This window comes from Cryptomeria japonica, unplaced genomic scaffold, assembly GCF_030272615.1.
Source record: "Cryptomeria japonica unplaced genomic scaffold, Sugi_1.0 HiC_scaffold_128, whole genome shotgun sequence".
NCBI classification, from domain to species: domain Eukaryota; kingdom Viridiplantae; phylum Streptophyta; class Pinopsida; order Cupressales; family Cupressaceae; genus Cryptomeria; species Cryptomeria japonica.
This window is the reverse complement of record NW_026728950.1, coordinates 200,548-268,590: the sequence shown is the minus strand read 5'-3', so window position 1 is coordinate 268,590 and position 68,043 is coordinate 200,548. Positions and strand designations below refer to the sequence as shown.

At 62.7% G+C, this 68,043-nt stretch overlaps 8 non-coding genes across 8 annotated transcripts; all 8 read right to left on the bottom strand.

The window, feature by feature from the left end:
• Window positions 1-7,287: 7,287 nt before the first annotated feature.
• Window positions 7,288-7,406, bottom strand: LOC131866010 (5S ribosomal RNA). Its single transcript, XR_009364643.1, has one exon. It is a non-coding gene; the product is annotated as a 5S ribosomal RNA (ribosomal RNA).
• A 7,804-nt stretch (window positions 7,407-15,210) lies between these two features.
• LOC131866009 (5S ribosomal RNA) lies at window positions 15,211-15,329 on the bottom strand. The gene has a single exon (XR_009364642.1). It is a non-coding gene; the product is annotated as a 5S ribosomal RNA (ribosomal RNA).
• A 7,804-nt stretch (window positions 15,330-23,133) lies between these two features.
• Window positions 23,134-23,252, bottom strand: LOC131866006 (5S ribosomal RNA). The gene has a single exon (XR_009364640.1). It is a non-coding gene; the product is annotated as a 5S ribosomal RNA (ribosomal RNA).
• Window positions 23,253-31,056: 7,804 nt separating this feature from the next.
• LOC131866005 (5S ribosomal RNA) lies at window positions 31,057-31,175 on the bottom strand. The gene has a single exon (XR_009364639.1). It is a non-coding gene; the product is annotated as a 5S ribosomal RNA (ribosomal RNA).
• A 7,804-nt stretch (window positions 31,176-38,979) lies between these two features.
• LOC131866004 (5S ribosomal RNA) lies at window positions 38,980-39,098 on the bottom strand. The gene has a single exon (XR_009364638.1). It is a non-coding gene; the product is annotated as a 5S ribosomal RNA (ribosomal RNA).
• A 7,804-nt stretch (window positions 39,099-46,902) lies between these two features.
• On the bottom strand, window positions 46,903-47,021 carry LOC131866003 (5S ribosomal RNA). The gene has a single exon (XR_009364637.1). It is a non-coding gene; the product is annotated as a 5S ribosomal RNA (ribosomal RNA).
• A 7,805-nt stretch (window positions 47,022-54,826) lies between these two features.
• On the bottom strand, window positions 54,827-54,945 carry LOC131866002 (5S ribosomal RNA). The gene has a single exon (XR_009364636.1). It is a non-coding gene; the product is annotated as a 5S ribosomal RNA (ribosomal RNA).
• Window positions 54,946-62,749: 7,804 nt separating this feature from the next.
• LOC131866001 (5S ribosomal RNA) lies at window positions 62,750-62,868 on the bottom strand. The gene has a single exon (XR_009364635.1). It is a non-coding gene; the product is annotated as a 5S ribosomal RNA (ribosomal RNA).
• Window positions 62,869-68,043: the final 5,175 nt, after the last annotated feature.

The following is a 68,043-nucleotide window of genomic DNA, read 5'->3' as shown; positions in this document are numbered from 1 at the left end:
ATAAACAAATATTGGGTTTTAGGAGAAGAAACATGCTCTGATGCCCAAAACGAGAATCGACCCCGAAAAGGCCACAGGCCAAAAGTGGGATGCGAGACAAAAAAAAATGGGACCCGAGGACCAAAATTGGGTTCCCAGGTCGAAGACAGGGCAACCGGACAAGAAACGACCTCTAAGGCTCGAAATGAGTCCCGACGACTAAAACTTGACAAGAAGCACCCATCAGGCACCCAACTCGACACCCATGGGATGCCGACCCACCCGGGCTTCCACCTAGCACACCTTGGCACCCACCCACCCTCGCACCCAACCTCGCACCCAACTTAGCACCTTTGAACCCACATTGGCACTCACCCTGACCCTGGCACCTTGGAACCCACATTGGCACTCACCTTGACCCTGGCACCCACCTTTGCACTCACCTTGGGACCCACCCTGGCTCCCACCTCGGCACCCACCCAGACACCCACCTTGGTTCCTTGGCACCCACCTTGGATCCTTGGCACCCACCCCGACACCCACCTTGGCACGCAACTTGGCTACTTGCCACCCACCTTGGCTCCTTGACGCCCACCCCGACAACCACCCCGTGACCTACCCTGGCTAGGGTTGGTGCACACCCACCCTGGTGCCCACCTTGGCACCCACCCTATGACCCACCTTGGCACGCACCTTAGTACCCACCCCGTTACCCACCCTAGGACCCACCCCGTGACCCACCTTGGCCAGGGTGGGTGCCTTGGTGCGCACAACTTGCCTGGGCTGCACACCAGGGCGGGCTCAAGATGGCACCCGCGTTCCGTTTTTTTCACTATCTTTCAAAACGGAAATTTTAAAATCTCATTTTTTTCTTTTTTTTGCCTTTTCTGGAAATTAGTGAAGGCAGCGCATCAAAGGTGCGCAATGCTGGTGCGAACCCGGGAGCGCTCCGATGTGTGCTCCAAGGTGCGGCGTGCACGAAGTCCGAGCCCGGTTTGCCCCGGGTGCGCACCTCGCGTGCACCTTCGCCGGGGTGAGCACCTTGGCTGGGTTGCGCGCCCTGGTGCGTACCAAGGAGCGCTCTGAAGTGTGCTCCAAGGTGCGGCGTGCACGAAGTCGGAGCCCGGTTTGCCCCGGGTGTGCACCTCGGGTGCGCACCTCGCGTGCACCTTCGCTGCGGTGGGCACCTTGGCTGGGTTGCGCGCCTTGGTGGGCACCATGCAGTGCACGAAGTCGGAGCCCGGTTTGCCCCGGGCGCGCACCTCCGCCAGGGTGGGCACCTTGGTGCGCACAACTTGCCTGGGCTGCGCATCAGGAAGGGCTCAAGATGGCACCCGCGTTCCGTTTTTTTCACTATCTTTCAGAACGGAAATTTTAAAATATCGTTTTTTTTTGCCTTTTCTGGAAATTAGTGAAGGCAGCGCATCAAAGGTGCGCAACGCTGGTGCGAACCTGGGAGCGCTCCGATGTGTGCTCCAAGGTGCGGCGTGCACGAAGTCGGAGCCCGGTTTGCCTCGGGTGCGCCCTGGTGGGCACCATGGTGCGCACCAAGGAGCGCTCCGAAGTGTGCTCCAAGGTGCGGCCTGCACGAAGTCGGAGCCCGGTTTGCCCCGGGTGTGCACCTCGGGTGGGCACCTTGGTGCGCATGCCTTGCCTGGGCTGCGCACCAGGGCGGGCTCAAGATGGCACCCGCGTTCCTTTTTTTTCACTATCTTTCAAAACGGAAATTTTAAAATCTCATTTTTTTTTGCCTTTTTCTGGAAATTAGTGAAGGCAGCGCATCAAAGGTGCGCACCTCGCTGCCCACCACGGTGCGCAACGCCGGTGGGCACCCGGGAGTGCTTCGAAGTGTGCTCCAAGGTGCTGCGTGCACGTTGTCGGAGCCCGGTTTGCCCCGGGTGCGCACCTCGCGAGCACCTTCGTCGGGGTGGGCACCTTGGCTTGGTTTGCCCCGGCTGCGCTCCGAAGCGGGGTTATTGGAGCGCCGCCTCTTTTTTTGTCGGAGCGTTTGGTGGGGTTTCTCGCATTGGCTCTTCCGAGGCCCGGTTGCCACCCTGGCGCGCACGAAGTCGGAAGTAGGGTTAATTGCCCGGGTGCGCACCTTTGCCAGGGTGGCACCTTACCTGGGCTGCGCACCAGGGCGGGCTCAAGATGGCACGCGCGTTCCGTTTTTTTCACTATCTTTCAAAACGGAAATTTTAAAATCTCCTTTTTTTTTTGCCTTTTCTGGAAATTAGTGAAGGCAGCGCATCAAAGGTGCGCACCTCGCTGCCCACCTTGGTGTGCTCTGAGGTGCGCACCCGGGAGCGCTACGAAGTGTGCTCCAAGGTGCGGCGTGCACGTTGTCGGAGCCCGGTTTGCCCCGGGTGCGCACCTCGCCTGCACCTTGGCCGGGGTGGGCACCTTGGCTGGGTTTGCCCAGGGTGCGCTCCGAAGCGGGGTTACTGGAGCGCCCCCTCTTTTTTTGTCAGAGAGTTTGGTGGGGTTTCTCGCATTGGCTCTTCCCAGGCCCGGTTGTTGGGTGCGCTCCCACCCTGGCGCGCGCGAAGTTGGAAGTTGGGTTAATTGCCCGGGCGCGCACCTTCGCCAGGGTGGGCACCTTGGTGCGCAAACCTTGGCTGGGCTGCGCACCAGGGCGGGCTCAAGATGGCACCAGCATTCCCTTTTTCTCACTATCTTTCAAAACGGAAATTTTAAAATCTCGTTTTTTTTTTGCCTTTTATGGAAATTAGTGAAGGCATCGCATCAAAGGTGCGCACCTCGCTGCCCACCTTGGTGTGCTCCGAGGTGCCCACCACGGTGCGCAACGCCGGTGCGAACCCGGGAGCGCCCCGATGTGTGCTCCAAGGTGCGGCGTGCACGAAGTCGGACCCCGGTTTGCCCCGGGTGCGCACCTCGCGTGCACCTTGGTGCGCACACCTTGGCTGGGTTGCGCGGCCTGGTGGGCACCATGGTGCGCACCAAGGAGCGCTCCGAAGTGTGCTCCAAGGTGCGGCGTGCACGAAGTCGGAGCCCGGTTTGCCCCGGGTGCGCACCTTCGCCGCGGTGGGCACCATGGCGTGCACGAAGTCGGAGCCCGGTTTGCCCCGGGTGCGCACCTCGCGTGCACCTTCGCCGGGGTGGGCACCTCGGCTGGGTTGCGCGCCCTGGTGCGCACCAAGGAGCGCTCTGAAGTGTGCTCCAAGGTGCGGCGTGCACGAAGTCGGAGCCCGGTTTGCCCCGGGTGTGCACCTCGCGTGCACCTTCGCTGCGGTGGGCACCTTGGCTGGGTTGCGCGCCTTGGTGGGCACCATGCAGTGCACGAAGTCGGAGCCCGGTTTGCCCCGGGCGCGCACCTCCGCCAGGGTGGGCACCTTGGTGCGCACAACTTGCCTGGGCTGCGCACCAGGAAGGGCTCAAGATGGCACCCGCGTTCCGTTTTTTTCACTATCTTTCAGAACGGAAATTTTAAAATATCGTTTTTTTTTGCCTTTTCTGGAAATTAGTGAAGGCAGCGCATCAAAGGTGCGCAACGCTGGTGCGAACCTGGGAGCGCTCCGATGTGTGCTCCAAGGTGCGGCGTGCACGAAGTCGGACCCCGGTTTGCCCCGGGTGCGCACCTCGCGTGCACCTTGGTGCGCACACCTTGGCTGGGTTGTGCGCCCTGGTGGGCACCATGGTGCGCACCAAGGAGCGCTCCGAAGTGTGCTCCAAGGTGCGGCGTGCACGAAGTCGGAGCCCGGTTTGCCCCGGGTGCGCACCTCGCGTGCACCTTCGCCGCGGTGGGCACCATGGCGTGCACGAAGTCGGAGCCCGGTTTGCCCCGGGTGCGCACCTCGCGTGCACCTTCGCCGGGGTGGGCACCTTAGTGTGCAGACCTTGGCTGGGTTGCGCGCCCTGGTGGGCACCATGGTGCGCACCAAGGAGCGCTCCGAAGTGTGCTCCAAGGTGCGGCCTGCACGAAGTCGGAGCCCGGTTTGCCCCGGGTGTGCACCTCGGGTGGGCACCTTGGTGCGCATGCCTTGCCTGGGCTGCGCACCAGGGCGGGCTCAAGATGGCACCCGCGTTCCTTTTTTTTCACTATCTTTCAAAACGGAAATTTTAAAATCTCATTTTTTTTTGCCTTTTTCTGGAAATTAGTGAAGGCAGCGCATCAAAGGTGCGCACCTCGCTGCCCACCACGGTGCGCAACGCCGGTGGGCACCCGGGAGTGCTTCGAAGTGTGCTCCAAGGTGCTGCGTGCACGTTGTCGGAGCCCGGTTTGCCCCGGGTGCGCACCTCGCGTGCACCTTCGTCGGGGTGGGCACCTTGGCTGGGTTTGCCCCGGCTGCGCTCCGAAGCGGGGTTATTGGAGCGCCGCCTCTTTTTTTGTCGGAGCGTTTGGTGGGGTTTCTCGCATTGGCTCTTCCGAGGCCCGGTTGCCACCCTGGCGCGCACGAAGTCGGAAGTAGGGTTAATTGCCCGGGTGCGCACCTTTGCCAGGGTGGGCACCTTACCTGGGCTGCGCACCAGGGCGGGCTCAAGATGGCACGCGCGTTCCGTTTTTTTCACTATCTTTCAAAACGGAAATTTTAAAATCTCCTTTTTTTTTTGCCTTTTCTGGAAATTAGTGAAGGCAGCGCATCAAAGGTGCGCACCTCGCTGCCCACCTTGGTGTGCTCTGAGGTGCGCACCCGGGAGCGCTACGAAGTGTGCTCCAAGGTGCGGCGTGCACGTTGTCGGAGCCCGGTTTGCCCCGGGTGCGCACCTCGCCTGCACCTTGGCCGGGGTGGGCACCTTGGCTGGGTTTGCCCAGGGTGCGCTCCGAAGCGGGGTTACTGGAGCGCCCCCTCTTTTTTTGTCAGAGCGTTTGGTGGGGTTTCTCGCATTGGCTCTTCCCAGGCCCGGTTGTTGGGTGCGCTCCCACCCTGGCGCGCGCGAAGTTGGAAGTTGGGTTAATTGCCCGGGCGCGCACCTTCGCCAGGGTGGGCACCTTGGTGCGCACACCTTGGCTGGGCTGCGCACCAGGGCGGGCTCAAGATGGCACCAGCATTCCCTTTTTCTCACTATCTTTCAAAACGGAAATTTTAAAATCTCGTTTTTTTTTTGCCTTTTATGGAAATTAGTGAAGGCATCGCATCAAAGGTGCGCACCTCGCTGCCCACCTTGGTGTGCTCCGAGGTGCCCACCACGGTGCGCAACGCCGGTGCGAACCCGGGAGCGCCCCGATGTGTGCTCCAAGGTGCGGCGTGCACGAAGTCGGACCCCGGTTTGCCCCGGGTGCGCACCTCGCGTGCACCTTGGTGCGCACACCTTGGCTGGGTTGCGCGGCCTGGTGGGCACCATGGTGCGCACCAAGGAGCGCTCCGAAGTGTGCTCCAAGGTGCGGCGTGCACGAAGTCGGAGCCCGGTTTGCCCCGGGTACGCACCTCGCGTGCACCTTCGCCGGGGTGGGCACCTCGGCTGGGTTGCGCGCCCTGGTGCGCACCAAGGAGCGCTCCGAAGTGTGCTCCAAGGTGCGGCGTGCACGAAGTCGGAGCCCGGTTTGCCCCGGGTGCGCACCTTCGCCGCGGTGCGCACCATGGCGTGCACGAAGTCGGAGCCCGGTTTGCCCCGGGTGCGCACCTCGCGTGCACCTTCGGCGGGGTTGCGCGCCCTGGTGGGCACCATGGTGCGCACCAAGGAGCGCTCCGAAGTGTGCTCCAAGGTGCGGCGTGCACGAAGTCGGAGCCCGGTTTGCCCCGGGTGCGCACCTCGCGTGCACCTTCGGCGGGGTTGCGCGCCCTGGTGGGCACCATGGTGCGCACCAAGGAGCGCTCCGAAGTGTGCTCCAAGGTGCGGCGTGCACGAAGTCGGAGCCCGGTTTGCCCCGGGTGCGCACCTCGCGTGCACCTTCGCCGCGGTGGGCACCATGGCGTGCACGAAGTCGGAGCCCGGTTTGCCCCGGGTGCGCACCTCGCGTGCACCTTCGCCGAGGTGGGCACCTCGGCTGGGTTGCGCGCCCTGGTGCGCACCAAGGAGCGCTCCGAAGTGTGCTCCAAGGTGCGGCGTGCACGAAGTCGGAGCCCGGTTTGCCCCGGGTGCGCACCTCGCGTGCACCTTCGCCAGGGTGGGCACCTCGGTGCGCACACCTTCTCAATGTTTTCTTGCCTTTTCTGGAAATTGGTGAAGGCAGCGCATCAAAGGTGCGCACCTCGGTGTGCTCCGAGGTGCGAACCCGAGAGCGCTCCGAGGTGCCCACGAAGTCGAAAGTCGGGTTAATTGCATTGTTTTCCCCGGGTGCGCTCCGAGGTGCGCAACATCGGCGCGCACCAAGGAGGGCTCCGAAGTGTGCTCCAAGGTGCGCACGATGGCGTGCACCTCTGGTGCGCACGATTCGGAGCTCGGTTTGACCGGGGTGCGCACACCTTGGCTGGGTTGCGCACCTTTTGTGCGCTCCAAGGTGCGCACGAAGTCGGAGCTCGGTTTGCCCCGGGTGCGCACCTTCGCCAGGGTGCGCACCTTGATGCGCACGCCTTGGCTGGGCTGCGCACCTTGGTGGGCGCCATGGTGCGCACCTTTCGTGCGCTCCAAGGTGCGCACGAAGTCGGAGCTCGGTTTGCCCCGGGTGCGCACCTTGGTGGGCGCCATGGTGCACTCCGAGGTGCCCAAGATTGGTGCGCACCAAGGAGCGCTCCGAAGTGCGCTCCAAGGTGCGCGCGAAGTCGAAAGTTGGGTTAATTGTCCGGTTTGCCTCGGGTGCGCACCTTGCGTGCACCTTCGCCAGGGTGGGCGCCTTGGTGCGCACACCTTGGCTGGGCTGCGCACACCTTGGCACCCGCGTTTCCTTCATTTTAAATTTTTTTTTTTTACAATCTCTCAAGTGGGAAATTCTATAATCTCAACTTTTTTTGCCTTTTCAGGAAACTTTTGAATGGAGCGCATCATTGGTGCGCTCCGAAGTGTGCTCCAAAGCTCTCTCCAGCTGCGTGCACCTGCCCCGGCCGCGCACCCGGCCCCGCCCAGCTTCGCTCACCTGTCCCGGGCGTCTGGTGCGGAACCTTAGAGTAAGAAACATCACCGTGCACCTTGGCCAACGTGCGCGACTCGACCGAGCGCGCACTGGCCGAGGTGCACACCGATTTCACCTGGGTGCGCGCGCAGCACCTCGGGCGCACCGGGGTGCGCGCACAACGCCCGGGTTGCACCGTGGCCTGTGTGCTCGGGGCGCCTCGGGTGCGCGCTCGGTGTCGCCCCCGCGCGCGCGGTAGTGCGGGCAGCGCACCCCGGCCCGGCCCGGCCCCGACGAGAACGCAAACGGGCAAAAGGTTTATTCAAATAGCATTGCGACGCCCGGCGAAAAACTAAAAAAGGGTGCAACACCGGGACTTCCCGGGAGGTCACCCATCCCAGTACTACTCCGGCCCAAGCGCGCTTAACTGCGGAGTTCTGATGGGATCCGGTGCACTAACGCTGGTATGATCGCACCCGTTATGAGCTTGTCGCAGTGTGTACTTAGCAAACCGCGACCCACGTGCGAATCCACCCCGGCCACCCACCCCCGTCGAGGTGCACACCCTCCCTCGCGAAGTGCGCCCCGTTCGCCAAGTGTGAGCCCTGCCCGGGTGCGCGCACCTTGCTAGGGCGTCGGGTGTGCACCCGGCCCGGCCTACGTGCGTGCACCTGGAGGGGGCGTCGTGTGCGTGCAGTGTCCCGTCTGCAACGCGGTGCCCACACACCACCTCGGGCGCAACGACCTGCGCTCACATGTGGGCCGAGTGCACCTTGGTGCATGTTCGGGGCGCCTCGGGTGCACGCTCGATCTTGCCCCGGTGCACCAAGGCGCTCGGTTTGCCCCGGGTGCGCACTTGGTGCAAGGTGGGCACCCAAAATAGGGATCAAGCACCAAAACACAAGTTTCGGGATGCAAAATGGGACCCAAGGACCACAAATGCGTTCCAAGACCCATGATGGGTCCACGAGAACAAAAATGTGTTCCGAGACTTAATAAACAAATATTGGGTTTTAGGAGAAGAAACATGCTCTGATGCCCAAAACGAGAATCGACCCCGAAAAGGCCACAGGCCAAAAGTGGGATGCGAGACAAAAAAAAATGGGACCCGAGGACCAAAATTGGGTTCCCAGGTCGAAGACAGGGCAACCGGACAAGAAACGACCTCTAAGGCTCGAAATGAGTCCCGACGACTAAAACTTGACAAGAAGCACCCATCAGGCACCCAACTCGACACCCATGGGATGCCGACCCACCCGGGCTTCCACCTAGCACACCTTGGCACCCACCCACCCTCGCACCCAACCTCGCACCCAACTTAGCACCTTTGAACCCACATTGGCACTCACCCTGACCCTGGCACCTTGGAACCCACATTGGCACTCACCTTGACCCTGGCACCCACCTTTGCACTCACCTTGGGACCCACCCTGGCTCCCACCTCGGCACCCACCCAGACACCCACCTTGGTTCCTTGGCACCCACCTTGGATCCTTGGCACCCACCCCGACACCCACCTTGGCACGCAACTTGGCTACTTGCCACCCACCTTGGCTCCTTGACGCCCACCCCGACAACCACCCCGTGACCTACCCTGGCTAGGGTTGGTGCACACCCACCCTGGTGCCCACCTTGGCACCCACCCTATGACCCACCTTGGCACGCACCTTAGTACCCACCCCGTTACCCACCCTAGGACCCACCCCGTGACCCACCTTGGCCAGGGTGGGTGCCTTGGTGCGCACAACTTGCCTGGGCTGCACACCAGGGCGGGCTCAAGATGGCACCCGCGTTCCGTTTTTTTCACTATCTTTCAAAACGGAAATTTTAAAATCTCATTTTTTTCTTTTTTTTGCCTTTTCTGGAAATTAGTGAAGGCAGCGCATCAAAGGTGCGCAATGCTGGTGCGAACCCGGGAGCGCTCCGATGTGTGCTCCAAGGTGCGGCGTGCACGAAGTCCGAGCCCGGTTTGCCCCGGGTGCGCACCTCGCGTGCACCTTCGCCGGGGTGAGCACCTTGGCTGGGTTGCGCGCCCTGGTGCGTACCAAGGAGCGCTCTGAAGTGTGCTCCAAGGTGCGGCGTGCACGAAGTCGGAGCCCGGTTTGCCCCGGGTGTGCACCTCGGGTGCGCACCTCGCGTGCACCTTCGCTGCGGTGGGCACCTTGGCTGGGTTGCGCGCCTTGGTGGGCACCATGCAGTGCACGAAGTCGGAGCCCGGTTTGCCCCGGGCGCGCACCTCCGCCAGGGTGGGCACCTTGGTGCGCACAACTTGCCTGGGCTGCGCATCAGGAAGGGCTCAAGATGGCACCCGCGTTCCGTTTTTTTCACTATCTTTCAGAACGGAAATTTTAAAATATCGTTTTTTTTTGCCTTTTCTGGAAATTAGTGAAGGCAGCGCATCAAAGGTGCGCAACGCTGGTGCGAACCTGGGAGCGCTCCGATGTGTGCTCCAAGGTGCGGCGTGCACGAAGTCGGAGCCCGGTTTGCCTCGGGTGCGCCCTGGTGGGCACCATGGTGCGCACCAAGGAGCGCTCCGAAGTGTGCTCCAAGGTGCGGCCTGCACGAAGTCGGAGCCCGGTTTGCCCCGGGTGTGCACCTCGGGTGGGCACCTTGGTGCGCATGCCTTGCCTGGGCTGCGCACCAGGGCGGGCTCAAGATGGCACCCGCGTTCCTTTTTTTTCACTATCTTTCAAAACGGAAATTTTAAAATCTCATTTTTTTTTGCCTTTTTCTGGAAATTAGTGAAGGCAGCGCATCAAAGGTGCGCACCTCGCTGCCCACCACGGTGCGCAACGCCGGTGGGCACCCGGGAGTGCTTCGAAGTGTGCTCCAAGGTGCTGCGTGCACGTTGTCGGAGCCCGGTTTGCCCCGGGTGCGCACCTCGCGTGCACCTTCGTCGGGGTGGGCACCTTGGCTTGGTTTGCCCCGGCTGCGCTCCGAAGCGGGGTTATTGGAGCGCCGCCTCTTTTTTTGTCGGAGCGTTTGGTGGGGTTTCTCGCATTGGCTCTTCCGAGGCCCGGTTGCCACCCTGGCGCGCACGAAGTCGGAAGTAGGGTTAATTGCCCGGGTGCGCACCTTTGCCAGGGTGGCACCTTACCTGGGCTGCGCACCAGGGCGGGCTCAAGATGGCACGCGCGTTCCGTTTTTTTCACTATCTTTCAAAACGGAAATTTTAAAATCTCCTTTTTTTTTTGCCTTTTCTGGAAATTAGTGAAGGCAGCGCATCAAAGGTGCGCACCTCGCTGCCCACCTTGGTGTGCTCTGAGGTGCGCACCCGGGAGCGCTACGAAGTGTGCTCCAAGGTGCGGCGTGCACGTTGTCGGAGCCCGGTTTGCCCCGGGTGCGCACCTCGCCTGCACCTTGGCCGGGGTGGGCACCTTGGCTGGGTTTGCCCAGGGTGCGCTCCGAAGCGGGGTTACTGGAGCGCCCCCTCTTTTTTTGTCAGAGAGTTTGGTGGGGTTTCTCGCATTGGCTCTTCCCAGGCCCGGTTGTTGGGTGCGCTCCCACCCTGGCGCGCGCGAAGTTGGAAGTTGGGTTAATTGCCCGGGCGCGCACCTTCGCCAGGGTGGGCACCTTGGTGCGCAAACCTTGGCTGGGCTGCGCACCAGGGCGGGCTCAAGATGGCACCAGCATTCCCTTTTTCTCACTATCTTTCAAAACGGAAATTTTAAAATCTCGTTTTTTTTTTGCCTTTTATGGAAATTAGTGAAGGCATCGCATCAAAGGTGCGCACCTCGCTGCCCACCTTGGTGTGCTCCGAGGTGCCCACCACGGTGCGCAACGCCGGTGCGAACCCGGGAGCGCCCCGATGTGTGCTCCAAGGTGCGGCGTGCACGAAGTCGGACCCCGGTTTGCCCCGGGTGCGCACCTCGCGTGCACCTTGGTGCGCACACCTTGGCTGGGTTGCGCGGCCTGGTGGGCACCATGGTGCGCACCAAGGAGCGCTCCGAAGTGTGCTCCAAGGTGCGGCGTGCACGAAGTCGGAGCCCGGTTTGCCCCGGGTGCGCACCTTCGCCGCGGTGGGCACCATGGCGTGCACGAAGTCGGAGCCCGGTTTGCCCCGGGTGCGCACCTCGCGTGCACCTTCGCCGGGGTGGGCACCTCGGCTGGGTTGCGCGCCCTGGTGCGCACCAAGGAGCGCTCTGAAGTGTGCTCCAAGGTGCGGCGTGCACGAAGTCGGAGCCCGGTTTGCCCCGGGTGTGCACCTCGCGTGCACCTTCGCTGCGGTGGGCACCTTGGCTGGGTTGCGCGCCTTGGTGGGCACCATGCAGTGCACGAAGTCGGAGCCCGGTTTGCCCCGGGCGCGCACCTCCGCCAGGGTGGGCACCTTGGTGCGCACAACTTGCCTGGGCTGCGCACCAGGAAGGGCTCAAGATGGCACCCGCGTTCCGTTTTTTTCACTATCTTTCAGAACGGAAATTTTAAAATATCGTTTTTTTTTGCCTTTTCTGGAAATTAGTGAAGGCAGCGCATCAAAGGTGCGCAACGTTGGTGCGAACCTGGGAGCGCTCCGATGTGTGCTCCAAGGTGCGGCGTGCACGAAGTCGGACCCCGGTTTGCCCCGGGTGCGCACCTCGCGTGCACCTTGGTGCGCACACCTTGGCTGGGTTGCGCGCCCTGGTGGGCACCATGGTGCGCACCAAGGAGCGCTCCGAAGTGTGCTCCAAGGTGCGGCGTGCACGAAGTCGGAGCCCGGTTTGCCCCGGGTGCGCACCTCGCGTGCACCTTCGCCGCGGTGGGCACCATGGCGTGCACGAAGTCGGAGCCCGGTTTGCCCCGGGTGCGCACCTCGCGTGCACCTTCGCCGGGGTGGGCACCTTAGTGTGCAGACCTTGGCTGGGTTGCGCGCCCTGGTGGGCACCATGGTGCGCACCAAGGAGCGCTCCGAAGTGTGCTCCAAGGTGCGGCCTGCACGAAGTCGGAGCCCGGTTTGCCCCGGGTGTGCACCTCGGGTGGGCACCTTGGTGCGCATGCCTTGCCTGGGCTGCGCACCAGGGCGGGCTCAAGATGGCACCCGCGTTCCTTTTTTTTCACTATCTTTCAAAACGGAAATTTTAAAATCTCATTTTTTTTTGCCTTTTTCTGGAAATTAGTGAAGGCAGCGCATCAAAGGTGCGCACCTCGCTGCCCACCACGGTGCGCAACGCCGGTGGGCACCCGGGAGTGCTTCGAAGTGTGCTCCAAGGTGCTGCGTGCACGTTGTCGGAGCCCGGTTTGCCCCGGGTGCGCACCTCGCGTGCACCTTCGTCGGGGTGGGCACCTTGGCTGGGTTTGCCCCGGCTGCGCTCCGAAGCGGGGTTATTGGAGCGCCGCCTCTTTTTTTGTCGGAGCGTTTGGTGGGGTTTCTCGCATTGGCTCTTCCGAGGCCCGGTTGCCACCCTGGCGCGCACGAAGTCGGAAGTAGGGTTAATTGCCCGGGTGCGCACCTTTGCCAGGGTGGGCACCTTACCTGGGCTGCGCACCAGGGCGGGCTCAAGATGGCACGCGCGTTCCGTTTTTTTCACTATCTTTCAAAACGGAAATTTTAAAATCTCCTTTTTTTTTTGCCTTTTCTGGAAATTAGTGAAGGCAGCGCATCAAAGGTGCGCACCTCGCTGCCCACCTTGGTGTGCTCTGAGGTGCGCACCCGGGAGCGCTACGAAGTGTGCTCCAAGGTGCGGCGTGCACGTTGTCGGAGCCCGGTTTGCCCCGGGTGCGCACCTCGCCTGCACCTTGGCCGGGGTGGGCACCTTGGCTGGGTTTGCCCAGGGTGCGCTCCGAAGCGGGGTTACTGGAGCGCCCCCTCTTTTTTTGTCAGAGCGTTTGGTGGGGTTTCTCGCATTGGCTCTTCCCAGGCCCGGTTGTTGGGTGCGCTCCCACCCTGGCGCGCGCGAAGTTGGAAGTTGGGTTAATTGCCCGGGCGCGCACCTTCGCCAGGGTGGGCACCTTGGTGCGCACACCTTGGCTGGGCTGCGCACCAGGGCGGGCTCAAGATGGCACCAGCATTCCCTTTTTCTCACTATCTTTCAAAACGGAAATTTTAAAATCTCGTTTTTTTTTTGCCTTTTATGGAAATTAGTGAAGGCATCGCATCAAAGGTGCGCACCTCGCTGCCCACCTTGGTGTGCTCCGAGGTGCCCACCACGGTGCGCAACGCCGGTGCGAACCCGGGAGCGCCCCGATGTGTGCTCCAAGGTGCGGCGTGCACGAAGTCGGACCCCGGTTTGCCCCGGGTGCGCACCTCGCGTGCACCTTGGTGCGCACACCTTGGCTGGGTTGCGCGGCCTGGTGGGCACCATGGTGCGCACCAAGGAGCGCTCCGAAGTGTGCTCCAAGGTGCGGCGTGCACGAAGTCGGAGCCCGGTTTGCCCCGGGTACGCACCTCGCGTGCACCTTCGCCGGGGTGGGCACCTCGGCTGGGTTGCGCGCCCTGGTGCGCACCAAGGAGCGCTCCGAAGTGTGCTCCAAGGTGCGGCGTGCACGAAGTCGGAGCCCGGTTTGCCCCGGGTGCGCACCTTCGCCGCGGTGCGCACCATGGCGTGCACGAAGTCGGAGCCCGGTTTGCCCCGGGTGCGCACCTCGCGTGCACCTTCGGCGGGGTTGCGCGCCCTGGTGGGCACCATGGTGCGCACCAAGGAGCGCTCCGAAGTGTGCTCCAAGGTGCGGCGTGCACGAAGTCGGAGCCCGGTTTGCCCCGGGTGCGCACCTCGCGTGCACCTTCGGCGGGGTTGCGCGCCCTGGTGGGCACCATGGTGCGCACCAAGGAGCGCTCCGAAGTGTGCTCCAAGGTGCGGCGTGCACGAAGTCGGAGCCCGGTTTTCCCCGGGTGCGCACCTCGCGTGCACCTTCGCCGCGGTGGGCACCATGGCGTGCACGAAGTCGGAGCCCGGTTTGCCCCGGGTGCGCACCTCGCGTGCACCTTCGCCGGGGTGGGCACCTCGGCTGGGTTGCGCGCCCTGGTGCGCACCAAGGAGCGCTCCGAAGTGTGCTCCAAGGTGCGGCGTGCACGAAGTCGGAGCCCGGTTTGCCCCGGGTGCGCACCTCGCGTGCACCTTCGCCAGGGTGGGCACCTCGGTGCGCACACCTTCTCAATGTTTTCTTGCCTTTTCTGGAAATTGGTGAAGGCAGCGCATCAAAGGTGCGCACCTCGGTGTGCTCCGAGGTGCGAACCCGAGAGCGCTCCGAGGTGCCCACGAAGTCGAAAGTCGGGTTAATTGCATTGTTTTCCCCGGGTGCGCTCCGAGGTGCGCAACATCGGCGCGCACCAAGGAGGGCTCCGAAGTGTGCTCCAAGGTGCGCACGATGGCGTGCACCTCTGGTGCGCACGATTCGGAGCTCGGTTTGACCGGGGTGCGCACACCTTGGCTGGGTTGCGCACCTTTTGTGCGCTCCAAGGTGCGCACGAAGTCGGAGCTCGGTTTGCCCCGGGTGCGCACCTTCGCCAGGGTGCGCACCTTGATGCGCACGCCTTGGCTGGGCTGCGCACCTTGGTGGGCGCCATGGTGCGCACCTTTCGTGCGCTCCAAGGTGCGCACGAAGTCGGAGCTCGGTTTGCCCCGGGTGCGCACCTTGGTGGGCGCCATGGTGCACTCCGAGGTGCCCAAGATTGGTGCGCACCAAGGAGCGCTCCGAAGTGCGCTCCAAGGTGCGCGCGAAGTCGAAAGTTGGGTTAATTGTCCGGTTTGCCTCGGGTGCGCACCTTGCGTGCACCTTCGCCAGGGTGGGCGCCTTGGTGCGCACACCTTGGCTGGGCTGCGCACACCTTGGCACCCGCGTTTCCTTCATTTTAAATTTTTTTTTTTTACAATCTCTCAAGTGGGAAATTCTATAATCTCAACTTTTTTTGCCTTTTCAGGAAACTTTTGAATGGAGCGCATCATTGGTGCGCTCCGAAGTGTGCTCCAAAGCTCTCTCCAGCTGCGTGCACCTGCCCCGGCCGCGCACCCGGCCCCGCCCAGCTTCGCTCACCTGTCCCGGGCGTCTGGTGCGGAACCTTAGAGTAAGAAACATCACCGTGCACCTTGGCCAACGTGCGCGACTCGACCGAGCGCGCACTGGCCGAGGTGCACACCGATTTCACCTGGGTGCGCGCGCAGCACCTCGGGCGCACCGGGGTGCGCGCACAACGCCCGGGTTGCACCGTGGCCTGTGTGCTCGGGGCGCCTCGGGTGCGCGCTCGGTGTCGCCCCCGCGCGCGCGGTAGTGCGGGCAGCGCACCCCGGCCCGGCCCGGCCCCGACGAGAACGCAAACGGGCAAAAGGTTTATTCAAATAGCATTGCGACGCCCGGCGAAAAACTAAAAAAGGGTGCAACACCGGGACTTCCCGGGAGGTCACCCATCCCAGTACTACTCCGGCCCAAGCGCGCTTAACTGCGGAGTTCTGATGGGATCCGGTGCACTAACGCTGGTATGATCGCACCCGTTATGAGCTTGTCGCAGTGTGTACTTAGCAAACCGCGACCCACGTGCGAATCCACCCCGGCCACCCACCCCCGTCGAGGTGCACACCCTCCCTCGCGAAGTGCGCCCCGTTCGCCAAGTGTGAGCCCTGCCCGGGTGCGCGCACCTTGCTAGGGCGTCGGGTGTGCACCCGGCCCGGCCTACGTGCGTGCACCTGGAGGGGGCGTCGTGTGCGTGCAGTGTCCCGTCTGCAACGCGGTGCCCACACACCACCTCGGGCGCAACGACCTGCGCTCACATGTGGGCCGAGTGCACCTTGGTGCATGTTCGGGGCGCCTCGGGTGCACGCTCGATCTTGCCCCGGTGCACCAAGGCGCTCGGTTTGCCCCGGGTGCGCACTTGGTGCAAGGTGGGCACCCAAAATAGGGATCAAGCACCAAAACACAAGTTTCGGGATGCAAAATGGGACCCAAGGACCACAAATGCGTTCCAAGACCCATGATGGGTCCACGAGAACAAAAATGTGTTCCGAGACTTAATAAACAAATATTGGGTTTTAGGAGAAGAAACATGCTCTGATGCCCAAAACGAGAATCGACCCCGAAAAGGCCACAGGCCAAAAGTGGGATGCGAGACAAAAAAAAATGGGACCCGAGGACCAAAATTGGGTTCCCAGGTCGAAGACAGGGCAACCGGACAAGAAACGACCTCTAAGGCTCGAAATGAGTCCCGACGACTAAAACTTGACAAGAAGCACCCATCAGGCACCCAACTCGACACCCATGGGATGCCGACCCACCCGGGCTTCCACCTAGCACACCTTGGCACCCACCCACCCTCGCACCCAACCTCGCACCCAACTTAGCACCTTTGAACCCACATTGGCACTCACCCTGACCCTGGCACCTTGGAACCCACATTGGCACTCACCTTGACCCTGGCACCCACCTTTGCACTCACCTTGGGACCCACCCTGGCTCCCACCTCGGCACCCACCCAGACACCCACCTTGGTTCCTTGGCACCCACCTTGGATCCTTGGCACCCACCCCGACACCCACCTTGGCACGCAACTTGGCTACTTGCCACCCACCTTGGCTCCTTGACGCCCACCCCGACAACCACCCCGTGACCTACCCTGGCTAGGGTTGGTGCACACCCACCCTGGTGCCCACCTTGGCACCCACCCTATGACCCACCTTGGCACGCACCTTAGTACCCACCCCGTTACCCACCCTAGGACCCACCCCGTGACCCACCTTGGCCAGGGTGGGTGCCTTGGTGCGCACAACTTGCCTGGGCTGCACACCAGGGCGGGCTCAAGATGGCACCCGCGTTCCGTTTTTTTCACTATCTTTCAAAACGGAAATTTTAAAATCTCATTTTTTTCTTTTTTTTGCCTTTTCTGGAAATTAGTGAAGGCAGCGCATCAAAGGTGCGCAATGCTGGTGCGAACCCGGGAGCGCTCCGATGTGTGCTCCAAGGTGCGGCGTGCACGAAGTCCGAGCCCGGTTTGCCCCGGGTGCGCACCTCGCGTGCACCTTCGCCGGGGTGAGCACCTTGGCTGGGTTGCGCGCCCTGGTGCGTACCAAGGAGCGCTCTGAAGTGTGCTCCAAGGTGCGGCGTGCACGAAGTCGGAGCCCGGTTTGCCCCGGGTGTGCACCTCGGGTGCGCACCTCGCGTGCACCTTCGCTGCGGTGGGCACCTTGGCTGGGTTGCGCGCCTTGGTGGGCACCATGCAGTGCACGAAGTCGGAGCCCGGTTTGCCCCGGGCGCGCACCTCCGCCAGGGTGGGCACCTTGGTGCGCACAACTTGCCTGGGCTGCGCATCAGGAAGGGCTCAAGATGGCACCCGCGTTCCGTTTTTTTCACTATCTTTCAGAACGGAAATTTTAAAATATCGTTTTTTTTTGCCTTTTCTGGAAATTAGTGAAGGCAGCGCATCAAAGGTGCGCAACGCTGGTGCGAACCTGGGAGCGCTCCGATGTGTGCTCCAAGGTGCGGCGTGCACGAAGTCGGAGCCCGGTTTGCCTCGGGTGCGCCCTGGTGGGCACCATGGTGCGCACCAAGGAGCGCTCCGAAGTGTGCTCCAAGGTGCGGCCTGCACGAAGTCGGAGCCCGGTTTGCCCCGGGTGTGCACCTCGGGTGGGCACCTTGGTGCGCATGCCTTGCCTGGGCTGCGCACCAGGGCGGGCTCAAGATGGCACCCGCGTTCCTTTTTTTTCACTATCTTTCAAAACGGAAATTTTAAAATCTCATTTTTTTTTGCCTTTTTCTGGAAATTAGTGAAGGCAGCGCATCAAAGGTGCGCACCTCGCTGCCCACCACGGTGCGCAACGCCGGTGGGCACCCGGGAGTGCTTCGAAGTGTGCTCCAAGGTGCTGCGTGCACGTTGTCGGAGCCCGGTTTGCCCCGGGTGCGCACCTCGCGTGCACCTTCGTCGGGGTGGGCACCTTGGCTTGGTTTGCCCCGGCTGCGCTCCGAAGCGGGGTTATTGGAGCGCCGCCTCTTTTTTTGTCGGAGCGTTTGGTGGGGTTTCTCGCATTGGCTCTTCCGAGGCCCGGTTGCCACCCTGGCGCGCACGAAGTCGGAAGTAGGGTTAATTGCCCGGGTGCGCACCTTTGCCAGGGTGGCACCTTACCTGGGCTGCGCACCAGGGCGGGCTCAAGATGGCACGCGCGTTCCGTTTTTTTCACTATCTTTCAAAACGGAAATTTTAAAATCTCCTTTTTTTTTTGCCTTTTCTGGAAATTAGTGAAGGCAGCGCATCAAAGGTGCGCACCTCGCTGCCCACCTTGGTGTGCTCTGAGGTGCGCACCCGGGAGCGCTACGAAGTGTGCTCCAAGGTGCGGCGTGCACGTTGTCGGAGCCCGGTTTGCCCCGGGTGCGCACCTCGCCTGCACCTTGGCCGGGGTGGGCACCTTGGCTGGGTTTGCCCAGGGTGCGCTCCGAAGCGGGGTTACTGGAGCGCCCCCTCTTTTTTTGTCAGAGAGTTTGGTGGGGTTTCTCGCATTGGCTCTTCCCAGGCCCGGTTGTTGGGTGCGCTCCCACCCTGGCGCGCGCGAAGTTGGAAGTTGGGTTAATTGCCCGGGCGCGCACCTTCGCCAGGGTGGGCACCTTGGTGCGCAAACCTTGGCTGGGCTGCGCACCAGGGCGGGCTCAAGATGGCACCAGCATTCCCTTTTTCTCACTATCTTTCAAAACGGAAATTTTAAAATCTCGTTTTTTTTTTGCCTTTTATGGAAATTAGTGAAGGCATCGCATCAAAGGTGCGCACCTCGCTGCCCACCTTGGTGTGCTCCGAGGTGCCCACCACGGTGCGCAACGCCGGTGCGAACCCGGGAGCGCCCCGATGTGTGCTCCAAGGTGCGGCGTGCACGAAGTCGGACCCCGGTTTGCCCCGGGTGCGCACCTCGCGTGCACCTTGGTGCGCACACCTTGGCTGGGTTGCGCGGCCTGGTGGGCACCATGGTGCGCACCAAGGAGCGCTCCGAAGTGTGCTCCAAGGTGCGGCGTGCACGAAGTCGGAGCCCGGTTTGCCCCGGGTGCGCACCTTCGCCGCGGTGGGCACCATGGCGTGCACGAAGTCGGAGCCCGGTTTGCCCCGGGTGCGCACCTCGCGTGCACCTTCGCCGGGGTGGGCACCTCGGCTGGGTTGCGCGCCCTGGTGCGCACCAAGGAGCGCTCTGAAGTGTGCTCCAAGGTGCGGCGTGCACGAAGTCGGAGCCCGGTTTGCCCCGGGTGTGCACCTCGCGTGCACCTTCGCTGCGGTGGGCACCTTGGCTGGGTTGCGCGCCTTGGTGGGCACCATGCAGTGCACGAAGTCGGAGCCCGGTTTGCCCCGGGCGCGCACCTCCGCCAGGGTGGGCACCTTGGTGCGCACAACTTGCCTGGGCTGCGCACCAGGAAGGGCTCAAGATGGCACCCGCGTTCCGTTTTTTTCACTATCTTTCAGAACGGAAATTTTAAAATATCGTTTTTTTTTGCCTTTTCTGGAAATTAGTGAAGGCAGCGCATCAAAGGTGCGCAACGCTGGTGCGAACCTGGGAGCGCTCCGATGTGTGCTCCAAGGTGCGGCGTGCACGAAGTCGGACCCCGGTTTGCCCCGGGTGCGCACCTCGCGTGCACCTTGGTGCGCACACCTTGGCTGGGTTGCGCGCCCTGGTGGGCACCATGGTGCGCACCAAGGAGCGCTCCGAAGTGTGCTCCAAGGTGCGGCGTGCACGAAGTCGGAGCCTGGTTTGCCCCGGGTGCGCACCTCGCGTGCACCTTCGCCGCGGTGGGCACCATGGCGTGCACGAAGTCGGAGCCCGGTTTGCCCCGGGTGCGCACCTCGCGTGCACCTTCGCCGGGGTGGGCACCTTAGTGTGCAGACCTTGGCTGGGTTGCGCGCCCTGGTGGGCACCATGGTGCGCACCAAGGAGCGCTCCGAAGTGTGCTCCAAGGTGCGGCCTGCACGAAGTCGGAGCCCGGTTTGCCCCGGGTGTGCACCTCGGGTGGGCACCTTGGTGCGCATGCCTTGCCTGGGCTGCGCACCAGGGCGGGCTCAAGATGGCACCCGCGTTCCTTTTTTTTCACTATCTTTCAAAACGGAAATTTTAAAATCTCATTTTTTTTTGCCTTTTTCTGGAAATTAGTGAAGGCAGCGCATCAAAGGTGCGCACCTCGCTGCCCACCACGGTGCGCAACGCCGGTGGGCACCCGGGAGTGCTTCGAAGTGTGCTCCAAGGTGCTGCGTGCACGTTGTCGGAGCCCGGTTTGCCCCGGGTGCGCACCTCGCGTGCACCTTCGTCGGGGTGGGCACCTTGGCTGGGTTTGCCCCGGCTGCGCTCCGAAGCGGGGTTATTGGAGCGCCGCCTCTTTTTTTGTCGGAGCGTTTGGTGGGGTTTCTCGCATTGGCTCTTCCGAGGCCCGGTTGCCACCCTGGCGCGCACGAAGTCGGAAGTAGGGTTAATTGCCCGGGTGCGCACCTTTGCCAGGGTGGGCACCTTACCTGGGCTGCGCACCAGGGCGGGCTCAAGATGGCACGCGCGTTCCGTTTTTTTCACTATCTTTCAAAACGGAAATTTTAAAATCTCCTTTTTTTTTTGCCTTTTCTGGAAATTAGTGAAGGCAGCGCATCAAAGGTGCGCACCTCGCTGCCCACCTTGGTGTGCTCTGAGGTGCGCACCCGGGAGCGCTACGAAGTGTGCTCCAAGGTGCGGCGTGCACGTTGTCGGAGCCCGGTTTGCCCCGGGTGCGCACCTCGCCTGCACCTTGGCCGGGGTGGGCACCTTGGCTGGGTTTGCCCAGGGTGCGCTCCGAAGCGGGGTTACTGGAGCGCCCCCTCTTTTTTTGTCAGAGCGTTTGGTGGGGTTTCTCGCATTGGCTCTTCCCAGGCCCGGTTGTTGGGTGCGCTCCCACCCTGGCGCGCGCGAAGTTGGAAGTTGGGTTAATTGCCCGGGCGCGCACCTTCGCCAGGGTGGGCACCTTGGTGCGCACACCTTGGCTGGGCTGCGCACCAGGGCGGGCTCAAGATGGCACCAGCATTCCCTTTTTCTCACTATCTTTCAAAACGGAAATTTTAAAATCTCGTTTTTTTTTTGCCTTTTATGGAAATTAGTGAAGGCATCGCATCAAAGGTGCGCACCTCGCTGCCCACCTTGGTGTGCTCCGAGGTGCCCACCACGGTGCGCAACGCCGGTGCGAACCCGGGAGCGCCCCGATGTGTGCTCCAAGGTGCGGCGTGCACGAAGTCGGACCCCGGTTTGCCCCGGGTGCGCACCTCGCGTGCACCTTGGTGCGCACACCTTGGCTGGGTTGCGCGGCCTGGTGGGCACCATGGTGCGCACCAAGGAGCGCTCCGAAGTGTGCTCCAAGGTGCGGCGTGCACGAAGTCGGAGCCCGGTTTGCCCCGGGTACGCACCTCGCATGCACCTTCGCCGGGGTGGGCACCTCGGCTGGGTTGCGCGCCCTGGTGCGCACCAAGGAGCGCTCCGAAGTGTGCTCCAAGGTGCGGCGTGCACGAAGTCGGAGCCCGGTTTGCCCCGGGTGCGCACCTTCGCCGCGGTGCGCACCATGGCGTGCACGAAGTCGGAGCCCGGTTTGCCCCGGGTGCGCACCTCGCGTGCACCTTCGGCGGGGTTGCGCGCCCTGGTGGGCACCATGGTGCGCACCAAGGAGCGCTCCGAAGTGTGCTCCAAGGTGCGGCGTGCACGAAGTCGGAGCCCGGTTTGCCCCGGGTGCGCACCTCGCGTGCACCTTCGGCGGGGTTGCGCGCCCTGGTGGGCACCATGGTGCGCACCAAGGAGCGCTCCGAAGTGTGCTCCAAGGTGCGGTGTGCACGAAGTCGGAGCCCGGTTTGCCCCGGGTGCGCACCTCGCGTGCACCTTCGCCGCGGTGGGCACCATGGCGTGCACGAAGTCGGAGCCCGGTTTGCCCCGGGTGCGCACCTCGCGTGCACCTTCGCCGGGGTGGGCACCTCGGCTGGGTTGCGCGCCCTGGTGCGCACCAAGGAGCGCTCCGAAGTGTGCTCCAAGGTGCGGCGTGCACGAAGTCGGAGCCCGGTTTGCCCCGGGTGCGCACCTCGCGTGCACCTTCGCCAGGGTGGGCACCTCGGTGCGCACACCTTCTCAATGTTTTCTTGCCTTTTCTGGAAATTGGTGAAGGCAGCGCATCAAAGGTGCGCACCTCGGTGTGCTCCGAGGTGCGAACCCGAGAGCGCTCCGAGGTGCCCACGAAGTCGAAAGTCGGGTTAATTGCATTGTTTTCCCCGGGTGCGCTCCGAGGTGCGCAACATCGGCGCGCACCAAGGAGGGCTCCGAAGTGTGCTCCAAGGTGCGCACGATGGCGTGCACCTCTGGTGCGCACGATTCGGAGCTCGGTTTGACCGGGGTGCGCACACCTTGGCTGGGTTGCGCACCTTTTGTGCGCTCCAAGGTGCGCACGAAGTCGGAGCTCGGTTTGCCCCGGGTGCGCACCTTCGCCAGGGTGCGCACCTTGATGCGCACGCCTTGGCTGGGCTGCGCACCTTGGTGGGCGCCATGGTGCGCACCTTTCGTGCGCTCCAAGGTGCGCACGAAGTCGGAGCTCGGTTTGCCCCGGGTGCGCACCTTGGTGGGCGCCATGGTGCACTCCGAGGTGCCCAAGATTGGTGCGCACCAAGGAGCGCTCCGAAGTGCGCTCCAAGGTGCGCGCGAAGTCGAAAGTTGGGTTAATTGTCCGGTTTGCCTCGGGTGCGCACCTTGCGTGCACCTTCGCCAGGGTGGGCGCCTTGGTGCGCACACCTTGGCTGGGCTGCGCACACCTTGGCACCCGCGTTTCCTTCATTTTAAATTTTTTTTTTTTACAATCTCTCAAGTGGGAAATTCTATAATCTCAACTTTTTTTGCCTTTTCAGGAAACTTTTGAATGGAGCGCATCATTGGTGCGCTCCGAAGTGTGCTCCAAAGCTCTCTCCAGCTGCGTGCACCTGCCCCGGCCGCGCACCCGGCCCCGCCCAGCTTCGCTCACCTGTCCCGGGCGTCTGGTGCGGAACCTTAGAGTAAGAAACATCACCGTGCACCTTGGCCAACGTGCGCGACTCGACCGAGCGCGCACTGGCCGAGGTGCACACCGATTTCACCTGGGTGCGCGCGCAGCACCTCGGGCGCACCGGGGTGCGCGCACAACGCCCGGGTTGCACCGTGGCCTGTGTGCTCGGGGCGCCTCGGGTGCGCGCTCGGTGTCGCCCCCGCGCGCGCGGTAGTGCGGGCAGCGCACCCCGGCCCGGCCCGGCCCCGACGAGAACGCAAACGGGCAAAAGGTTTATTCAAATAGCATTGCGACGCCCGGCGAAAAACTAAAAAAGGGTGCAACACCGGGACTTCCCGGGAGGTCACCCATCCCAGTACTACTCCGGCCCAAGCGCGCTTAACTGCGGAGTTCTGATGGGATCCGGTGCACTAACGCTGGTATGATCGCACCCGTTATGAGCTTGTCGCAGTGTGTACTTAGCAAACCGCGACCCACGTGCGAATCCACCCCGGCCACCCACCCCCGTCGAGGTGCACACCCTCCCTCGCGAAGTGCGCCCCGTTCGCCAAGTGTGAGCCCTGCCCGGGTGCGCGCACCTTGCTAGGGCGTCGGGTGTGCACCCGGCCCGGCCTACGTGCGTGCACCTGGAGGGGGCGTCGTGTGCGTGCAGTGTCCCGTCTGCAACGCGGTGCCCACACACCACCTCGGGCGCAACGACCTGCGCTCACATGTGGGCCGAGTGCACCTTGGTGCATGTTCGGGGCGCCTCGGGTGCACGCTCGATCTTGCCCCGGTGCACCAAGGCGCTCGGTTTGCCCCGGGTGCGCACTTGGTGCAAGGTGGGCACCCAAAATAGGGATCAAGCACCAAAACACAAGTTTCGGGATGCAAAATGGGACCCAAGGACCACAAATGCGTTCCAAGACCCATGATGGGTCCACGAGAACAAAAATGTGTTCCGAGACTTAATAAACAAATATTGGGTTTTAGGAGAAGAAACATGCTCTGATGCCCAAAACGAGAATCGACCCCGAAAAGGCCACAGGCCAAAAGTGGGATGCGAGACAAAAAAAAATGGGACCCGAGGACCAAAATTGGGTTCCCAGGTCGAAGACAGGGCAACCGGACAAGAAACGACCTCTAAGGCTCGAAATGAGTCCCGACGACTAAAACTTGACAAGAAGCACCCATCAGGCACCCAACTCGACACCCATGGGATGCCGACCCACCCGGGCTTCCACCTAGCACACCTTGGCACCCACCCACCCTCGCACCCAACCTCGCACCCAACTTAGCACCTTTGAACCCACATTGGCACTCACCCTGACCCTGGCACCTTGGAACCCACATTGGCACTCACCTTGACCCTGGCACCCACCTTTGCACTCACCTTGGGACCCACCCTGGCTCCCACCTCGGCACCCACCCAGACACCCACCTTGGTTCCTTGGCACCCACCTTGGATCCTTGGCACCCACCCCGACACCCACCTTGGCACGCAACTTGGCTACTTGCCACCCACCTTGGCTCCTTGACGCCCACCCCGACAACCACCCCGTGACCTACCCTGGCTAGGGTTGGTGCACACCCACCCTGGTGCCCACCTTGGCACCCACCCTATGACCCACCTTGGCACGCACCTTAGTACCCACCCCGTTACCCACCCTAGGACCCACCCCGTGACCCACCTTGGCCAGGGTGGGTGCCTTGGTGCGCACAACTTGCCTGGGCTGCACACCAGGGCGGGCTCAAGATGGCACCCGCGTTCCGTTTTTTTCACTATCTTTCAAAACGGAAATTTTAAAATCTCATTTTTTTCTTTTTTTTGCCTTTTCTGGAAATTAGTGAAGGCAGCGCATCAAAGGTGCGCAATGCTGGTGCGAACCCGGGAGCGCTCCGATGTGTGCTCCAAGGTGCGGCGTGCACGAAGTCCGAGCCCGGTTTGCCCCGGGTGCGCACCTCGCGTGCACCTTCGCCGGGGTGAGCACCTTGGCTGGGTTGCGCGCCCTGGTGCGTACCAAGGAGCGCTCTGAAGTGTGCTCCAAGGTGCGGCGTGCACGAAGTCGGAGCCCGGTTTGCCCCGGGTGTGCACCTCGGGTGCGCACCTCGCGTGCACCTTCGCTGCGGTGGGCACCTTGGCTGGGTTGCGCGCCTTGGTGGGCACCATGCAGTGCACGAAGTCGGAGCCCGGTTTGCCCCGGGCGCGCACCTCCGCCAGGGTGGGCACCTTGGTGCGCACAACTTGCCTGGGCTGCGCATCAGGAAGGGCTCAAGATGGCACCCGCGTTCCGTTTTTTTCACTATCTTTCAGAACGGAAATTTTAAAATATCGTTTTTTTTTGCCTTTTCTGGAAATTAGTGAAGGCAGCGCATCAAAGGTGCGCAACGCTGGTGCGAACCTGGGAGCGCTCCGATGTGTGCTCCAAGGTGCGGCGTGCACGAAGTCGGAGCCCGGTTTGCCTCGGGTGCGCCCTGGTGGGCACCATGGTGCGCACCAAGGAGCGCTCCGAAGTGTGCTCCAAGGTGCGGCCTGCACGAAGTCGGAGCCCGGTTTGCCCCGGGTGTGCACCTCGGGTGGGCACCTTGGTGCGCATGCCTTGCCTGGGCTGCGCACCAGGGCGGGCTCAAGATGGCACCCGCGTTCCTTTTTTTTCACTATCTTTCAAAACGGAAATTTTAAAATCTCATTTTTTTTTGCCTTTTTCTGGAAATTAGTGAAGGCAGCGCATCAAAGGTGCGCACCTCGCTGCCCACCACGGTGCGCAACGCCGGTGGGCACCCGGGAGTGCTTCGAAGTGTGCTCCAAGGTGCTGCGTGCACGTTGTCGGAGCCCGGTTTGCCCCGGGTGCGCACCTCGCGTGCACCTTCGTCGGGGTGGGCACCTTGGCTTGGTTTGCCCCGGCTGCGCTCCGAAGCGGGGTTATTGGAGCGCCGCCTCTTTTTTTGTCGGAGCGTTTGGTGGGGTTTCTCGCATTGGCTCTTCCGAGGCCCGGTTGCCACCCTGGCGCGCACGAAGTCGGAAGTAGGGTTAATTGCCCGGGTGCGCACCTTTGCCAGGGTGGCACCTTACCTGGGCTGCGCACCAGGGCGGGCTCAAGATGGCACGCGCGTTCCGTTTTTTTCACTATCTTTCAAAACGGAAATTTTAAAATCTCCTTTTTTTTTTGCCTTTTCTGGAAATTAGTGAAGGCAGCGCATCAAAGGTGCGCACCTCGCTGCCCACCTTGGTGTGCTCTGAGGTGCGCACCCGGGAGCGCTACGAAGTGTGCTCCAAGGTGCGGCGTGCACGTTGTCGGAGCCCGGTTTGCCCCGGGTGCGCACCTCGCCTGCACCTTGGCCGGGGTGGGCACCTTGGCTGGGTTTGCCCAGGGTGCGCTCCGAAGCGGGGTTACTGGAGCGCCCCCTCTTTTTTTGTCAGAGAGTTTGGTGGGGTTTCTCGCATTGGCTCTTCCCAGGCCCGGTTGTTGGGTGCGCTCCCACCCTGGCGCGCGCGAAGTTGGAAGTTGGGTTAATTGCCCGGGCGCGCACCTTCGCCAGGGTGGGCACCTTGGTGCGCAAACCTTGGCTGGGCTGCGCACCAGGGCGGGCTCAAGATGGCACCAGCATTCCCTTTTTCTCACTATCTTTCAAAACGGAAATTTTAAAATCTCGTTTTTTTTTTGCCTTTTATGGAAATTAGTGAAGGCATCGCATCAAAGGTGCGCACCTCGCTGCCCACCTTGGTGTGCTCCGAGGTGCCCACCACGGTGCGCAACGCCGGTGCGAACCCGGGAGCGCCCCGATGTGTGCTCCAAGGTGCGGCGTGCACGAAGTCGGACCCCGGTTTGCCCCGGGTGCGCACCTCGCGTGCACCTTGGTGCGCACACCTTGGCTGGGTTGCGCGGCCTGGTGGGCACCATGGTGCGCACCAAGGAGCGCTCCGAAGTGTGCTCCAAGGTGCGGCGTGCACGAAGTCGGAGCCCGGTTTGCCCCGGGTGCGCACCTTCGCCGCGGTGGGCACCATGGCGTGCACGAAGTCGGAGCCCGGTTTGCCCCGGGTGCGCACCTCGCGTGCACCTTCGCCGGGGTGGGCACCTCGGCTGGGTTGCGCGCCCTGGTGCGCACCAAGGAGCGCTCTGAAGTGTGCTCCAAGGTGCGGCGTGCACGAAGTCGGAGCCCGGTTTGCCCCGGGTGTGCACCTCGCGTGCACCTTCGCTGCGGTGGGCACCTTGGCTGGGTTGCGCGCCTTGGTGGGCACCATGCAGTGCACGAAGTCGGAGCCCGGTTTGCCCCGGGCGCGCACCTCCGCCAGGGTGGGCACCTTGGTGCGCACAACTTGCCTGGGCTGCGCACCAGGAAGGGCTCAAGATGGCACCCGCGTTCCGTTTTTTTCACTATCTTTCAGAACGGAAATTTTAAAATATCGTTTTTTTTTGCCTTTTCTGGAAATTAGTGAAGGCAGCGCATCAAAGGTGCGCAACGCTGGTGCGAACCTGGGAGCGCTCCGATGTGTGCTCCAAGGTGCGGCGTGCACGAAGTCGGACCCCGGTTTGCCCCGGGTGCGCACCTCGCGTGCACCTTGGTGCGCACACCTTGGCTGGGTTGCGCGCCCTGGTGGGCACCATGGTGCGCACCAAGGAGCGCTCCGAAGTGTGCTCCAAGGTGCGGCGTGCACGAAGTCGGAGCCCGGTTTGCCCCGGGTGCGCACCTCGCGTGCACCTTCGCCGCGGTGGGCACCATGGCGTGCACGAAGTCGGAGCCCGGTTTGCCCCGGGTGCGCACCTCGCGTGCACCTTCGCCGGGGTGGGCACCTTAGTGTGCAGACCTTGGCTGGGTTGCGCGCCCTGGTGGGCACCATGGTGCGCACCAAGGAGCGCTCCGAAGTGTGCTCCAAGGTGCGGCCTGCACGAAGTCGGAGCCCGGTTTGCCCCGGGTGTGCACCTCGGGTGGGCACCTTGGTGCGCATGCCTTGCCTGGGCTGCGCACCAGGGCGGGCTCAAGATGGCACCCGCGTTCCTTTTTTTTCACTATCTTTCAAAACGGAAATTTTAAAATCTCATTTTTTTTTGCCTTTTTCTGGAAATTAGTGAAGGCAGCGCATCAAAGGTGCGCACCTCGCTGCCCACCACGGTGCGCAACGCCGGTGGGCACCCGGGAGTGCTTCGAAGTGTGCTCCAAGGTGCTGCGTGCACGTTGTCGGAGCCCGGTTTGCCCCGGGTGCGCACCTCGCGTGCACCTTCGTCGGGGTGGGCACCTTGGCTGGGTTTGCCCCGGCTGCGCTCCGAAGCGGGGTTATTGGAGCGCCGCCTCTTTTTTTGTCGGAGCGTTTGGTGGGGTTTCTCGCATTGGCTCTTCCGAGGCCCGGTTGCCACCCTGGCGCGCACGAAGTCGGAAGTAGGGTTAATTGCCCGGGTGCGCACCTTTGCCAGGGTGGGCACCTTACCTGGGCTGCGCACCAGGGCGGGCTCAAGATGGCACGCGCGTTCCGTTTTTTTCACTATCTTTCAAAACGGAAATTTTAAAATCTCCTTTTTTTTTTGCCTTTTCTGGAAATTAGTGAAGGCAGCGCATCAAAGGTGCGCACCTCGCTGCCCACCTTGGTGTGCTCTGAGGTGCGCACCCGGGAGCGCTACGAAGTGTGCTCCAAGGTGCGGCGTGCACGTTGTCGGAGCCCGGTTTGCCCCGGGTGCGCACCTCGCCTGCACCTTGGCCGGGGTGGGCACCTTGGCTGGGTTTGCCCAGGGTGCGCTCCGAAGCGGGGTTACTGGAGCGCCCCCTCTTTTTTTGTCAGAGCGTTTGGTGGGGTTTCTCGCATTGGCTCTTCCCAGGCCCGGTTGTTGGGTGCGCTCCCACCCTGGCGCGCGCGAAGTTGGAAGTTGGGTTAATTGCCCGGGCGCGCACCTTCGCCAGGGTGGGCACCTTGGTGCGCACACCTTGGCTGGGCTGCGCACCAGGGCGGGCTCAAGATGGCACCAGCATTCCCTTTTTCTCACTATCTTTCAAAACGGAAATTTTAAAATCTCGTTTTTTTTTTGCCTTTTATGGAAATTAGTGAAGGCATCGCATCAAAGGTGCGCACCTCGCTGCCCACCTTGGTGTGCTCCGAGGTGCCCACCACGGTGCGCAACGCCGGTGCGAACCCGGGAGCGCCCCGATGTGTGCTCCAAGGTGCGGCGTGCACGAAGTCGGACCCCGGTTTGCCCCGGGTGCGCACCTCGCGTGCACCTTGGTGCGCACACCTTGGCTGGGTTGCGCGGCCTGGTGGGCACCATGGTGCGCACCAAGGAGCGCTCCGAAGTGTGCTCCAAGGTGCGGCGTGCACGAAGTCGGAGCCCGGTTTGCCCCGGGTACGCACCTCGCATGCACCTTCGCCGGGGTGGGCACCTCGGCTGGGTTGCGCGCCCTGGTGCGCACCAAGGAGCGCTCCGAAGTGTGCTCCAAGGTGCGGCGTGCACGAAGTCGGAGCCCGGTTTGCCCCGGGTGCGCACCTTCGCCGCGGTGCGCACCATGGCGTGCACGAAGTCGGAGCCCGGTTTGCCCCGGGTGCGCACCTCGCGTGCACCTTCGGCGGGGTTGCGCGCCCTGGTGGGCACCATGGTGCGCACCAAGGAGCGCTCCGAAGTGTGCTCCAAGGTGCGGCGTGCACGAAGTCGGAGCCCGGTTTGCCCCGGGTGCGCACCTCGCGTGCACCTTCGGCGGGGTTGCGCGCCCTGGTGGGCACCATGGTGCGCACCAAGGAGCGCTCCGAAGTGTGCTCCAAGGTGCGGTGTGCACGAAGTCGGAGCCCGGTTTGCCCCGGGTGCGCACCTCGCGTGCACCTTCGCCGCGGTGGGCACCATGGCGTGCACGAAGTCGGAGCCCGGTTTGCCCCGGGTGCGCACCTCGCGTGCACCTTCGCCGGGGTGGGCACCTCGGCTGGGTTGCGCGCCCTGGTGCGCACCAAGGAGCGCTCCGAAGTGTGCTCCAAGGTGCGGCGTGCACGAAGTCGGAGCCCGGTTTGCCCCGGGTGCGCACCTCGCGTGCACCTTCGCCAGGGTGGGCACCTCGGTGCGCACACCTTCTCAATGTTTTCTTGCCTTTTCTGGAAATTGGTGAAGGCAGCGCATCAAAGGTGCGCACCTCGGTGTGCTCCGAGGTGCGAACCCGAGAGCGCTCCGAGGTGCCCACGAAGTCGAAAGTCGGGTTAATTGCATTGTTTTCCCCGGGTGCGCTCCGAGGTGCGCAACATCGGCGCGCACCAAGGAGGGCTCCGAAGTGTGCTCCAAGGTGCGCACGATGGCGTGCACCTCTGGTGCGCACGATTCGGAGCTCGGTTTGACCGGGGTGCGCACACCTTGGCTGGGTTGCGCACCTTTTGTGCGCTCCAAGGTGCGCACGAAGTCGGAGCTCGGTTTGCCCCGGGTGCGCACCTTCGCCAGGGTGCGCACCTTGATGCGCACGCCTTGGCTGGGCTGCGCACCTTGGTGGGCGCCATGGTGCGCACCTTTCGTGCGCTCCAAGGTGCGCACGAAGTCGGAGCTCGGTTTGCCCCGGGTGCGCACCTTGGTGGGCGCCATGGTGCACTCCGAGGTGCCCAAGATTGGTGCGCACCAAGGAGCGCTCCGAAGTGCGCTCCAAGGTGCGCGCGAAGTCGAAAGTTGGGTTAATTGTCCGGTTTGCCTCGGGTGCGCACCTTGCGTGCACCTTCGCCAGGGTGGGCGCCTTGGTGCGCACACCTTGGCTGGGCTGCGCACACCTTGGCACCCGCGTTTCCTTCATTTTAAATTTTTTTTTTTTACAATCTCTCAAGTGGGAAATTCTATAATCTCAACTTTTTTTGCCTTTTCAGGAAACTTTTGAATGGAGCGCATCATTGGTGCGCTCCGAAGTGTGCTCCAAAGCTCTCTCCAGCTGCGTGCACCTGCCCCGGCCGCGCACCCGGCCCCGCCCAGCTTCGCTCACCTGTCCCGGGCGTCTGGTGCGGAACCTTAGAGTAAGAAACATCACCGTGCACCTTGGCCAACGTGCGCGACTCGACCGAGCGCGCACTGGCCGAGGTGCACACCGATTTCACCTGGGTGCGCGCGCAGCACCTCGGGCGCACCGGGGTGCGCGCACAACGCCCGGGTTGCACCGTGGCCTGTGTGCTCGGGGCGCCTCGGGTGCGCGCTCGGTGTCGCCCCCGCGCGCGCGGTAGTGCGGGCAGCGCACCCCGGCCCGGCCCGGCCCCGACGAGAACGCAAACGGGCAAAAGGTTTATTCAAATAGCATTGCGACGCCCGGCGAAAAACTAAAAAAGGGTGCAACACCGGGACTTCCCGGGAGGTCACCCATCCCAGTACTACTCCGGCCCAAGCGCGCTTAACTGCGGAGTTCTGATGGGATCCGGTGCACTAACGCTGGTATGATCGCACCCGTTATGAGCTTGTCGCAGTGTGTACTTAGCAAACCGCGACCCACGTGCGAATCCACCCCGGCCACCCACCCCCGTCGAGGTGCACACCCTCCCTCGCGAAGTGCGCCCCGTTCGCCAAGTGTGAGCCCTGCCCGGGTGCGCGCACCTTGCTAGGGCGTCGGGTGTGCACCCGGCCCGGCCTACGTGCGTGCACCTGGAGGGGGCGTCGTGTGCGTGCAGTGTCCCGTCTGCAACGCGGTGCCCACACACCACCTCGGGCGCAACGACCTGCGCTCACATGTGGGCCGAGTGCACCTTGGTGCATGTTCGGGGCGCCTCGGGTGCACGCTCGATCTTGCCCCGGTGCACCAAGGCGCTCGGTTTGCCCCGGGTGCGCACTTGGTGCAAGGTGGGCACCCAAAATAGGGATCAAGCACCAAAACACAAGTTTCGGGATGCAAAATGGGACCCAAGGACCACAAATGCGTTCCAAGACCCATGATGGGTCCACGAGAACAAAAATGTGTTCCGAGACTTAATAAACAAATATTGGGTTTTAGGAGAAGAAACATGCTCTGATGCCCAAAACGAGAATCGACCCCGAAAAGGCCACAGGCCAAAAGTGGGATGCGAGACAAAAAAAAATGGGACCCGAGGACCAAAATTGGGTTCCCAGGTCGAAGACAGGGCAACCGGACAAGAAACGACCTCTAAGGCTCGAAATGAGTCCCGACGACTAAAACTTGACAAGAAGCACCCATCAGGCACCCAACTCGACACCCATGGGATGCCGACCCACCCGGGCTTCCACCTAGCACACCTTGGCACCCACCCACCCTCGCACCCAACCTCGCACCCAACTTAGCACCTTTGAACCCACATTGGCACTCACCCTGACCCTGGCACCTTGGAACCCACATTGGCACTCACCTTGACCCTGGCACCCACCTTTGCACTCACCTTGGGACCCACCCTGGCTCCCACCTCGGCACCCACCCAGACACCCACCTTGGTTCCTTGGCACCCACCTTGGATCCTTGGCACCCACCCCGACACCCACCTTGGCACGCAACTTGGCTACTTGCCACCCACCTTGGCTCCTTGACGCCCACCCCGACAACCACCCCGTGACCTACCCTGGCTAGGGTTGGTGCACACCCACCCTGGTGCCCACCTTGGCACCCACCCTATGACCCACCTTGGCACGCACCTTAGTACCCACCCCGTTACCCACCCTAGGACCCACCCCGTGACCCACCTTGGCCAGGGTGGGTGCCTTGGTGCGCACAACTTGCCTGGGCTGCACACCAGGGCGGGCTCAAGATGGCACCCGCGTTCCGTTTTTTTCACTATCTTTCAAAACGGAAATTTTAAAATCTCATTTTTTTCTTTTTTTTGCCTTTTCTGGAAATTAGTGAAGGCAGCGCATCAAAGGTGCGCAATGCTGGTGCGAACCCGGGAGCGCTCCGATGTGTGCTCCAAGGTGCGGCGTGCACGAAGTCCGAGCCCGGTTTGCCCCGGGTGCGCACCTCGCGTGCACCTTCGCCGGGGTGAGCACCTTGGCTGGGTTGCGCGCCCTGGTGCGTACCAAGGAGCGCTCTGAAGTGTGCTCCAAGGTGCGGCGTGCACGAAGTCGGAGCCCGGTTTGCCCCGGGTGTGCACCTCGGGTGCGCACCTCGCGTGCACCTTCGCTGCGGTGGGCACCTTGGCTGGGTTGCGCGCCTTGGTGGGCACCATGCAGTGCACGAAGTCGGAGCCCGGTTTGCCCCGGGCGCGCACCTCCGCCAGGGTGGGCACCTTGGTGCGCACAACTTGCCTGGGCTGCGCATCAGGAAGGGCTCAAGATGGCACCCGCGTTCCGTTTTTTTCACTATCTTTCAGAACGGAAATTTTAAAATATCGTTTTTTTTTGCCTTTTCTGGAAATTAGTGAAGGCAGCGCATCAAAGGTGCGCAACGCTGGTGCGAACCTGGGAGCGCTCCGATGTGTGCTCCAAGGTGCGGCGTGCACGAAGTCGGAGCCCGGTTTGCCTCGGGTGCGCCCTGGTGGGCACCATGGTGCGCACCAAGGAGCGCTCCGAAGTGTGCTCCAAGGTGCGGCCTGCACGAAGTCGGAGCCCGGTTTGCCCCGGGTGTGCACCTCGGGTGGGCACCTTGGTGCGCATGCCTTGCCTGGGCTGCGCACCAGGGCGGGCTCAAGATGGCACCCGCGTTCCTTTTTTTTCACTATCTTTCAAAACGGAAATTTTAAAATCTCATTTTTTTTTGCCTTTTTCTGGAAATTAGTGAAGGCAGCGCATCAAAGGTGCGCACCTCGCTGCCCACCACGGTGCGCAACGCCGGTGGGCACCCGGGAGTGCTTCGAAGTGTGCTCCAAGGTGCTGCGTGCACGTTGTCGGAGCCCGGTTTGCCCCGGGTGCGCACCTCGCGTGCACCTTCGTCGGGGTGGGCACCTTGGCTTGGTTTGCCCCGGCTGCGCTCCGAAGCGGGGTTATTGGAGCGCCGCCTCTTTTTTTGTCGGAGCGTTTGGTGGGGTTTCTCGCATTGGCTCTTCCGAGGCCCGGTTGCCACCCTGGCGCGCACGAAGTCGGAAGTAGGGTTAATTGCCCGGGTGCGCACCTTTGCCAGGGTGGCACCTTACCTGGGCTGCGCACCAGGGCGGGCTCAAGATGGCACGCGCGTTCCGTTTTTTTCACTATCTTTCAAAACGGAAATTTTAAAATCTCCTTTTTTTTTTGCCTTTTCTGGAAATTAGTGAAGGCAGCGCATCAAAGGTGCGCACCTCGCTGCCCACCTTGGTGTGCTCTGAGGTGCGCACCCGGGAGCGCTACGAAGTGTGCTCCAAGGTGCGGCGTGCACGTTGTCGGAGCCCGGTTTGCCCCGGGTGCGCACCTCGCCTGCACCTTGGCCGGGGTGGGCACCTTGGCTGGGTTTGCCCAGGGTGCGCTCCGAAGCGGGGTTACTGGAGCGCCCCCTCTTTTTTTGTCAGAGAGTTTGGTGGGGTTTCTCGCATTGGCTCTTCCCAGGCCCGGTTGTTGGGTGCGCTCCCACCCTGGCGCGCGCGAAGTTGGAAGTTGGGTTAATTGCCCGGGCGCGCACCTTCGCCAGGGTGGGCACCTTGGTGCGCAAACCTTGGCTGGGCTGCGCACCAGGGCGGGCTCAAGATGGCACCAGCATTCCCTTTTTCTCACTATCTTTCAAAACGGAAATTTTAAAATCTCGTTTTTTTTTTGCCTTTTATGGAAATTAGTGAAGGCATCGCATCAAAGGTGCGCACCTCGCTGCCCACCTTGGTGTGCTCCGAGGTGCCCACCACGGTGCGCAACGCCGGTGCGAACCCGGGAGCGCCCCGATGTGTGCTCCAAGGTGCGGCGTGCACGAAGTCGGACCCCGGTTTGCCCCGGGTGCGCACCTCGCGTGCACCTTGGTGCGCACACCTTGGCTGGGTTGCGCGGCCTGGTGGGCACCATGGTGCGCACCAAGGAGCGCTCCGAAGTGTGCTCCAAGGTGCGGCGTGCACGAAGTCGGAGCCCGGTTTGCCCCGGGTGCGCACCTTCGCCGCGGTGGGCACCATGGCGTGCACGAAGTCGGAGCCCGGTTTGCCCCGGGTGCGCACCTCGCGTGCACCTTCGCCGGGGTGGGCACCTCGGCTGGGTTGCGCGCCCTGGTGCGCACCAAGGAGCGCTCTGAAGTGTGCTCCAAGGTGCGGCGTGCACGAAGTCGGAGCCCGGTTTGCCCCGGGTGTGCACCTCGCGTGCACCTTCGCTGCGGTGGGCACCTTGGCTGGGTTGCGCGCCTTGGTGGGCACCATGCAGTGCACGAAGTCGGAGCCCGGTTTGCCCCGGGCGCGCACCTCCGCCAGGGTGGGCACCTTGGTGCGCACAACTTGCCTGGGCTGCGCACCAGGAAGGGCTCAAGATGGCACCCGCGTTCCGTTTTTTTCACTATCTTTCAGAACGGAAATTTTAAAATATCGTTTTTTTTTGCCTTTTCTGGAAATTAGTGAAGGCAGCGCATCAAAGGTGCGCAACGCTGGTGCGAACCTGGGAGCGCTCCGATGTGTGCTCCAAGGTGCGGCGTGCACGAAGTCGGACCCCGGTTTGCCCCGGGTGCGCACCTCGCGTGCACCTTGGTGCGCACACCTTGGCTGGGTTGCGCGCCCTGGTGGGCACCATGGTGCGCACCAAGGAGCGCTCCGAAGTGTGCTCCAAGGTGCGGCGTGCACGAAGTCGGAGCCCGGTTTGCCCCGGGTGCGCACCTCGCGTGCACCTTCGCCGCGGTGGGCACCATGGCGTGCACGAAGTCGGAGCCCGGTTTGCCCCGGGTGCGCACCTCGCGTGCACCTTCGCCGGGGTGGGCACCTTAGTGTGCAGACCTTGGCTGGGTTGCGCGCCCTGGTGGGCACCATGGTGCGCACCAAGGAGCGCTCCGAAGTGTGCTCCAAGGTGCGGCCTGCACGAAGTCGGAGCCCGGTTTGCCCCGGGTGTGCACCTCGGGTGGGCACCTTGGTGCGCATGCCTTGCCTGGGCTGCGCACCAGGGCGGGCTCAAGATGGCACCCGCGTTCCTTTTTTTTCACTATCTTTCAAAACGGAAATTTTAAAATCTCATTTTTTTTTGCCTTTTTCTGGAAATTAGTGAAGGCAGCGCATCAAAGGTGCGCACCTCGCTGCCCACCACGGTGCGCAACGCCGGTGGGCACCCGGGAGTGCTTCGAAGTGTGCTCCAAGGTGCTGCGTGCACGTTGTCGGAGCCCGGTTTGCCCCGGGTGCGCACCTCGCGTGCACCTTCGTCGGGGTGGGCACCTTGGCTGGGTTTGCCCCGGCTGCGCTCCGAAGCGGGGTTATTGGAGCGCCGCCTCTTTTTTTGTCGGAGCGTTTGGTGGGGTTTCTCGCATTGGCTCTTCCGAGGCCCGGTTGCCACCCTGGCGCGCACGAAGTCGGAAGTAGGGTTAATTGCCCGGGTGCGCACCTTTGCCAGGGTGGGCACCTTACCTGGGCTGCGCACCAGGGCGGGCTCAAGATGGCACGCGCGTTCCGTTTTTTTCACTATCTTTCAAAACGGAAATTTTAAAATCTCCTTTTTTTTTTGCCTTTTCTGGAAATTAGTGAAGGCAGCGCATCAAAGGTGCGCACCTCGCTGCCCACCTTGGTGTGCTCTGAGGTGCGCACCCGGGAGCGCTACGAAGTGTGCTCCAAGGTGCGGCGTGCACGTTGTCGGAGCCCGGTTTGCCCCGGGTGCGCACCTCGCCTGCACCTTGGCCGGGGTGGGCACCTTGGCTGGGTTTGCCCAGGGTGCGCTCCGAAGCGGGGTTACTGGAGCGCCCCCTCTTTTTTTGTCAGAGCGTTTGGTGGGGTTTCTCGCATTGGCTCTTCCCAGGCCCGGTTGTTGGGTGCGCTCCCACCCTGGCGCGCGCGAAGTTGGAAGTTGGGTTAATTGCCCGGGCGCGCACCTTCGCCAGGGTGGGCACCTTGGTGCGCACACCTTGGCTGGGCTGCGCACCAGGGCGGGCTCAAGATGGCACCAGCATTCCCTTTTTCTCACTATCTTTCAAAACGGAAATTTTAAAATCTCGTTTTTTTTTTGCCTTTTATGGAAATTAGTGAAGGCATCGCATCAAAGGTGCGCACCTCGCTGCCCACCTTGGTGTGCTCCGAGGTGCCCACCACGGTGCGCAACGCCGGTGCGAACCCGGGAGCGCCCCGATGTGTGCTCCAAGGTGCGGCGTGCACGAAGTCGGACCCCGGTTTGCCCCGGGTGCGCACCTCGCGTGCACCTTGGTGCGCACACCTTGGCTGGGTTGCGCGGCCTGGTGGGCACCATGGTGCGCACCAAGGAGCGCTCCGAAGTGTGCTCCAAGGTGCGGCGTGCACGAAGTCGGAGCCCGGTTTGCCCCGGGTACGCACCTCGCGTGCACCTTCGCCGGGGTGGGCACCTCGGCTGGGTTGCGCGCCCTGGTGCGCACCAAGGAGCGCTCCGAAGTGTGCTCCAAGGTGCGGCGTGCACGAAGTCGGAGCCCGGTTTGCCCCGGGTGCGCACCTTCGCCGCGGTGCGCACCATGGCGTGCACGAAGTCGGAGCCCGGTTTGCCCCGGGTGCGCACCTCGCGTGCACCTTCGGCGGGGTTGCGCGCCCTGGTGGGCACCATGGTGCGCACCAAGGAGCGCTCCGAAGTGTGCTCCAAGGTGCGGCGTGCACGAAGTCGGAGCCCGGTTTGCCCCGGGTGCGCACCTCGCGTGCACCTTCGGCGGGGTTGCGCGCCCTGGTGGGCACCATGGTGCGCACCAAGGAGCGCTCCGAAGTGTGCTCCAAGGTGCGGCGTGCACGAAGTCGGAGCCCGGTTTGCCCCGGGTGCGCACCTCGCGTGCACCTTCGCCGCGGTGGGCACCATGGCGTGCACGAAGTCGGAGCCCGGTTTGCCCCGGGTGCGCACCTCGCGTGCACCTTCGCCGGGGTGGGCACCTCGGCTGGGTTGCGCGCCCTGGTGCGCACCAAGGAGCGCTCCGAAGTGTGCTCCAAGGTGCGGCGTGCACGAAGTCGGAGCCCGGTTTGCCCCGGGTGCGCACCTCGCGTGCACCTTCGCCAGGGTGGGCACCTCGGTGCGCACACCTTCTCAATGTTTTCTTGCCTTTTCTGGAAATTGGTGAAGGCAGCGCATCAAAGGTGCGCACCTCGGTGTGCTCCGAGGTGCGAACCCGAGAGCGCTCCGAGGTGCCCACGAAGTCGAAAGTCGGGTTAATTGCATTGTTTTCCCCGGGTGCGCTCCGAGGTGCGCAACATCGGCGCGCACCAAGGAGGGCTCCGAAGTGTGCTCCAAGGTGCGCACGATGGCGTGCACCTCTGGTGCGCACGATTCGGAGCTCGGTTTGACCGGGGTGCGCACACCTTGGCTGGGTTGCGCACCTTTTGTGCGCTCCAAGGTGCGCACGAAGTCGGAGCTCGGTTTGCCCCGGGTGCGCACCTTCGCCAGGGTGCGCACCTTGATGCGCACGCCTTGGCTGGGCTGCGCACCTTGGTGGGCGCCATGGTGCGCACCTTTCGTGCGCTCCAAGGTGCGCACGAAGTCGGAGCTCGGTTTGCCCCGGGTGCGCACCTTGGTGGGCGCCATGGTGCACTCCGAGGTGCCCAAGATTGGTGCGCACCAAGGAGCGCTCCGAAGTGCGCTCCAAGGTGCGCGCGAAGTCGAAAGTTGGGTTAATTGTCCGGTTTGCCTCGGGTGCGCACCTTGCGTGCACCTTCGCCAGGGTGGGCGCCTTGGTGCGCACACCTTGGCTGGGCTGCGCACACCTTGGCACCCGCGTTTCCTTCATTTTAAATTTTTTTTTTTTACAATCTCTCAAGTGGGAAATTCTATAATCTCAACTTTTTTTGCCTTTTCAGGAAACTTTTGAATGGAGCGCATCATTGGTGCGCTCCGAAGTGTGCTCCAAAGCTCTCTCCAGCTGCGTGCACCTGCCCCGGCCGCGCACCCGGCCCCGCCCAGCTTCGCTCACCTGTCCCGGGCGTCTGGTGCGGAACCTTAGAGTAAGAAACATCACCGTGCACCTTGGCCAACGTGCGCGACTCGACCGAGCGCGCACTGGCCGAGGTGCACACCGATTTCACCTGGGTGCGCGCGCAGCACCTCGGGCGCACCGGGGTGCGCGCACAACGCCCGGGTTGCACCGTGGCCTGTGTGCTCGGGGCGCCTCGGGTGCGCGCTCGGTGTCGCCCCCGCGCGCGCGGTAGTGCGGGCAGCGCACCCCGGCCCGGCCCGGCCCCGACGAGAACGCAAACGGGCAAAAGGTTTATTCAAATAGCATTGCGACGCCCGGCGAAAAACTAAAAAAGGGTGCAACACCGGGACTTCCCGGGAGGTCACCCATCCCAGTACTACTCCGGCCCAAGCGCGCTTAACTGCGGAGTTCTGATGGGATCCGGTGCACTAACGCTGGTATGATCGCACCCGTTATGAGCTTGTCGCAGTGTGTACTTAGCAAACCGCGACCCACGTGCGAATCCACCCCGGCCACCCACCCCCGTCGAGGTGCACACCCTCCCTCGCGAAGTGCGCCCCGTTCGCCAAGTGTGAGCCCTGCCCGGGTGCGCGCACCTTGCTAGGGCGTCGGGTGTGCACCCGGCCCGGCCTACGTGCGTGCACCTGGAGGGGGCGTCGTGTGCGTGCAGTGTCCCGTCTGCAACGCGGTGCCCACACACCACCTCGGGCGCAACGACCTGCGCTCACATGTGGGCCGAGTGCACCTTGGTGCATGTTCGGGGCGCCTCGGGTGCACGCTCGATCTTGCCCCGGTGCACCAAGGCGCTCGGTTTGCCCCGGGTGCGCACTTGGTGCAAGGTGGGCACCCAAAATAGGGATCAAGCACCAAAACACAAGTTTCGGGATGCAAAATGGGACCCAAGGACCACAAATGCGTTCCAAGACCCATGATGGGTCCACGAGAACAAAAATGTGTTCCGAGACTTAATAAACAAATATTGGGTTTTAGGAGAAGAAACATGCTCTGATGCCCAAAACGAGAATCGACCCCGAAAAGGCCACAGGCCAAAAGTGGGATGCGAGACAAAAAAAAATGGGACCCGAGGACCAAAATTGGGTTCCCAGGTCGAAGACAGGGCAACCGGACAAGAAACGACCTCTAAGGCTCGAAATGAGTCCCGACGACTAAAACTTGACAAGAAGCACCCATCAGGCACCCAACTCGACACCCATGGGATGCCGACCCACCCGGGCTTCCACCTAGCACACCTTGGCACCCACCCACCCTCGCACCCAACCTCGCACCCAACTTAGCACCTTTGAACCCACATTGGCACTCACCCTGACCCTGGCACCTTGGAACCCACATTGGCACTCACCTTGACCCTGGCACCCACCTTTGCACTCACCTTGGGACCCACCCTGGCTCCCACCTCGGCACCCACCCAGACACCCACCTTGGTTCCTTGGCACCCACCTTGGATCCTTGGCACCCACCCCGACACCCACCTTGGCACGCAACTTGGCTACTTGCCACCCACCTTGGCTCCTTGACGCCCACCCCGACAACCACCCCGTGACCTACCCTGGCTAGGGTTGGTGCACACCCACCCTGGTGCCCACCTTGGCACCCACCCTATGACCCACCTTGGCACGCACCTTAGTACCCACCCCGTTACCCACCCTAGGACCCACCCCGTGACCCACCTTGGCCAGGGTGGGTGCCTTGGTGCGCACAACTTGCCTGGGCTGCACACCAGGGCGGGCTCAAGATGGCACCCGCGTTCCGTTTTTTTCACTATCTTTCAAAACGGAAATTTTAAAATCTCATTTTTTTCTTTTTTTTGCCTTTTCTGGAAATTAGTGAAGGCAGCGCATCAAAGGTGCGCAATGCTGGTGCGAACCCGGGAGCGCTCCGATGTGTGCTCCAAGGTGCGGCGTGCACGAAGTCCGAGCCCGGTTTGCCCCGGGTGCGCACCTCGCGTGCACCTTCGCCGGGGTGAGCACCTTGGCTGGGTTGCGCGCCCTGGTGCGTACCAAGGAGCGCTCTGAAGTGTGCTCCAAGGTGCGGCGTGCACGAAGTCGGAGCCCGGTTTGCCCCGGGTGTGCACCTCGGGTGCGCACCTCGCGTGCACCTTCGCTGCGGTGGGCACCTTGGCTGGGTTGCGCGCCTTGGTGGGCACCATGCAGTGCACGAAGTCGGAGCCCGGTTTGCCCCGGGCGCGCACCTCCGCCAGGGTGGGCACCTTGGTGCGCACAACTTGCCTGGGCTGCGCATCAGGAAGGGCTCAAGATGGCACCCGCGTTCCGTTTTTTTCACTATCTTTCAGAACGGAAATTTTAAAATATCGTTTTTTTTTGCCTTTTCTGGAAATTAGTGAAGGCAGCGCATCAAAGGTGCGCAACGCTGGTGCGAACCTGGGAGCGCTCCGATGTGTGCTCCAAGGTGCGGCGTGCACGAAGTCGGAGCCCGGTTTGCCTCGGGTGCGCCCTGGTGGGCACCATGGTGCGCACCAAGGAGCGCTCCGAAGTGTGCTCCAAGGTGCGGCCTGCACGAAGTCGGAGCCCGGTTTGCCCCGGGTGTGCACCTCGGGTGGGCACCTTGGTGCGCATGCCTTGCCTGGGCTGCGCACCAGGGCGGGCTCAAGATGGCACCCGCGTTCCTTTTTTTTCACTATCTTTCAAAACGGAAATTTTAAAATCTCATTTTTTTTTGCCTTTTTCTGGAAATTAGTGAAGGCAGCGCATCAAAGGTGCGCACCTCGCTGCCCACCACGGTGCGCAACGCCGGTGGGCACCCGGGAGTGCTTCGAAGTGTGCTCCAAGGTGCTGCGTGCACGTTGTCGGAGCCCGGTTTGCCCCGGGTGCGCACCTCGCGTGCACCTTCGTCGGGGTGGGCACCTTGGCTTGGTTTGCCCCGGCTGCGCTCCGAAGCGGGGTTATTGGAGCGCCGCCTCTTTTTTTGTCGGAGCGTTTGGTGGGGTTTCTCGCATTGGCTCTTCCGAGGCCCGGTTGCCACCCTGGCGCGCACGAAGTCGGAAGTAGGGTTAATTGCCCGGGTGCGCACCTTTGCCAGGGTGGCACCTTACCTGGGCTGCGCACCAGGGCGGGCTCAAGATGGCACGCGCGTTCCGTTTTTTTCACTATCTTTCAAAACGGAAATTTTAAAATCTCCTTTTTTTTTTGCCTTTTCTGGAAATTAGTGAAGGCAGCGCATCAAAGGTGCGCACCTCGCTGCCCACCTTGGTGTGCTCTGAGGTGCGCACCCGGGAGCACTACGAAGTGTGCTCCAAGGTGCGGCGTGCACGTTGTCGGAGCCCGGTTTGCCCCGGGTGCGCACCTCGCCTGCACCTTGGCCGGGGTGGGCACCTTGGCTGGGTTTGCCCAGGGTGCGCTCCGAAGCGGGGTTACTGGAGCGCCCCCTCTTTTTTTGTCAGAGAGTTTGGTGGGGTTTCTCGCATTGGCTCTTCCCAGGCCCGGTTGTTGGGTGCGCTCCCACCCTGGCGCGCGCGAAGTTGGAAGTTGGGTTAATTGCCCGGGCGCGCACCTTCGCCAGGGTGGGCACCTTGGTGCGCAAACCTTGGCTGGGCTGCGCACCAGGGCGGGCTCAAGATGGCACCAGCATTCCCTTTTTCTCACTATCTTTCAAAACGGAAATTTTAAAATCTCGTTTTTTTTTTGCCTTTTATGGAAATTAGTGAAGGCATCGCATCAAAGGTGCGCACCTCGCTGCCCACCTTGGTGTGCTCCGAGGTGCCCACCACGGTGCGCAACGCCGGTGCGAACCCGGGAGCGCCCCGATGTGTGCTCCAAGGTGCGGCGTGCACGAAGTCGGACCCCGGTTTGCCCCGGGTGCGCACCTCGCGTGCACCTTGGTGCGCACACCTTGGCTGGGTTGCGCGGCCTGGTGGGCACCATGGTGCGCACCAAGGAGCGCTCCGAAGTGTGCTCCAAGGTGCGGCGTGCACGAAGTCGGAGCCCGGTTTGCCCCGGGTGCGCACCTTCGCCGCGGTGGGCACCATGGCGTGCACGAAGTCGGAGCCCGGTTTGCCCCGGGTGCGCACCTCGCGTGCACCTTCGCCGGGGTGGGCACCTCGGCTGGGTTGCGCGCCCTGGTGCGCACCAAGGAGCGCTCTGAAGTGTGCTCCAAGGTGCGGCGTGCACGAAGTCGGAGCCCGGTTTGCCCCGGGTGTGCACCTCGCGTGCACCTTCGCTGCGGTGGGCACCTTGGCTGGGTTGCGCGCCTTGGTGGGCACCATGCAGTGCACGAAGTCGGAGCCCGGTTTGCCCCGGGCGCGCACCTCCGCCAGGGTGGGCACCTTGGTGCGCACAACTTGCCTGGGCTGCGCACCAGGAAGGGCTCAAGATGGCACCCGCGTTCCGTTTTTTTCACTATCTTTCAGAACGGAAATTTTAAAATATCGTTTTTTTTTGCCTTTTCTGGAAATTAGTGAAGGCAGCGCATCAAAGGTGCGCAACGCTGGTGCGAACCTGGGAGCGCTCCGATGTGTGCTCCAAGGTGCGGCGTGCACGAAGTCGGACCCCGGTTTGCCCCGGGTGCGCACCTCGCGTGCACCTTGGTGCGCACACCTTGGCTGGGTTGCGCGCCCTGGTGGGCACCATGGTGCGCACCAAGGAGCGCTCCGAAGTGTGCTCCAAGGTGCGGCGTGCACGAAGTCGGAGCCCGGTTTGCCCCGGGTGCGCACCTCGCGTGCACCTTCGCCGCGGTGGGCACCATGGCGTGCACGAAGTCGGAGCCCGGTTTGCCCCGGGTGCGCACCTCGCGTGCACCTTCGCCGGGGTGGGCACCTTAGTGTGCAGACCTTGGCTGGGTTGCGCGCCCTGGTGGGCACCATGGTGCGCACCAAGGAGCGCTCCGAAGTGTGCTCCAAGGTGCGGCCTGCACGAAGTCGGAGCCCGGTTTGCCCCGGGTGTGCACCTCGGGTGGGCACCTTGGTGCGCATGCCTTGCCTGGGCTGCGCACCAGGGCGGGCTCAAGATGGCACCCGCGTTCCTTTTTTTTCACTATCTTTCAAAACGGAAATTTTAAAATCTCATTTTTTTTTGCCTTTTTCTGGAAATTAGTGAAGGCAGCGCATCAAAGGTGCGCACCTCGCTGCCCACCACGGTGCGCAACGCCGGTGGGCACCCGGGAGTGCTTCGAAGTGTGCTCCAAGGTGCTGCGTGCACGTTGTCGGAGCCCGGTTTGCCCCGGGTGCGCACCTCGCGTGCACCTTCGTCGGGGTGGGCACCTTGGCTGGGTTTGCCCCGGCTGCGCTCCGAAGCGGGGTTATTGGAGCGCCGCCTCTTTTTTTGTCGGAGCGTTTGGTGGGGTTTCTCGCATTGGCTCTTCCGAGGCCCGGTTGCCACCCTGGCGCGCACGAAGTCGGAAGTAGGGTTAATTGCCCGGGTGCGCACCTTTGCCAGGGTGGGCACCTTACCTGGGCTGCGCACCAGGGCGGGCTCAAGATGGCACGCGCGTTCCGTTTTTTTCACTATCTTTCAAAACGGAAATTTTAAAATCTCCTTTTTTTTTTGCCTTTTCTGGAAATTAGTGAAGGCAGCGCATCAAAGGTGCGCACCTCGCTGCCCACCTTGGTGTGCTCTGAGGTGCGCACCCGGGAGCGCTACGAAGTGTGCTCCAAGGTGCGGCGTGCACGTTGTCGGAGCCCGGTTTGCCCCGGGTGCGCACCTCGCCTGCACCTTGGCCGGGGTGGGCACCTTGGCTGGGTTTGCCCAGGGTGCGCTCCGAAGCGGGGTTACTGGAGCGCCCCCTCTTTTTTTGTCAGAGCGTTTGGTGGGGTTTCTCGCATTGGCTCTTCCCAGGCCCGGTTGTTGGGTGCGCTCCCACCCTGGCGCGCGCGAAGTTGGAAGTTGGGTTAATTGCCCGGGCGCGCACCTTCGCCAGGGTGGGCACCTTGGTGCGCACACCTTGGCTGGGCTGCGCACCAGGGCGGGCTCAAGATGGCACCAGCATTCCCTTTTTCTCACTATCTTTCAAAACGGAAATTTTAAAATCTCGTTTTTTTTTTGCCTTTTATGGAAATTAGTGAAGGCATCGCATCAAAGGTGCGCACCTCGCTGCCCACCTTGGTGTGCTCCGAGGTGCCCACCACGGTGCGCAACGCCGGTGCGAACCCGGGAGCGCCCCGATGTGTGCTCCAAGGTGCGGCGTGCACGAAGTCGGACCCCGGTTTGCCCCGGGTGCGCACCTCGCGTGCACCTTGGTGCGCACACCTTGGCTGGGTTGCGCGGCCTGGTGGGCACCATGGTGCGCACCAAGGAGCGCTCCGAAGTGTGCTCCAAGGTGCGGCGTGCACGAAGTCGGAGCCCGGTTTGCCCCGGGTACGCACCTCGCGTGCACCTTCGCCGGGGTGGGCACCTCGGCTGGGTTGCGCGCCCTGGTGCGCACCAAGGAGCGCTCCGAAGTGTGCTCCAAGGTGCGGCGTGCACGAAGTCGGAGCCCGGTTTGCCCCGGGTGCGCACCTTCGCCGCGGTGCGCACCATGGCGTGCACGAAGTCGGAGCCCGGTTTGCCCCGGGTGCGCACCTCGCGTGCACCTTCGGCGGGGTTGCGCGCCCTGGTGGGCACCATGGTGCGCACCAAGGAGCGCTCCGAAGTGTGCTCCAAGGTGCGGCGTGCACGAAGTCGGAGCCCGGTTTGCCCCGGGTGCGCACCTCGCGTGCACCTTCGGCGGGGTTGCGCGCCCTGGTGGGCACCATGGTGCGCACCAAGGAGCGCTCCGAAGTGTGCTCCAAGGTGCGGCGTGCACGAAGTCGGAGCCCGGTTTGCCCCGGGTGCGCACCTCGCGTGCACCTTCGCCGCGGTGGGCACCATGGCGTGCACGAAGTCGGAGCCCGGTTTGCCCCGGGTGCGCACCTCGCGTGCACCTTCGCCGGGGTGGGCACCTCGGCTGGGTTGCGCGCCCTGGTGCGCACCAAGGAGCGCTCCGAAGTGTGCTCCAAGGTGCGGCGTGCACGAAGTCGGAGCCCGGTTTGCCCCGGGTGCGCACCTCGCGTGCACCTTCGCCAGGGTGGGCACCTCGGTGCGCACACCTTCTCAATGTTTTCTTGCCTTTTCTGGAAATTGGTGAAGGCAGCGCATCAAAGGTGCGCACCTCGGTGTGCTCCGAGGTGCGAACCCGAGAGCGCTCCGAGGTGCCCACGAAGTCGAAAGTCGGGTTAATTGCATTGTTTTCCCCGGGTGCGCTCCGAGGTGCGCAACATCGGCGCGCACCAAGGAGGGCTCCGAAGTGTGCTCCAAGGTGCGCACGATGGCGTGCACCTCTGGTGCGCACGATTCGGAGCTCGGTTTGACCGGGGTGCGCACACCTTGGCTGGGTTGCGCACCTTTTGTGCGCTCCAAGGTGCGCACGAAGTCGGAGCTCGGTTTGCCCCGGGTGCGCACCTTCGCCAGGGTGCGCACCTTGATGCGCACGCCTTGGCTGGGCTGCGCACCTTGGTGGGCGCCATGGTGCGCACCTTTCGTGCGCTCCAAGGTGCGCACGAAGTCGGAGCTCGGTTTGCCCCGGGTGCGCACCTTGGTGGGCGCCATGGTGCACTCCGAGGTGCCCAAGATTGGTGCGCACCAAGGAGCGCTCCGAAGTGCGCTCCAAGGTGCGCGCGAAGTCGAAAGTTGGGTTAATTGTCCGGTTTGCCTCGGGTGCGCACCTTGCGTGCACCTTCGCCAGGGTGGGCGCCTTGGTGCGCACACCTTGGCTGGGCTGCGCACACCTTGGCACCCGCGTTTCCTTCATTTTAAATTTTTTTTTTTTACAATCTCTCAAGTGGGAAATTCTATAATCTCAACTTTTTTTGCCTTTTCAGGAAACTTTTGAATGGAGCGCATCATTGGTGCGCTCCGAAGTGTGCTCCAAAGCTCTCTCCAGCTGCGTGCACCTGCCCCGGCCGCGCACCCGGCCCCGCCCAGCTTCGCTCACCTGTCCCGGGCGTCTGGTGCGGAACCTTAGAGTAAGAAACATCACCGTGCACCTTGGCCAACGTGCGCGACTCGACCGAGCGCGCACTGGCCGAGGTGCACACCGATTTCACCTGGGTGCGCGCGCAGCACCTCGGGCGCACCGGGGTGCGCGCACAACGCCCGGGTTGCACCGTGGCCTGTGTGCTCGGGGCGCCTCGGGTGCGCGCTCGGTGTCGCCCCCGCGCGCGCGGTAGTGCGGGCAGCGCACCCCGGCCCGGCCCGGCCCCGACGAGAACGCAAACGGGCAAAAGGTTTATTCAAATAGCATTGCGACGCCCGGCGAAAAACTAAAAAAGGGTGCAACACCGGGACTTCCCGGGAGGTCACCCATCCCAGTACTACTCCGGCCCAAGCGCGCTTAACTGCGGAGTTCTGATGGGATCCGGTGCACTAACGCTGGTATGATCGCACCCGTTATGAGCTTGTCGCAGTGTGTACTTAGCAAACCGCGACCCACGTGCGAATCCACCCCGGCCACCCACCCCCGTCGAGGTGCACACCCTCCCTCGCGAAGTGCGCCCCGTTCGCCAAGTGTGAGCCCTGCCCGGGTGCGCGCACCTTGCTAGGGCGTCGGGTGTGCACCCGGCCCGGCCTACGTGCGTGCACCTGGAGGGGGCGTCGTGTGCGTGCAGTGTCCCGTCTGCAACGCGGTGCCCACACACCACCTCGGGCGCAACGACCTGCGCTCACATGTGGGCCGAGTGCACCTTGGTGCATGTTCGGGGCGCCTCGGGTGCACGCTCGATCTTGCCCCGGTGCACCAAGGCGCTCGGTTTGCCCCGGGTGCGCACTTGGTGCAAGGTGGGCACCCAAAATAGGGATCAAGCACCAAAACACAAGTTTCGGGATGCAAAATGGGACCCAAGGACCACAAATGCGTTCCAAGACCCATGATGGGTCCACGAGAACAAAAATGTGTTCCGAGACTTAATAAACAAATATTGGGTTTTAGGAGAAGAAACATGCTCTGATGCCCAAAACGAGAATCGACCCCGAAAAGGCCACAGGCCAAAAGTGGGATGCGAGACAAAAAAAAATGGGACCCGAGGACCAAAATTGGGTTCCCAGGTCGAAGACAGGGCAACCGGACAAGAAACGACCTCTAAGGCTCGAAATGAGTCCCGACGACTAAAACTTGACAAGAAGCACCCATCAGGCACCCAACTCGACACCCATGGGATGCCGACCCACCCGGGCTTCCACCTAGCACACCTTGGCACCCACCCACCCTCGCACCCAACCTCGCACCCAACTTAGCACCTTTGAACCCACATTGGCACTCACCCTGACCCTGGCACCTTGGAACCCACATTGGCACTCACCTTGACCCTGGCACCCACCTTTGCACTCACCTTGGGACCCACCCTGGCTCCCACCTCGGCACCCACCCAGACACCCACCTTGGTTCCTTGGCACCCACCTTGGATCCTTGGCACCCACCCCGACACCCACCTTGGCACGCAACTTGGCTACTTGCCACCCACCTTGGCTCCTTGACGCCCACCCCGACAACCACCCCGTGACCTACCCTGGCTAGGGTTGGTGCACACCCACCCTGGTGCCCACCTTGGCACCCACCCTATGACCCACCTTGGCACGCACCTTAGTACCCACCCCGTTACCCACCCTAGGACCCACCCCGTGACCCACCTTGGCCAGGGTGGGTGCCTTGGTGCGCACAACTTGCCTGGGCTGCACACCAGGGCGGGCTCAAGATGGCACCCGCGTTCCGTTTTTTTCACTATCTTTCAAAACGGAAATTTTAAAATCTCATTTTTTTCTTTTTTTTGCCTTTTCTGGAAATTAGTGAAGGCAGCGCATCAAAGGTGCGCAATGCTGGTGCGAACCCGGGAGCGCTCCGATGTGTGCTCCAAGGTGCGGCGTGCACGAAGTCCGAGCCCGGTTTGCCCCGGGTGCGCACCTCGCGTGCACCTTCGCCGGGGTGAGCACCTTGGCTGGGTTGCGCGCCCTGGTGCGTACCAAGGAGCGCTCTGAAGTGTGCTCCAAGGTGCGGCGTGCACGAAGTCGGAGCCCGGTTTGCCCCGGGTGTGCACCTCGGGTGCGCACCTCGCGTGCACCTTCGCTGCGGTGGGCACCTTGGCTGGGTTGCGCGCCTTGGTGGGCACCATGCAGTGCACGAAGTCGGAGCCCGGTTTGCCCCGGGCGCGCACCTCCGCCAGGGTGGGCACCTTGGTGCGCACAACTTGCCTGGGCTGCGCATCAGGAAGGGCTCAAGATGGCACCCGCGTTCCGTTTTTTTCACTATCTTTCAGAACGGAAATTTTAAAATATCGTTTTTTTTTGCCTTTTCTGGAAATTAGTGAAGGCAGCGCATCAAAGGTGCGCAACGCTGGTGCGAACCTGGGAGCGCTCCGATGTGTGCTCCAAGGTGCGGCGTGCACGAAGTCGGAGCCCGGTTTGCCTCGGGTGCGCCCTGGTGGGCACCATGGTGCGCACCAAGGAGCGCTCCGAAGTGTGCTCCAAGGTGCGGCCTGCACGAAGTCGGAGCCCGGTTTGCCCCGGGTGTGCACCTCGGGTGGGCACCTTGGTGCGCATGCCTTGCCTGGGCTGCGCACCAGGGCGGGCTCAAGATGGCACCCGCGTTCCTTTTTTTTCACTATCTTTCAAAACGGAAATTTTAAAATCTCATTTTTTTTTGCCTTTTTCTGGAAATTAGTGAAGGCAGCGCATCAAAGGTGCGCACCTCGCTGCCCACCACGGTGCGCAACGCCGGTGGGCACCCGGGAGTGCTTCGAAGTGTGCTCCAAGGTGCTGCGTGCACGTTGTCGGAGCCCGGTTTGCCCCGGGTGCGCACCTCGCGTGCACCTTCGTCGGGGTGGGCACCTTGGCTTGGTTTGCCCCGGCTGCGCTCCGAAGCGGGGTTATTGGAGCGCCGCCTCTTTTTTTGTCGGAGCGTTTGGTGGGGTTTCTCGCATTGGCTCTTCCGAGGCCCGGTTGCCACCCTGGCGCGCACGAAGTCGGAAGTAGGGTTAATTGCCCGGGTGCGCACCTTTGCCAGGGTGGCACCTTACCTGGGCTGCGCACCAGGGCGGGCTCAAGATGGCACGCGCGTTCCGTTTTTTTCACTATCTTTCAAAACGGAAATTTTAAAATCTCCTTTTTTTTTTGCCTTTTCTGGAAATTAGTGAAGGCAGCGCATCAAAGGTGCGCACCTCGCTGCCCACCTTGGTGTGCTCTGAGGTGCGCACCCGGGAGCGCTACGAAGTGTGCTCCAAGGTGCGGCGTGCACGTTGTCGGAGCCCGGTTTGCCCCGGGTGCGCACCTCGCCTGCACCTTGGCCGGGGTGGGCACCTTGGCTGGGTTTGCCCAGGGTGCGCTCCGAAGCGGGGTTACTGGAGCGCCCCCTCTTTTTTTGTCAGAGAGTTTGGTGGGGTTTCTCGCATTGGCTCTTCCCAGGCCCGGTTGTTGGGTGCGCTCCCACCCTGGCGCGCGCGAAGTTGGAAGTTGGGTTAATTGCCCGGGCGCGCACCTTCGCCAGGGTGGGCACCTTGGTGCGCAAACCTTGGCTGGGCTGCGCACCAGGGCGGGCTCAAGATGGCACCAGCATTCCCTTTTTCTCACTATCTTTCAAAACGGAAATTTTAAAATCTCGTTTTTTTTTTGCCTTTTATGGAAATTAGTGAAGGCATCGCATCAAAGGTGCGCACCTCGCTGCCCACCTTGGTGTGCTCCGAGGTGCCCACCACGGTGCGCAACGCCGGTGCGAACCCGGGAGCGCCCCGATGTGTGCTCCAAGGTGCGGCGTGCACGAAGTCGGACCCCGGTTTGCCCCGGGTGCGCACCTCGCGTGCACCTTGGTGCGCACACCTTGGCTGGGTTGCGCGGCCTGGTGGGCACCATGGTGCGCACCAAGGAGCGCTCCGAAGTGTGCTCCAAGGTGCGGCGTGCACGAAGTCGGAGCCCGGTTTGCCCCGGGTGCGCACCTTCGCCGCGGTGGGCACCATGGCGTGCACGAAGTCGGAGCCCGGTTTGCCCCGGGTGCGCACCTCGCGTGCACCTTCGCCGGGGTGGGCACCTCGGCTGGGTTGCGCGCCCTGGTGCGCACCAAGGAGCGCTCTGAAGTGTGCTCCAAGGTGCGGCGTGCACGAAGTCGGAGCCCGGTTTGCCCCGGGTGTGCACCTCGCGTGCACCTTCGCTGCGGTGGGCACCTTGGCTGGGTTGCGCGCCTTGGTGGGCACCATGCAGTGCACGAAGTCGGAGCCCGGTTTGCCCCGGGCGCGCACCTCCGCCAGGGTGGGCACCTTGGTGCGCACAACTTGCCTGGGCTGCGCACCAGGAAGGGCTCAAGATGGCACCCGCGTTCCGTTTTTTTCACTATCTTTCAGAACGGAAATTTTAAAATATCGTTTTTTTTTGCCTTTTCTGGAAATTAGTGAAGGCAGCGCATCAAAGGTGCGCAACGCTGGTGCGAACCTGGGAGCGCTCCGATGTGTGCTCCAAGGTGCGGCGTGCACGAAGTCGGACCCCGGTTTGCCCCGGGTGCGCACCTCGCGTGCACCTTGGTGCGCACACCTTGGCTGGGTTGCGCGCCCTGGTGGGCACCATGGTGCGCACCAAGGAGCGCTCCGAAGTGTGCTCCAAGGTGCGGCGTGCACGAAGTCGGAGCCCGGTTTGCCCCGGGTGCGCACCTCGCGTGCACCTTCGCCGCGGTGGGCACCATGGCGTGCACGAAGTCGGAGCCCGGTTTGCCCCGGGTGCGCACCTCGCGTGCACCTTCGCCGGGGTGGGCACCTTAGTGTGCAGACCTTGGCTGGGTTGCGCGCCCTGGTGGGCACCATGGTGCGCACCAAGGAGCGCTCCGAAGTGTGCTCCAAGGTGCGGCCTGCACGAAGTCGGAGCCCGGTTTGCCCCGGGTGTGCACCTCGGGTGGGCACCTTGGTGCGCATGCCTTGCCTGGGCTGCGCACCAGGGCGGGCTCAAGATGGCACCCGCGTTCCTTTTTTTTCACTATCTTTCAAAACGGAAATTTTAAAATCTCATTTTTTTTTGCCTTTTTCTGGAAATTAGTGAAGGCAGCGCATCAAAGGTGCGCACCTCGCTGCCCACCACGGTGCGCAACGCCGGTGGGCACCCGGGAGTGCTTCGAAGTGTGCTCCAAGGTGCTGCGTGCACGTTGTCGGAGCCCGGTTTGCCCCGGGTGCGCACCTCGCGTGCACCTTCGTCGGGGTGGGCACCTTGGCTGGGTTTGCCCCGGCTGCGCTCCGAAGCGGGGTTATTGGAGCGCCGCCTCTTTTTTTGTCGGAGCGTTTGGTGGGGTTTCTCGCATTGGCTCTTCCGAGGCCCGGTTGCCACCCTGGCGCGCACGAAGTCGGAAGTAGGGTTAATTGCCCGGGTGCGCACCTTTGCCAGGGTGGGCACCTTACCTGGGCTGCGCACCAGGGCGGGCTCAAGATGGCACGCGCGTTCCGTTTTTTTCACTATCTTTCAAAACGGAAATTTTAAAATCTCCTTTTTTTTTTGCCTTTTCTGGAAATTAGTGAAGGCAGCGCATCAAAGGTGCGCACCTCGCTGCCCACCTTGGTGTGCTCTGAGGTGCGCACCCGGGAGCGCTACGAAGTGTGCTCCAAGGTGCGGCGTGCACGTTGTCGGAGCCCGGTTTGCCCCGGGTGCGCACCTCGCCTGCACCTTGGCCGGGGTGGGCACCTTGGCTGGGTTTGCCCAGGGTGCGCTCCGAAGCGGGGTTACTGGAGCGCCCCCTCTTTTTTTGTCAGAGCGTTTGGTGGGGTTTCTCGCATTGGCTCTTCCCAGGCCCGGTTGTTGGGTGCGCTCCCACCCTGGCGCGCGCGAAGTTGGAAGTTGGGTTAATTGCCCGGGCGCGCACCTTCGCCAGGGTGGGCACCTTGGTGCGCACACCTTGGCTGGGCTGCGCACCAGGGCGGGCTCAAGATGGCACCAGCATTCCCTTTTTCTCACTATCTTTCAAAACGGAAATTTTAAAATCTCGTTTTTTTTTTGCCTTTTATGGAAATTAGTGAAGGCATCGCATCAAAGGTGCGCACCTCGCTGCCCACCTTGGTGTGCTCCGAGGTGCCCACCACGGTGCGCAACGCCGGTGCGAACCCGGGAGCGCCCCGATGTGTGCTCCAAGGTGCGGCGTGCACGAAGTCGGACCCCGGTTTGCCCCGGGTGCGCACCTCGCGTGCACCTTGGTGCGCACACCTTGGCTGGGTTGCGCGGCCTGGTGGGCACCATGGTGCGCACCAAGGAGCGCTCCGAAGTGTGCTCCAAGGTGCGGCGTGCACGAAGTCGGAGCCCGGTTTGCCCCGGGTACGCACCTCGCGTGCACCTTCGCCGGGGTGGGCACCTCGGCTGGGTTGCGCGCCCTGGTGCGCACCAAGGAGCGCTCCGAAGTGTGCTCCAAGGTGCGGCGTGCACGAAGTCGGAGCCCGGTTTGCCCCGGGTGCGCACCTTCGCCGCGGTGCGCACCATGGCGTGCACGAAGTCGGAGCCCGGTTTGCCCCGGGTGCGCACCTCGCGTGCACCTTCGGCGGGGTTGCGCGCCCTGGTGGGCACCATGGTGCGCACCAAGGAGCGCTCCGAAGTGTGCTCCAAGGTGCGGCGTGCACGAAGTCGGAGCCCGGTTTGCCCCGGGTGCGCACCTCGCGTGCACCTTCGGCGGGGTTGCGCGCCCTGGTGGGCACCATGGTGCGCACCAAGGAGCGCTCCGAAGTGTGCTCCAAGGTGCGGCGTGCACGAAGTCGGAGCCCGGTTTGCCCCGGGTGCGCACCTCGCGTGCACCTTCGCCGCGGTGGGCACCATGGCGTGCACGAAGTCGGAGCCCGGTTTGCCCCGGGTGCGCACCTCGCGTGCACCTTCGCCGGGGTGGGCACCTCGGCTGGGTTGCGCGCCCTGGTGCGCACCAAGGAGCGCTCCGAAGTGTGCTCCAAGGTGCGGCGTGCACGAAGTCGGAGCCCGGTTTGCCCCGGGTGCGCACCTCGCGTGCACCTTCGCCAGGGTGGGCACCTCGGTGCGCACACCTTCTCAATGTTTTCTTGCCTTTTCTGGAAATTGGTGAAGGCAGCGCATCAAAGGTGCGCACCTCGGTGTGCTCCGAGGTGCGAACCCGAGAGCGCTCCGAGGTGCCCACGAAGTCGAAAGTCGGGTTAATTGCATTGTTTTCCCCGGGTGCGCTCCGAGGTGCGCAACATCGGCGCGCACCAAGGAGGGCTCCGAAGTGTGCTCCAAGGTGCGCACGATGGCGTGCACCTCTGGTGCGCACGATTCGGAGCTCGGTTTGACCGGGGTGCGCACACCTTGGCTGGGTTGCGCACCTTTTGTGCGCTCCAAGGTGCGCACGAAGTCGGAGCTCGGTTTGCCCCGGGTGCGCACCTTCGCCAGGGTGCGCACCTTGATGCGCACGCCTTGGCTGGGCTGCGCACCTTGGTGGGCGCCATGGTGCGCACCTTTCGTGCGCTCCAAGGTGCGCACGAAGTCGGAGCTCGGTTTGCCCCGGGTGCGCACCTTGGTGGGCGCCATGGTGCACTCCGAGGTGCCCAAGATTGGTGCGCACCAAGGAGCGCTCCGAAGTGCGCTCCAAGGTGCGCGCGAAGTCGAAAGTTGGGTTAATTGTCCGGTTTGCCTCGGGTGCGCACCTTGCGTGCACCTTCGCCAGGGTGGGCGCCTTGGTGCGCACACCTTGGCTGGGCTGCGCACACCTTGGCACCCGCGTTTCCTTCATTTTAAATTTTTTTTTTTTACAATCTCTCAAGTGGGAAATTCTATAATCTCAACTTTTTTTGCCTTTTCAGGAAACTTTTGAATGGAGCGCATCATTGGTGCGCTCCGAAGTGTGCTCCAAAGCTCTCTCCAGCTGCGTGCACCTGCCCCGGCCGCGCACCCGGCCCCGCCCAGCTTCGCTCACCTGTCCCGGGCGTCTGGTGCGGAACCTTAGAGTAAGAAACATCACCGTGCACCTTGGCCAACGTGCGCGACTCGACCGAGCGCGCACTGGCCGAGGTGCACACCGATTTCACCTGGGTGCGCGCGCAGCACCTCGGGCGCACCGGGGTGCGCGCACAACGCCCGGGTTGCACCGTGGCCTGTGTGCTCGGGGCGCCTCGGGTGCGCGCTCGGTGTCGCCCCCGCAGCGCGCGGTAGTGCGGGCAGCGCACCCCGGCCCGGCCCGGCCCCGACGAGAACGCAAACGGGCAAAAGGTTTATTCAAATAGCATTGCGACGCCCGGCGAAAAACTAAAAAAGGGTGCAACACCGGGACTTCCCGGGAGGTCACCCATCCCAGTACTACTCCGGCCCAAGCGCGCTTAACTGCGGAGTTCTGATGGGATCCGGTGCACTAACGCTGGTATGATCGCACCCGTTATGAGCTTGTCGCAGTGTGTACTTAGCAAACCGCGACCCACGTGCGAATCCACCCCGGCCACCCACCCCCGTCGAGGTGCACACCCTCCCTCGCGAAGTGCGCCCCGTTCGCCAAGTGTGAGCCCTGCCCGGGTGCGCGCACCTTGCTAGGGCGTCGGGTGTGCACCCGGCCCGGCCTACGTGCGTGCACCTGGAGGGGGCGTCGTGTGCGTGCAGTGTCCCGTCTGCAACGCGGTGCCCACACACCACCTCGGGCGCAACGACCTGCGCTCACATGTGGGCCGAGTGCACCTTGGTGCATGTTCGGGGCGCCTCGGGTGCACGCTCGATCTTGCCCCGGTGCACCAAGGCGCTCGGTTTGCCCCGGGTGCGCACTTGGTGCAAGGTGGGCACCCAAAATAGGGATCAAGCACCAAAACACAAGTTTCGGGATGCAAAATGGGACCCAAGGACCACAAATGCGTTCCAAGACCCATGATGGGTCCACGAGAACAAAAATGTGTTCCGAGACTTAATAAACAAATATTGGGTTTTAGGAGAAGAAACATGCTCTGATGCCCAAAACGAGAATCGACCCCGAAAAGGCCACAGGCCAAAAGTGGGATGCGAGACAAAAAAAAATGGGACCCGAGGACCAAAATTGGGTTCCCAGGTCGAAGACAGGGCAACCGGACAAGAAACGACCTCTAAGGCTCGAAATGAGTCCCGACGACTAAAACTTGACAAGAAGCACCCATCAGGCACCCAACTCGACACCCATGGGATGCCGACCCACCCGGGCTTCCACCTAGCACACCTTGGCACCCACCCACCCTCGCACCCAACCTCGCACCCAACTTAGCACCTTTGAACCCACATTGGCACTCACCCTGACCCTGGCACCTTGGAACCCACATTGGCACTCACCTTGACCCTGGCACCCACCTTTGCACTCACCTTGGGACCCACCCTGGCTCCCACCTCGGCACCCACCCAGACACCCACCTTGGTTCCTTGGCACCCACCTTGGATCCTTGGCACCCACCCCGACACCCACCTTGGCACGCAACTTGGCTACTTGCCACCCACCTTGGCTCCTTGACGCCCACCCCGACAACCACCCCGTGACCTACCCTGGCTAGGGTTGGTGCACACCCACCCTGGTGCCCACCTTGGCACCCACCCTATGACCCACCTTGGCACGCACCTTAGTACCCACCCCGTTACCCACCCTAGGACCCACCCCGTGACCCACCTTGGCCAGGGTGGGTGCCTTGGTGCGCACAACTTGCCTGGGCTGCACACCAGGGCGGGCTCAAGATGGCACCCGCGTTCCGTTTTTTTCACTATCTTTCAAAACGGAAATTTTAAAATCTCATTTTTTTCTTTTTTTTGCCTTTTCTGGAAATTAGTGAAGGCAGCGCATCAAAGGTGCGCAATGCTGGTGCGAACCCGGGAGCGCTCCGATGTGTGCTCCAAGGTGCGGCGTGCACGAAGTCCGAGCCCGGTTTGCCCCGGGTGCGCACCTCGCGTGCACCTTCGCCGGGGTGAGCACCTTGGCTGGGTTGCGCGCCCTGGTGCGTACCAAGGAGCGCTCTGAAGTGTGCTCCAAGGTGCGGCGTGCACGAAGTCGGAGCCCGGTTTGCCCCGGGTGTGCACCTCGGGTGCGCACCTCGCGTGCACCTTCGCTGCGGTGGGCACCTTGGCTGGGTTGCGCGCCTTGGTGGGCACCATGCAGTGCACGAAGTCGGAGCCCGGTTTGCCCCGGGCGCGCACCTCCGCCAGGGTGGGCACCTTGGTGCGCACAACTTGCCTGGGCTGCGCATCAGGAAGGGCTCAAGATGGCACCCGCGTTCCGTTTTTTTCACTATCTTTCAGAACGGAAATTTTAAAATATCGTTTTTTTTTGCCTTTTCTGGAAATTAGTGAAGGCAGCGCATCAAAGGTGCGCAACGCTGGTGCGAACCTGGGAGCGCTCCGATGTGTGCTCCAAGGTGCGGCGTGCACGAAGTCGGAGCCCGGTTTGCCTCGGGTGCGCCCTGGTGGGCACCATGGTGCGCACCAAGGAGCGCTCCGAAGTGTGCTCCAAGGTGCGGCCTGCACGAAGTCGGAGCCCGGTTTGCCCCGGGTGTGCACCTCGGGTGGGCACCTTGGTGCGCATGCCTTGCCTGGGCTGCGCACCAGGGCGGGCTCAAGATGGCACCCGCGTTCCTTTTTTTTCACTATCTTTCAAAACGGAAATTTTAAAATCTCATTTTTTTTTGCCTTTTTCTGGAAATTAGTGAAGGCAGCGCATCAAAGGTGCGCACCTCGCTGCCCACCACGGTGCGCAACGCCGGTGGGCACCCGGGAGTGCTTCGAAGTGTGCTCCAAGGTGCTGCGTGCACGTTGTCGGAGCCCGGTTTGCCCCGGGTGCGCACCTCGCGTGCACCTTCGTCGGGGTGGGCACCTTGGCTTGGTTTGCCCCGGCTGCGCTCCGAAGCGGGGTTATTGGAGCGCCGCCTCTTTTTTTGTCGGAGCGTTTGGTGGGGTTTCTCGCATTGGCTCTTCCGAGGCCCGGTTGCCACCCTGGCGCGCACGAAGTCGGAAGTAGGGTTAATTGCCCGGGTGCGCACCTTTGCCAGGGTGGCACCTTACCTGGGCTGCGCACCAGGGCGGGCTCAAGATGGCACGCGCGTTCCGTTTTTTTCACTATCTTTCAAAACGGAAATTTTAAAATCTCCTTTTTTTTTTGCCTTTTCTGGAAATTAGTGAAGGCAGCGCATCAAAGGTGCGCACCTCGCTGCCCACCTTGGTGTGCTCTGAGGTGCGCACCCGGGAGCGCTACGAAGTGTGCTCCAAGGTGCGGCGTGCACGTTGTCGGAGCCCGGTTTGCCCCGGGTGCGCACCTCGCCTGCACCTTGGCCGGGGTGGGCACCTTGGCTGGGTTTGCCCAGGGTGCGCTCCGAAGCGGGGTTACTGGAGCGCCCCCTCTTTTTTTGTCAGAGAGTTTGGTGGGGTTTCTCGCATTGGCTCTTCCCAGGCCCGGTTGTTGGGTGCGCTCCCACCCTGGCGCGCGCGAAGTTGGAAGTTGGGTTAATTGCCCGGGCGCGCACCTTCGCCAGGGTGGGCACCTTGGTGCGCAAACCTTGGCTGGGCTGCGCACCAGGGCGGGCTCAAGATGGCACCAGCATTCCCTTTTTCTCACTATCTTTCAAAACGGAAATTTTAAAATCTCGTTTTTTTTTTGCCTTTTATGGAAATTAGTGAAGGCATCGCATCAAAGGTGCGCACCTCGCTGCCCACCTTGGTGTGCTCCGAGGTGCCCACCACGGTGCGCAACGCCGGTGCGAACCCGGGAGCGCCCCGATGTGTGCTCCAAGGTGCGGCGTGCACGAAGTCGGACCCCGGTTTGCCCCGGGTGCGCACCTCGCGTGCACCTTGGTGCGCACACCTTGGCTGGGTTGCGCGGCCTGGTGGGCACCATGGTGCGCACCAAGGAGCGCTCCGAAGTGTGCTCCAAGGTGCGGCGTGCACGAAGTCGGAGCCCGGTTTGCCCCGGGTGCGCACCTTCGCCGCGGTGGGCACCATGGCGTGCACGAAGTCGGAGCCCGGTTTGCCCCGGGTGCGCACCTCGCGTGCACCTTCGCCGGGGTGGGCACCTCGGCTGGGTTGCGCGCCCTGGTGCGCACCAAGGAGCGCTCTGAAGTGTGCTCCAAGGTGCGGCGTGCACGAAGTCGGAGCCCGGTTTGCCCCGGGTGTGCACCTCGCGTGCACCTTCGCTGCGGTGGGCACCTTGGCTGGGTTGCGCGCCTTGGTGGGCACCATGCAGTGCACGAAGTCGGAGCCCGGTTTGCCCCGGGCGCGCACCTCCGCCAGGGTGGGCACCTTGGTGCGCACAACTTGCCTGGGCTGCGCACCAGGAAGGGCTCAAGATGGCACCCGCGTTCCGTTTTTTTCACTATCTTTCAGAACGGAAATTTTAAAATATCGTTTTTTTTTGCCTTTTCTGGAAATTAGTGAAGGCAGCGCATCAAAGGTGCGCAACGCTGGTGCGAACCTGGGAGCGCTCCGATGTGTGCTCCAAGGTGCGGCGTGCACGAAGTCGGACCCCGGTTTGCCCCGGGTGCGCACCTCGCGTGCACCTTGGTGCGCACACCTTGGCTGGGTTGCGCGCCCTGGTGGGCACCATGGTGCGCACCAAGGAGCGCTCCGAAGTGTGCTCCAAGGTGCGGCGTGCACGAAGTCGGAGCCCGGTTTGCCCCGGGTGCGCACCTCGCGTGCACCTTCGCCGCGGTGGGCACCATGGCGTGCACGAAGTCGGAGCCCGGTTTGCCCCGGGTGCGCACCTCGCGTGCACCTTCGCCGGGGTGGGCACCTTAGTGTGCAGACCTTGGCTGGGTTGCGCGCCCTGGTGGGCACCATGGTGCGCACCAAGGAGCGCTCCGAAGTGTGCTCCAAGGTGCGGCCTGCACGAAGTCGGAGCCCGGTTTGCCCCGGGTGTGCACCTCGGGTGGGCACCTTGGTGCGCATGCCTTGCCTGGGCTGCGCACCAGGGCGGGCTCAAGATGGCACCCGCGTTCCTTTTTTTTCACTATCTTTCAAAACGGAAATTTTAAAATCTCATTTTTTTTTGCCTTTTTCTGGAAATTAGTGAAGGCAGCGCATCAAAGGTGCGCACCTCGCTGCCCACCACGGTGCGCAACGCCGGTGGGCACCCGGGAGTGCTTCGAAGTGTGCTCCAAGGTGCTGCGTGCACGTTGTCGGAGCCCGGTTTGCCCCGGGTGCGCACCTCGCGTGCACCTTCGTCGGGGTGGGCACCTTGGCTGGGTTTGCCCCGGCTGCGCTCCGAAGCGGGGTTATTGGAGCGCCGCCTCTTTTTTTGTCGGAGCGTTTGGTGGGGTTTCTCGCATTGGCTCTTCCGAGGCCCGGTTGCCACCCTGGCGCGCACGAAGTCGGAAGTAGGGTTAATTGCCCGGGTGCGCACCTTTGCCAGGGTGGGCACCTTACCTGGGCTGCGCACCAGGGCGGGCTCAAGATGGCACGCGCGTTCCGTTTTTTTCACTATCTTTCAAAACGGAAATTTTAAAATCTCCTTTTTTTTTTGCCTTTTCTGGAAATTAGTGAAGGCAGCGCATCAAAGGTGCGCACCTCGCTGCCCACCTTGGTGTGCTCTGAGGTGCGCACCCGGGAGCGCTACGAAGTGTGCTCCAAGGTGCGGCGTGCACGTTGTCGGAGCCCGGTTTGCCCCGGGTGCGCACCTCGCCTGCACCTTGGCCGGGGTGGGCACCTTGGCTGGGTTTGCCCAGGGTGCGCTCCGAAGCGGGGTTACTGGAGCGCCCCCTCTTTTTTTGTCAGAGCGTTTGGTGGGGTTTCTCGCATTGGCTCTTCCCAGGCCCGGTTGTTGGGTGCGCTCCCACCCTGGCGCGCGCGAAGTTGGAAGTTGGGTTAATTGCCCGGGCGCGCACCTTCGCCAGGGTGGGCACCTTGGTGCGCACACCTTGGCTGGGCTGCGCACCAGGGCGGGCTCAAGATGGCACCAGCATTCCCTTTTTCTCACTATCTTTCAAAACGGAAATTTTAAAATCTCGTTTTTTTTTTGCCTTTTATGGAAATTAGTGAAGGCATCGCATCAAAGGTGCGCACCTCGCTGCCCACCTTGGTGTGCTCCGAGGTGCCCACCACGGTGCGCAACGCCGGTGCGAACCCGGGAGCGCCCCGATGTGTGCTCCAAGGTGCGGCGTGCACGAAGTCGGACCCCGGTTTGCCCCGGGTGCGCACCTCGCGTGCACCTTGGTGCGCACACCTTGGCTGGGTTGCGCGGCCTGGTGGGCACCATGGTGCGCACCAAGGAGCGCTCCGAAGTGTGCTCCAAGGTGCGGCGTGCACGAAGTCGGAGCCCGGTTTGCCCCGGGTACGCACCTCGCGTGCACCTTCGCCGGGGTGGGCACCTCGGCTGGGTTGCGCGCCCTGGTGCGCACCAAGGAGCGCTCCGAAGTGTGCTCCAAGGTGCGGCGTGCACGAAGTCGGAGCCCGGTTTGCCCCGGGTGCGCACCTTCGCCGCGGTGCGCACCATGGCGTGCACGAAGTCGGAGCCCGGTTTGCCCCGGGTGCGCACCTCGCGTGCACCTTCGGCGGGGTTGCGCGCCCTGGTGGGCACCATGGTGCGCACCAAGGAGCGCTCCGAAGTGTGCTCCAAGGTGCGGCGTGCACGAAGTCGGAGCCCGGTTTGCCCCGGGTGCGCACCTCGCGTGCACCTTCGGCGGGGTTGCGCGCCCTGGTGGGCACCATGGTGCGCACCAAGGAGCGCTCCGAAGTGTGCTCCAAGGTGCGGCGTGCACGAAGTCGGAGCCCGGTTTGCCCCGGGTGCGCACCTCGCGTGCACCTTCGCCGCGGTGGGCACCATGGCGTGCACGAAGTCGGAGCCCGGTTTGCCCCGGGTGCGCACCTCGCGTGCACCTTCGCCGGGGTGGGCACCTCGGCTGGGTTGCGCGCCCTGGTGCGCACCAAGGAGCGCTCCGAAGTGTGCTCCAAGGTGCGGCGTGCACGAAGTCGGAGCCCGGTTTGCCCCGGGTGCGCACCTCGCGTGCACCTTCGCCAGGGTGGGCACCTCGGTGCGCACACCTTCTCAATGTTTTCTTGCCTTTTCTGGAAATTGGTGAAGGCAGCGCATCAAAGGTGCGCACCTCGGTGTGCTCCGAGGTGCGAACCCGAGAGCGCTCCGAGGTGCCCACGAAGTCGAAAGTCGGGTTAATTGCATTGTTTTCCCCGGGTGCGCTCCGAGGTGCGCAACATCGGCGCGCACCAAGGAGGGCTCCGAAGTGTGCTCCAAGGTGCGCACGATGGCGTGCACCTCTGGTGCGCACGATTCGGAGCTCGGTTTGACCGGGGTGCGCACACCTTGGCTGGGTTGCGCACCTTTTGTGCGCTCCAAGGTGCGCACGAAGTCGGAGCTCGGTTTGCCCCGGGTGCGCACCTTCGCCAGGGTGCGCACCTTGATGCGCACGCCTTGGCTGGGCTGCGCACCTTGGTGGGCGCCATGGTGCGCACCTTTCGTGCGCTCCAAGGTGCGCACGAAGTCGGAGCTCGGTTTGCCCCGGGTGCGCACCTTGGTGGGCGCCATGGTGCACTCCGAGGTGCCCAAGATTGGTGCGCACCAAGGAGCGCTCCGAAGTGCGCTCCAAGGTGCGCGCGAAGTCGAAAGTTGGGTTAATTGTCCGGTTTGCCTCGGGTGCGCACCTTGCGTGCACCTTCGCCAGGGTGGGCGCCTTGGTGCGCACACCTTGGCTGGGCTGCGCACACCTTGGCACCCGCGTTTCCTTCATTTTAAATTTTTTTTTTTTACAATCTCTCAAGTGGGAAATTCTATAATCTCAACTTTTTTTGCCTTTTCAGGAAACTTTTGAATGGAGCGCATCATTGGTGCGCTCCGAAGTGTGCTCCAAAGCTCTCTCCAGCTGCGTGCACCTGCCCCGGCCGCGCACCCGGCCCCGCCCAGCTTCGCTCACCTGTCCCGGGCGTCTGGTGCGGAACCTTAGAGTAAGAAACATCACCGTGCACCTTGGCCAACGTGCGCGACTCGACCGAGCGCGCACTGGCCGAGGTGCACACCGATTTCACCTGGGTGCGCGCGCAGCACCTCGGGCGCACCGGGGTGCGCGCACAACGCCCGGGTTGCACCGTGGCCTGTGTGCTCGGGGCGCCTCGGGTGCGCGCTCGGTGTCGCCCCCGCGCGCGCGGTAGTGCGGGCAGCGCACCCCGGCCCGGCCCGGCCCCGACGAGAACGCAAACGGGCAAAAGGTTTATTCAAATAGCATTGCGACGCCCGGCGAAAAACTAAAAAAGGGTGCAACACCGGGACTTCCCGGGAGGTCACCCATCCCAGTACTACTCCGGCCCAAGCGCGCTTAACTGCGGAGTTCTGATGGGATCCGGTGCACTAACGCTGGTATGATCGCACCCGTTATGAGCTTGTCGCAGTGTGTACTTAGCAAACCGCGACCCACGTGCGAATCCACCCCGGCCACCCACCCCCGTCGAGGTGCACACCCTCCCTCGCGAAGTGCGCCCCGTTCGCCAAGTGTGAGCCCTGCCCGGGTGCGCGCACCTTGCTAGGGCGTCGGGTGTGCACCCGGCCCGGCCTACGTGCGTGCACCTGGAGGGGGCGTCGTGTGCGTGCAGTGTCCCGTCTGCAACGCGGTGCCCACACACCACCTCGGGCGCAACGACCTGCGCTCACATGTGGGCCGAGTGCACCTTGGTGCATGTTCGGGGCGCCTCGGGTGCACGCTCGATCTTGCCCCGGTGCACCAAGGCGCTCGGTTTGCCCCGGGTGCGCACTTGGTGCAAGGTGGGCACCCAAAATAGGGATCAAGCACCAAAACACAAGTTTCGGGATGCAAAATGGGACCCAAGGACCACAAATGCGTTCCAAGACCCATGATGGGTCCACGAGAACAAAAATGTGTTCCGAGACTTAATAAACAAATATTGGGTTTTAGGAGAAGAAACATGCTCTGATGCCCAAAACGAGAATCGACCCCGAAAAGGCCACAGGCCAAAAGTGGGATGCGAGACAAAAAAAAATGGGACCCGAGGACCAAAATTGGGTTCCCAGGTCGAAGACAGGGCAACCGGACAAGAAACGACCTCTAAGGCTCGAAATGAGTCCCGACGACTAAAACTTGACAAGAAGCACCCATCAGGCACCCAACTCGACACCCATGGGATGCCGACCCACCCGGGCTTCCACCTAGCACACCTTGGCACCCACCCACCCTCGCACCCAACCTCGCACCCAACTTAGCACCTTTGAACCCACATTGGCACTCACCCTGACCCTGGCACCTTGGAACCCACATTGGCACTCACCTTGACCCTGGCACCCACCTTTGCACTCACCTTGGGACCCACCCTGGCTCCCACCTCGGCACCCACCCAGACACCCACCTTGGTTCCTTGGCACCCACCTTGGATCCTTGGCACCCACCCCGACACCCACCTTGGCACGCAACTTGGCTACTTGCCACCCACCTTGGCTCCTTGACGCCCACCCCGACAACCACCCCGTGACCTACCCTGGCTAGGGTTGGTGCACACCCACCCTGGTGCCCACCTTGGCACCCACCCTATGACCCACCTTGGCACGCACCTTAGTACCCACCCCGTTACCCACCCTAGGACCCACCCCGTGACCCACCTTGGCCAGGGTGGGTGCCTTGGTGCGCACAACTTGCCTGGGCTGCACACCAGGGCGGGCTCAAGATGGCACCCGCGTTCCGTTTTTTTCACTATCTTTCAAAACGGAAATTTTAAAATCTCATTTTTTTCTTTTTTTTGCCTTTTCTGGAAATTAGTGAAGGCAGCGCATCAAAGGTGCGCAATGCTGGTGCGAACCCGGGAGCGCTCCGATGTGTGCTCCAAGGTGCGGCGTGCACGAAGTCCGAGCCCGGTTTGCCCCGGGTGCGCACCTCGCGTGCACCTTCGCCGGGGTGAGCACCTTGGCTGGGTTGCGCGCCCTGGTGCGTACCAAGGAGCGCTCTGAAGTGTGCTCCAAGGTGCGGCGTGCACGAAGTCGGAGCCCGGTTTGCCCCGGGTGTGCACCTCGGGTGCGCACCTCGCGTGCACCTTCGCTGCGGTGGGCACCTTGGCTGGGTTGCGCGCCTTGGTGGGCACCATGCAGTGCACGAAGTCGGAGCCCGGTTTGCCCCGGGCGCGCACCTCCGCCAGGGTGGGCACCTTGGTGCGCACAACTTGCCTGGGCTGCGCATCAGGAAGGGCTCAAGATGGCACCCGCGTTCCGTTTTTTTCACTATCTTTCAGAACGGAAATTTTAAAATATCGTTTTTTTTTGCCTTTTCTGGAAATTAGTGAAGGCAGCGCATCAAAGGTGCGCAACGCTGGTGCGAACCTGGGAGCGCTCCGATGTGTGCTCCAAGGTGCGGCGTGCACGAAGTCGGAGCCCGGTTTGCCTCGGGTGCGCCCTGGTGGGCACCATGGTGCGCACCAAGGAGCGCTCCGAAGTGTGCTCCAAGGTGCGGCCTGCACGAAGTCGGAGCCCGGTTTGCCCCGGGTGTGCACCTCGGGTGGGCACCTTGGTGCGCATGCCTTGCCTGGGCTGCGCACCAGGGCGGGCTCAAGATGGCACCCGCGTTCCTTTTTTTTCACTATCTTTCAAAACGGAAATTTTAAAATCTCATTTTTTTTTGCCTTTTTCTGGAAATTAGTGAAGGCAGCGCATCAAAGGTGCGCACCTCGCTGCCCACCACGGTGCGCAACGCCGGTGGGCACCCGGGAGTGCTTCGAAGTGTGCTCCAAGGTGCTGCGTGCACGTTGTCGGAGCCCGGTTTGCCCCGGGTGCGCACCTCGCGTGCACCTTCGTCGGGGTGGGCACCTTGGCTTGGTTTGCCCCGGCTGCGCTCCGAAGCGGGGTTATTGGAGCGCCGCCTCTTTTTTTGTCGGAGCGTTTGGTGGGGTTTCTCGCATTGGCTCTTCCGAGGCCCGGTTGCCACCCTGGCGCGCACGAAGTCGGAAGTAGGGTTAATTGCCCGGGTGCGCACCTTTGCCAGGGTGGCACCTTACCTGGGCTGCGCACCAGGGCGGGCTCAAGATGGCACGCGCGTTCCGTTTTTTTCACTATCTTTCAAAACGGAAATTTTAAAATCTCCTTTTTTTTTTGCCTTTTCTGGAAATTAGTGAAGGCAGCGCATCAAAGGTGCGCACCTCGCTGCCCACCTTGGTGTGCTCTGAGGTGCGCACCCGGGAGCGCTACGAAGTGTGCTCCAAGGTGCGGCGTGCACGTTGTCGGAGCCCGGTTTGCCCCGGGTGCGCACCTCGCCTGCACCTTGGCCGGGGTGGGCACCTTGGCTGGGTTTGCCCAGGGTGCGCTCCGAAGCGGGGTTACTGGAGCGCCCCCTCTTTTTTTGTCAGAGAGTTTGGTGGGGTTTCTCGCATTGGCTCTTCCCAGGCCCGGTTGTTGGGTGCGCTCCCACCCTGGCGCGCGCGAAGTTGGAAGTTGGGTTAATTGCCCGGGCGCGCACCTTCGCCAGGGTGGGCACCTTGGTGCGCAAACCTTGGCTGGGCTGCGCACCAGGGCGGGCTCAAGATGGCACCAGCATTCCCTTTTTCTCACTATCTTTCAAAACGGAAATTTTAAAATCTCGTTTTTTTTTTGCCTTTTATGGAAATTAGTGAAGGCATCGCATCAAAGGTGCGCACCTCGCTGCCCACCTTGGTGTGCTCCGAGGTGCCCACCACGGTGCGCAACGCCGGTGCGAACCCGGGAGCGCCCCGATGTGTGCTCCAAGGTGCGGCGTGCACGAAGTCGGACCCCGGTTTGCCCCGGGTGCGCACCTCGCGTGCACCTTGGTGCGCACACCTTGGCTGGGTTGCGCGGCCTGGTGGGCACCATGGTGCGCACCAAGGAGCGCTCCGAAGTGTGCTCCAAGGTGCGGCGTGCACGAAGTCGGAGCCCGGTTTGCCCCGGGTGCGCACCTTCGCCGCGGTGGGCACCATGGCGTGCACGAAGTCGGAGCCCGGTTTGCCCCGGGTGCGCACCTCGCGTGCACCTTCGCCGGGGTGGGCACCTCGGCTGGGTTGCGCGCCCTGGTGCGCACCAAGGAGCGCTCTGAAGTGTGCTCCAAGGTGCGGCGTGCACGAAGTCGGAGCCCGGTTTGCCCCGGGTGTGCACCTCGCGTGCACCTTCGCTGCGGTGGGCACCTTGGCTGGGTTGCGCGCCTTGGTGGGCACCATGCAGTGCACGAAGTCGGAGCCCGGTTTGCCCCGGGCGCGCACCTCCGCCAGGGTGGGCACCTTGGTGCGCACAACTTGCCTGGGCTGCGCACCAGGAAGGGCTCAAGATGGCACCCGCGTTCCGTTTTTTTCACTATCTTTCAGAACGGAAATTTTAAAATATCGTTTTTTTTTGCCTTTTCTGGAAATTAGTGAAGGCAGCGCATCAAAGGTGCGCAACGCTGGTGCGAACCTGGGAGCGCTCCGATGTGTGCTCCAAGGTGCGGCGTGCACGAAGTCGGACCCCGGTTTGCCCCGGGTGCGCACCTCGCGTGCACCTTGGTGCGCACACCTTGGCTGGGTTGCGCGCCCTGGTGGGCACCATGGTGCGCACCAAGGAGCGCTCCGAAGTGTGCTCCAAGGTGCGGCGTGCACGAAGTCGGAGCCCGGTTTGCCCCGGGTGCGCACCTCGCGTGCACCTTCGCCGCGGTGGGCACCATGGCGTGCACGAAGTCGGAGCCCGGTTTGCCCCGGGTGCGCACCTCGCGTGCACCTTCGCCGGGGTGGGCACCTTAGTGTGCAGACCTTGGCTGGGTTGCGCGCCCTGGTGGGCACCATGGTGCGCACCAAGGAGCGCTCCGAAGTGTGCTCCAAGGTGCGGCCTGCACGAAGTCGGAGCCCGGTTTGCCCCGGGTGTGCACCTCGGGTGGGCACCTTGGTGCGCATGCCTTGCCTGGGCTGCGCACCAGGGCGGGCTCAAGATGGCACCCGCGTTCCTTTTTTTTCACTATCTTTCAAAACGGAAATTTTAAAATCTCATTTTTTTTTGCCTTTTTCTGGAAATTAGTGAAGGCAGCGCATCAAAGGTGCGCACCTCGCTGCCCACCACGGTGCGCAACGCCGGTGGGCACCCGGGAGTGCTTCGAAGTGTGCTCCAAGGTGCTGCGTGCACGTTGTCGGAGCCCGGTTTGCCCCGGGTGCGCACCTCGCGTGCACCTTCGTCGGGGTGGGCACCTTGGCTGGGTTTGCCCCGGCTGCGCTCCGAAGCGGGGTTATTGGAGCGCCGCCTCTTTTTTTGTCGGAGCGTTTGGTGGGGTTTCTCGCATTGGCTCTTCCGAGGCCCGGTTGCCACCCTGGCGCGCACGAAGTCGGAAGTAGGGTTAATTGCCCGGGTGCGCACCTTTGCCAGGGTGGGCACCTTACCTGGGCTGCGCACCAGGGCGGGCTCAAGATGGCACGCGCGTTCCGTTTTTTTCACTATCTTTCAAAACGGAAATTTTAAAATCTCCTTTTTTTTTTGCCTTTTCTGGAAATTAGTGAAGGCAGCGCATCAAAGGTGCGCACCTCGCTGCCCACCTTGGTGTGCTCTGAGGTGCGCACCCGGGAGCGCTACGAAGTGTGCTCCAA